Here is a 72,089-nt window from a genome sequence, read left to right on the forward strand (position 1 = left end):
TCATACAAAAGCACCTTGCATGGAACTGCACAGGACCAGACCCATCTAAGAGTTAGACCCATCTAACTACACAGGACCAGACCCATCTAAGTGCACAGTGCCAGCTGATGTCTGGATGCTTCACAAATGAAGATGGGGGGAGTGGGCACCTCTAAGTGGGGAGAAGGTCACAAAACTGCCCAACAAATTGGTGAGGCTAGAGCTGAACATGTCACCCTCATGCAGGGTACGTGTGGGCTCTAAATCCTATGTAAAATGAACTCCAAAGGTGGAACTTTCCTAGAACATTCCGCCGACAGAATTAACCCATGCACCTTGTATCTCTCCACACTGATGGTGGCAGCTATCATGAACCTGGGCTTTGGAAACAGAAGCATGGTTCGAGAAGAACTCTTACTAGCTGTACTTCTCAGACAAGCACTTGCCTACTTTGGTCTTAATTTTCTCCCCTATAGAACAGGCAGAATAATAGAGCTTCTGTAACAGAGTCATAGTGAGAATTAAACGAGATGATACATGCCAAGTTCGTAGCACAGAGCTTGGTGCACTATGAAAGTTACTGTTAGTTGTGACAGTTAACATTATTAGAATAAGATTAAATGATGTAGTAATTTGTAAGTCAAAATTTTACATTTAACCAGAATTGCACCCTATTGGTGTATCATCTTCCAACTTTCTCTCCTGAGATTCTGCCTTTGAAAAATGATCTGTCTTTCTGTACTTGAAGCAGGTAACTGGAGTCCAGCCAAAACTCTTAACTGAAACATCAACAGTGAGGTCCTATGTCCAGCATGGATATGATATGAGGAAACAGGTAAAAGCAAGAGATTTTCAGAGTAGACAAGAGATAGAGTAACAAATCTAGTTTCAAAGTGTGAAACAGAAGTAGGGCAGTACTACAATTGATTCTTCCCAATTCATTTATTCATTAGAATCACTTAGAGAACTTAAAACCTATATACTAATGCCCAAACCCATCTCACAGACTGATTTAACCAGAATACCTGAGGGTGAAACATTTGCATCAATATTCTAAAGCTCTACATTTCTTCTAAAGTACAACCAAAATAGAGACCTTTACAAATTAGTAGAATTTCAACCTGAAACACATTTTTTTTTGTCTTCTAAAATAATGTCTAGGCAAGATTGCTATTTAGAGACAATCACACATTGAATTACCTTTCCAGCAGAGTCCCTAAATTCTCAGCCCTGAGATAGTTCCATTCCAGTCCAAGAAGCGTAAGTATCTGGGAATGGAGAAAGTGAATTCATTTGGGGTGCCAAGCAGCCCCTTTTGATGGAGAGACTTTATAGACTCTAAAACAGTGAATTATAAAATTCTGACATATCAAATAGTAGCAACAAAACAGAGGATGGGGAGTTCCTAGTTCCAAAGAGAGCCTAGCACGGACTTGAGTATTTTTCATGTAAAACAAGTTTTTTTTTTTTTTCAATGAAAAAAACAGCATTCTAGTCTAGGCTGGTGAGCCTACTGGTAGGGTTCTGGGGCCAAAAAGTTCTCTTTGCCTCCCCCAACATTCACTTCCAGGCAGCCTGGATGGGAATATGACCTTTAATGACTAATTTAATTTGAACAGAGCAGCTTCTGACCACCTATTCAGGCCATCAGGGCAGATGGTAAGGCCAGAGGATACTAGTCAAGGCCAGACTTCAGCATCATCTAGAAAGTTTTAAAAGCATGTATCTTCAATTTCTAAGCCCTCTTATACCATTTCAGAATCTCCAGGAATAAAGACATTGACATTTGAAAAGCTCCCACAATTGATTCTTATGTGCCTGGTTTGGTAGAGGCCTTGAGTCAGAGTTTCACAAGAAATGCTTTAAGTCTTTAAGCCCCAAAAAGCTCTCCCAGCTTCTCACTCTCACACCTGAAGAGTCCCAAGTACAAGCCAATGCAATGAGGAGGTTCTACACAGGGACCCCAGACCACTCTGTAAGTAAGGCTGGCGTGGAGCACTTGCTAGAGAACTGAGCCAAGGGGCCTCACTGCACAGCAGGAAGATGTGACTTTGGAGTCAGGCTGATTCAGATTCTGTTCCTGCCTTTGGCACTTCACCAGCTTTGAACAGGTGAACCGTTAACTTCATCTCTCAGCTTCAATATCTGCATCTATAAGCTGGGAAATATAAATGCCTTCCTAGACATCTAGGGCAATGGTATACCAGGCCAGGCCTGAGCCTACTGATTTTTCGAATCCATTCCTCATCTTTTCACTGGTCTGCATGGTAGTAGGGAATGGACACCCACAGGCTGGCTTTCAGCTTGGCCAATGGGAGACGGAAGGTGGAAAGGAGGGAGAAGCCATGGCATCCTCTCCTTTTCTCTCTCCCTTGGTGAGTCCCTCCAATGGCTTCTCTGTCACCATCCTATCTCCCATCAGCCAGGCCCCAACGTGGTTCTAGTGCCTACTGAGCAACCCCATCCCATAGCCTCCAGGTACCCTGAATTCTGTTATCCCTCCATCCTATGGGTGGATGTAGACCTCACTCTGGCTAATCCCTGGGTTGCTTCATATCCCAGATGGCCTTGTCAGCTATTCCTCCACCTGTGTGACCAGTTCCCTGGTTTATATCCTCTCTTTTAAATGTGCCCTAGTCCCCAGTGCATCCTTACATTATAATGTTCCACGTATAAGGCTTGGTACTATTTATGCTCAGCAAATTGGAACTATTATAATCAATTATGTTATAACACCCCCTCCGCCTTCTGCCACTGTCTTCAGATTGTAGCCAAATCTGTTTGAGAAGCTCTCCCAACCTTGAAATAACAACCATCAACATTTACATAATGCTTCCTTTGTACCAGGCATGCTTCTAATTGCTGTGCTTAAATTAACTCATTTAATCTTTACCACAGCCCTATGAGGTAGACATTATTACTATTAAAAATGAGGCAAAGAAAAAAAAAAAGTTTAAGTGACTCACCCAAGGTCAGAGAGCTAATAGGTGGTAAAGCCCAGATTTAACCCCAGGTCTAGTATCAGAAGCCGTTCTCCAAAAGCCCAATTCTTTCTACACCCCTTTTCAAGATGACTCTCTCTCATTATCAGAGGCCACTGCCACTCAACTCTAAAGCCTGAAGAAACCTCTATGTCTTACAGTTTCAGACCTACACAAAAACTGTGATGTCTTGGTAAAGCATCAAGATCAGATCCCCGCCCATCTGGCCCAAAGGAAGGTCCAGCATCCAGCCTCAAGGCTGCCTGGTACCCACTGCCTTTTCTGCTTTAATAGACACCTCTAGCGGCGCCTGACCACACAGGAATCCATAAGTCATTAATTGCAGCTACATTAAGCCTAAAAAAATCAATGACTAACATTCCTTATGACCTTGTTATAAATTATCAGATGGTTTTACCCATTCACTAATTAACTGAAGGTAGACGGGAACTAACTTTTATTAAGAGTATTTACTCTGTGTCCATCTATTCTTCAGGAGCCCTGCATAGGACACCTCTTCCTTTTCACCCTCCTAGCAACCCTGTGAGAGGAATGTATGATTCTCACCCTACAGAAAACAAAACTGAGCTCCAAGAGATTGTACTGATGCCATCATTTAAACTGCAGTCTGTCTGATTCCAATACACTGCAGTGTCTTCTAAGCTAAAAATGCTGTCTAAATGGGAATTTTAGAGTTCTTTTGTGGCACAGGGGTTTAAGGATCTGGCATTGTCACTACAGTGGCTCGGGTTACTACTCTGACACGGGTTCAATTTTCAGTCTAGGAACTTCTATATGCTGGGGGCACAGCCAAAAAAAGGTGTCTGGAGTGGGAGTGTGTGGATTTTAAAACATGGCCACAGAAGGCATAATTACAAAGTTTAAGACCCTTCCATGGAGATTTCAGAATTGCTTTGGATAATTACTGCTCTATGGCTCACATTTTTTCCACTTTTGAACAGGATTGTCTGGCAGTTATCCTATGCATATCTCGCCTCTGTATGTTGAGGGCACGGGGTGGGGGTGGCAGATAACTGTCCTTTTAGTTTCATAGATCCTCATATGGAGGGTAAATGTACTGAAGGGGCTCTACTTAACTACAGTCAAGGAGCCTCACCCTACCTGAACCTGATGCATATAGTGGTATCCAGGACTTGAGCTAAGGCTGTGATGATGTATTTACAGACCTCGGAAATAAATGAATACATTTTGTATGTGAAGAAGGTGTGAACTGTTGGGGGCCAGAGGGTAGACTGTTGTCGGCAGCCTTTAACATGGCCCACCATGATCCCTCCCTCCTGATATTCAGGCTCTTGTGCAATGCCCTCCCCCTTGAGTATAGGCTGGACTAGTGACTTGCTTCTAAGCAATAGAATACAATAAAAGAGAAGAGTTTGGGTTACAAATTAGGTTACAAAGGACTCTGGCTTGTGTCTTGCTCATTCTGTCACTTGCTTACTCTGGCAGGACCCAGTTTCCCATGTAGTGAGCTGCCCCTTGGAGAGGTTCATGTAGCAGGGAACTAAGAATGGTCTCAGACTAGCTTCCAGCAAGGACCTTGGGCCCTCAGTTCAACAGAAATTGAGTCCTGACAAAACCATGGGAGTAAATTTGGAAGCAGATTCTTCCCCAGTCAAGACCTCATGTGAGAACACAGCCCTAATGGACATCTTAATTAAAAACATGTGAGAAACCCAGATGCAGGAGCATCCGTATTTCTGACCTACAGCAACTGTGAAACAATACATGTTTGTCATTTAAAGCCACTACATTTTGGGGTAATCTTCTAACTCAGCAATAAACAGCTAACACACTTGGTATCTCGTCTCATCCATGGTCTTTTCCCAGTGGGGGCTTAAGAGAAGGGTATTATTTGGCTCCAAATTCAGTTTTCTAGGAGAGAAGGAAGAAAGGAAATGAAGATTGATCAGGTACTTACATTTAACCTTAAGCACTTTACTTCATAATTTATTATCACATCTAATCCTCCCCAATAAAAACCCTATCTCCATCTTATAGTTGAGGCAGTCAAGACTAAAAGAGGGTATTTCACTCACTCAAGTCACAAAGCTGATAAATATCAGAGCTGAGGTTTAAACATGAGTCCCTTATCCTGCAAAGCTAGTTCTTTTCTTACAAAACCACATTGTTGAGGATCATGTTACTCCACAGTAGCTGCTTTGTTGTTGTTTCTTATTTAATTTGTTGAGTTTACTAAAGAAAGCAAGCAGATAGATGAACAGACACCAAGAGGATAGACAGTGTGGTCCATGAGACACAAAATAGAAAAGACAGAGAAGGAAGGTGTTTAAAAGAACCATCTCCCCAACCACCACCCTAGCCCTACTTTGTCTCAAACTACACACATACACTACTTCCTCAACCTAATTTCTTTTGACCCTTTATTTGCAGATGAACAAGACCAATTCTATACTGGAGGAGAATTTCACAGCCTGTGTTTGACTGAAAATGAAGAAAATCTCTAAACATGCTAAGAAAAAAAAAGCAAGGTAGGGTAAGGGCGAAGACTAAGAGGCCAGGCCCAAAAGACTCAAAACCCTTTCCAGGGACACAGCCAAAGGGAGAAATCAATATGGTACATCTGCTCCAGTTTTAAAGATTTCCTCTGCCCAACCCAAGCCTCTACTTTCAGAACATCATTGCCTGTATCCCCTAAGGGAATGCCCTCAACCCGTCTCTACGTGCTATCTTCCTAAGGAAACACTTGTGCTAGAGTGAGGCTGTGGTCCTCCAACTTCTTTGCTATATATTCCTCAAAAATTTGGTGAAAAAAATATTTACTTTTCAAAGATGATGACTAAAATTTAAAATTTTCTGTTTAAACAATGTAAAGAATGTAATTTCATGCATGTCATTAATGTTCTCCCAGCATATCAGATACACTATATATATAATACATACTTTTTTTTTTGTCTTTTTAGGGCCACACCTATAGCATATTGAGGTTCCCAGCCTAGGGGTCAAATCAGAGTTGTAGCTGCTGGCCTACACCACAGCGACAGCAACACCAAATCAGAGCCACATCTGCGACCTACACCACACAGCTCACGGCAACGCCAGATCCTTAATCCACTGAGTGAGGCCAGGGATTGAACCTGCGTCCTCTTGGTTACTAGTCAGTTCGTTTCTGCTGAGCCACGACAGGAATGTCTTTAATATATTTTTAATTAAGATTTTTGAGTTGCAGATTCAGATAGAGTTAAAAGAAATAAACAGCGAGGCCATGTGCTCTTTATCCCGCCCCCGCCCCCCCAACGGTAACATACTACAGAACTGCAGTACAGAATCACAATTCAGACCTTTTCCACAACCAAGGGTATCTTTCATACTGCCCTCTTGTAGCCACACCCACTTTTCACCCACCACTTTTACCCTTTGCCTTTGTTTCCTAGGGCTGACATGTAACAAAAGTCCACACACTGCGTGCTTTAACAACAGGAATCTATTGCCTCATGATTCTAAGGGGCTATAAGTCCAAGATCAAGGTTGGTTCCTCCGGAGAGGTAGGAAAAGACCCTGTCCCATCTTCTCCCAGCTTCTGGTGGTTTTCTGACAATCGTCGGCATTCCTCGACTTGTAGACCTCTTTCTCCAAATCTCCACTTTTTATAGATAATAAAGGGATAATATTGGATCAATGACCCACCCTATATATCAGGTTTTCCCTCACCTTAACTAATTACAAGTGCAACAATTCTAGTTACAATTAAAATCACATTCTGAGGACCCGGGACTTAGGACGTGGACACACTAATTTAGGGGGTATGCAATCCAAGTCAGAACACAATCCTCCCCTCCCCTCAACCTCTGGTGGCCACTAATCTAACCTTCATTTCTATAATACTGTCACTGCAAGAATGTTATTGTATACATCCACTGGGGATTCCCTTTTTTCATTAGATGTTTTTCTTAGAAGATTTATCCAAGTACTTTTCCTCAATCTCTATAGGGCTCTGGTTCCAGGACCCTCCCACCCAGATACCAAAATTGACAGATGCTCACGTCTTATATAAAATGGCATAGTATTTGCATATAACCTATGCACACCTCCCATATACTTTAAATCACTTCTACATAATTTATACCTATGACAATCTAAATGCTATGTAAATAGCTACCAGCATGAGGCAAGCTTAGGTTTTGCTTTTTGGAGCTTCCTGGAATTTTTAAAAATAACTTTGAGCCTTGGTTAGTTGAATCTGTGGATGTGGAACCTAAAGATAGGGAGGTTCAACTGTAGCTGAATGTATCATTCATTCCTTTTTATGATTGATCGGTATGTTCAGAATACCAAGCATTGTGTGGATATCCCATATAACGGTTAAACAGTTTGTTTAACCTTTCACCTGCTCGAGGACACCTTATTCCAGCAGCTTTTGGCTATAACAGTTACTGTGAACATTCTTGCACAGGTTTTTTGCATAAACATAAGTTTTTTATTTCTCTAGCATAAATGCCCAGCAGTGAAAATGCTAGGTCAAATGGTAATGGTATGTTTCGTTTTATAAGACACTGCCAAATTACTTTCCAAAATGGTGGTACCATTTTATATGCCCATCAAGATATGATGTGATCTGATTTCTCTGCAAACTTGTTAGCATTTATTTTGTGACAGATTTTGTTACTGTTGTTGTTACCATTAAGCCATTCTGACAGGCTTGTAGTGATATCTTATTATGGCTTTGTGTTTTCATATAAGAAATCGTCCATAATTTTAGTCAATGCTCCCCCATAGGTAATGAATCACTTCTCTTTGGCTGCTTTCAAGGTTTATTTATTTTTAGTTTTCAAACATGTAATTATAATGTGTCTCAGTGAGAATTTCTCTTGGGTTATTTAGCTTCTTGAATTGTAGTTTTATGTATTTTTACCAAATTTGGGAAGTCATCACACATTATACCTTCAAGTGCCATCTCAGCTCTACTTTCTCCTGTCCTCCTGAGACAGCAATCATATGAGTATCAATCATTTGTTTTATCTCCCAGATTTCTGAGACTATTTGTTTCCATCTACATTCTCTCTGGTGTTCAGATTAGGTGATTTTTATTGTTCTGTCCTCAAGTTCCCAGATTCTGTGTTAACCTCCTTCAACACTAAGCCCATTCAACAAGTTTTCTATTGTACATTTTAGTTCTATAAATTCCATTTGATTCTTTAACTTCCATTTCTTTGCTTAGATTTTGCATAGTTTAAAATGTGTTTCAAAGGGACTTATAATTGGTTATTGAATTATGTTTATAATGGCTGCTTTAAAATCCTTGTCAAATTATTCCAATATCTTATCCATCTCAGCGTTGGCATCAGTTATCATTCGAGTTGTAATTTGCCCTGTTCTTGGGTGGATGGGTGAATTTTTTTTTCTTGTATCCTATACGTTTCGTTTATTATGTTAGGAGATTCTGGTCCCATTTAAATCTTTTGTCTTAGCAGGAAGTCACACTGTTTAGGTTTAGCTCAAGTGTCTTTTGTGGATGAATGATAGTTTAATTTTCAGAGCCTCTGTGGTTTTCTTTTAGTTTATTTGTTAGATCTGGTACTTCTGGGGCTCCACTGGTTCCTACTTGTGCTACCTGAGAGGGTGGAAAAGCTTTCTCTAGCCTGGATCATCAAGGTTGGAAGAGAGGAGAATAACTTTAATAATCAAATTGCATAATCAGTACTGCATTTTAAAACTGCTTTTCTCACTTATAATGTACCATTAAGTGTAAGCATATAGCATTAAATTTTAAATTGTGAGTAACATCATCTTTAATGATTCTTATATTGTTTCAACTCTCAGGTCGTTCCAGAAAATAGGTGGGGAGATTAAAAAATCAGGGAGCTAATATTGGTATTCCTGTCTCATTTTAATTTTTAAGATGTAACTGCTGAGTTAATCTTATCTTTTGTCTCTTTTGTCCCCTTGACATTCCAAAGAAGAGTTTAATGAAAATCATAGTTTCAAGGACAGCAGAGAATTCCCCTATTGAGGATATTATCCAAGTCTAGAATTTGAACATTGTGTACTACTTCTCCTTTTCAAAGTGCTATAATGTGAGAGTTTATATTTTTAATTATGGTCAACATTTTCATGAGAACATATGAAAATGATGTGCAATGAGCATGAATCTCCGTCCATGAACTCAGGTGAACAAAATATATTAAAATATATCATATTTTCTCTATTTTTTTATTTGTACTTATATATTTATTGCTTTGTTAGCATGCAGCATACAGAGATTTCCAGGCCAGGGGTCAAATCAGAGCTGCAACTGCCACAAGAGCCATAGCCGCATGGGATTCAAGCTATGTTTGCAATCTATATCACAGCTCATAGCAATGCCAGATACTTAACCCACTGAATGAGGCCAGGGATTGAACCCACATCCTCATGGATACTAGTAGTGGTAACTGAGCTACATCAGGAACTCCATATTTCTTGAAGTTTATTTAATATCATCTCAAGGCCTTCCTCCAATAGGCTATACATATAAGCTCCATCAGTCCTGGAGACCATCCCACAAACCTAAATCAAAGGACAAAGAGACCTCACTTGACACCATGATTCTAAGGTCCCCCTCACATTGTTTAGTCCTAACAAATCCATCATTCTAGTTTGTAAGGTCCTTTCAGAGCCTGGACTTCTCCAATGAGACCATTCTTCTCCAAAGTAGCAAGGTATCTTTTCCTACAGCCTGCAAAAACCATAATGCCTCTCTCATTTTTCCAGATTTGGGAAATCCCTTTCTAGTTTTTGGTAAGATCCTTTCATTTTTTCTCATGGACTCTGCTGTAGAGCAAATTTGGGCTCAAACTCTGGCTCTGCCACTTATGAGCTTGGATAAAAGCCTCAACCTCTCTGTGCTTCGAGTTTCCTCATCCATAAATTGGGAATAGAAACAGAACCTACCTAACAGGATGTTATGACTTTCAGTGCACTAATATATCCAAAAGCCCCCCAGATTTGGGCCTGGCATTTCATCCTTCTCTTTACCAACATTTTTTTGGGGGAGGGTGGTCACACCCATGGCAAGCAGAGGTTTCCAGGACAGGGATTGAAACTAAGCCACAGCAGTGACAACACCAAGTCCTTAACCAATAGGCCACCAGGGAACTCCTTTACCATTATCTTCAACACCATCTTCCTTCTCTCCAGGACACTCCCTTTCTTCCCCATTGGGATGCCTAGGATAAACTCCTCCATGGGATAAGGATTTTGAAAACCAAAGTCAGGAAGTGATGAGCCTTGCAGCCACAAAATTCCTCTAAGTCAGGAAGCTGGAGCCTCTGCCCATTTGGGAAAGGCAAAGAGGGAAAATTATAAATCCTTATTTACAAAGATTATACTGCCAGCTGTGGTGATGGTTTTATGACTGCGTATTTATCGAATCTCATCGAATGGTGCACTTTAAATTAGTAAAAATTGTATGCAAATTATACTTCAAGATAACTGGCAAAAAAGTGTCCTGCTACATGAATAACACTGTATTCAAAGAAATTATATGGGAAGAAACACCATGGACATAGTTTTTTTTTTATATGGGGGAAATGACCATTCTAGGCTGTATTAACACTTCTGATGTCTCTACCATGAGATGAGATCAAAGCTTTTAACCAGAAATTACCTGATTTGGGCTTTGGTAGAGGTTGTGGAAGTGGTGGTTGCTTTTATAGGTATTCAACAAAGGATGGCAGAAAACAGTCTTCGCTTACTAAATATTTGATTTTAGAGCCTGAGATCATGACAAAAATAATTACCACCACTTCTTTGTGCACAGCCCTAAATTAGAGCAAGAGACACACCTTCACACATGATCTAATTTGAGCAACTGCATGGCCCAATATGTCAGTAAGGCGGGCACTGACCCCACTTGACAGATAAGATGATCATGTCTAGAGAGAGGAGGTCATTTGTCCAAGGTCACACAGATGGAAAGTTCCTTAGCCAGGACTTGATTCCTGGTATTTTGTGGCCAAATACAATATTCTTTTTACTATGTAATTGGACACAGTGATCTTATTTTCAGGTTCTGGAATTGGCTACATTTGCCTCCAGGGTCTATTAGTACCAATTCCTATAATAAAAGAGGATGCTGCTGGTCCGAGTCTAGAGCCTTGGGTTGGCATCCCACAGCGAATGCCATATTGTTATCACACAGGCCTCACAGGAACAGATGGGGAGAAAATGCAGAATATTCTTCCTCCTGCCCCTATGGTCCTGATCCACATGAATTGTGGTGCAGCAAAGGGAAAATGAAAAGGTAGCAGTTTGCCTCTAAAGCATCCAATTGCCATCTGGTCTTAAGGAAATTATTATTTAACCATTCCCATGTAGGATTTGAGGCAGCTCCAAAGTTTTGTTTTGCCTTGAGGAGTTGGACAGTTTCTGAAGCACATTTTACCACCTTCTTTGTTTCCTAAAAGCAAAGGGCTTGCTTCCTGAAATTCAACAACGAACTGATATGACCCTGAATGTCAGAGCCAGCAAGAATCTCCCGAAACCTCAAGAAAGAGAAGGGGGAGAATTAAACGGTGATGGATGAGAATTCTATCTGCAGGAGTGATCCAACTGATGTCTGCAAATAGGAAACTGAGGAAAGCTGGGGACACAAGTTTAATCACTGAGTGTTAGAGTCAATCTCCAAGGGAGACAACAGAACAGAATGTATCTCAGAAGGCTGCCACCTCCTTGTGTCCATTTGTTGGAGCTGTCATAACACAGCACCCCAGACAAGGTGGTTTAAACACAAAAACGTATTTCCTCATGATTCTGGAAGCTAGAAGTCCAAGATCAAGGTGTGAGCAGGGCTGATTTCTTCTAAGGCCTTCCTCTTTGTTTTATAGATGACCTCTGTCTTCCTTCCTGATGGTCTTCCCTCTGGGCTTGTCTATGTCCAAATTCTCTCTTCTTAGAAGGATACCAGTCATATTGCATCGGGGTCACCATGGTGGCCTCATTTTAACTTTATTTGCTGTTTATAAACACCATTTCCAGAGTTCCCATTGTGGCTCAGCAGTAATGAATCCGAGTAGTATCCACTGGGTTCAGGATCCAGCATTGCTGTGAGCCATGGTATAGGCCAGCAGTTGCAGCTCCAATTCTACCCCTAGCCTAGGAACCTCCATATGCCACAGGTGTGGCCCTAAAAAGAAAACAAAATGAAAAAACTAAACAAAAACAGCATTTCCAAATACAGTCACAAATGAGGTAGTAGGGACTAGGTCTGCAACAGATGAGTTTGGAGAGTGATACAGTGCAGCCTGTGACATTCCTTAATGTGTTGTCTTTTGTGTTGAGACTCGTTGCTCTCAGATCTATTTCCAATCTTCGCTCTGTATTGTAGAAAACTACATTTCCCAGGCTCCCTTGCCAAATGGATATATAGAAGGCATTGGGGGAAGACTGAGCAGCAGAGGAGGAGAGGAGCCTGCACAGTTCTCCCTCTGCCTCAAGCAGCCTCTCTGACAGAGGATGACTCTCCTCCATGGTCCCAGCACCTGGCAGAAACTCCTCCTTCCTAGTCCCCATTTCTGCTGGGCAGTGCTCACCAGGGCCGAAGCGCCTCTCAGAAAGTCCTGGCTGCTGGCTTGGCTAACTCCATTTCCTTCCCTTATCCTTCCATCCCTAAGGGTGAAAGCCGAATTCTGCAGTTTCTAACCTCCATGGTTTCTCCACACCCTCTTATTTGGCTTCTTGGCTCATCCACCATCTGGTCAACCAGTCCCCTGCATCAACTCTCCTCTGTTCGAAAGACTGAGAATGTCTTTTGCTGCCCTACTAGACTGAATGCTACACTCCTCCATCTCAGAAAGAGAAGTCTGACAGAAGCAAAAGCACAGAGCTCAACCCAGAATCTTGGAACACAAAGCAGTGCCTAGTATGTGACAACAAAAAATGTAAACAAAAACCAGGTATTCTCTCTACTTATAGAATTTCTTTCTAGGTCAAGAGAGATACAATAATAAAAGACTCACAAAAAACAAAATGACATGATCCCCAGAGACAAAGCCAACAGTCAGATGCCACTGGACAAGCTTCATCATCAGGGTCTTCCACCTTCATGGGCTTTTCAAAGGCCCTGGGAGAAACCCTAGCTATGTGTTTACAGGGTCATATTTTTTGGTAGAATTTCCAAAAGGAACATATTTTTGTACTGCTTTTATTTAAAGAGAGTTGCTAAATTTACATATACTTGAAACCCAGAAAAATCTCCATCTGCCTCTACTGCATTAGTTCTGAATAGGCAGGTAGGGGCTCAGCCCTTGCCGAAGCAGATATTGGCATTTGATTAAAGACCTTAATCTGTTCTCTAGATTCTTGAGTTCTGGATACTCTGATGATGGATTAGAATTAGACCCTGGAGTTCCTGTCGTGGCGCAGTGGTTAACGAATCCAACTAGGAACCACGAGGTTGTGGGTTCGGTCCCTGCCCTTGCTCAGTGGGTTAACGATCTGGCGTTGCCGTGAGCTGTGGTGTAGGGTTGCAGGCACGGCTCAGATCCCGCGTTGCTGTGACTCTGGTGTAGGCCAGTGGCTGCAGCTCCGATTTGACCCCTAGCCTGGGAGCCTCCATATGCCACGGGAGCGGCCCAAAGAAATAGCAAAAAGACAAAAAAATAAATAAAAATTAAAAAAGAATTAGACCCTGGCCATGGTCATCCTTATTCCTCAACATTATACTGAGGAAGCAGCATGCAGTTAAGTACACACTTTAGGGTCAGGTAGCCTCAATTACACTCCCAGCTGATCCTTTTCTTACTATATGACTTTGAGCCTCAGATTTCTCATCTGTTAATGGTCATAATATTATAACTTAACTCATAGATTTGTTTTGAAGATTTAATGAGATGATACAGGCAATGTGTTCAAAGGGTACCTATAACTCTTTATGTGTTACATAAACATCAGTCATTGTTTGGCTTATTATTATAGACTTGATCTCAGACTTCCTGTGTCTTAGTTCCTATCTCCATGTTTCTTGGTCTGGACTCACTCAGCTGCCCACTTTGAATACTACTGTCCCCTAGTAGTAAACTGACTCCATCAACTCTACTGGCTCTGCCCTAGCCCTAGCCTTTTGCTTGGAACTTAAGCTTACACAGGAAATTCCCTAGGAATGAACATGGATTTCTTTCCAACCCACTAGTGCAGAGGCTCCACAATGGTCTCAAGAATTCTGTTGGACCTCCCTAACCATGCGCAGCACTGCCCCCATGAGGTAACTGGTGGACTTTTTGTATCTGGAAGCAGCAAAACAAAGTCAAAACTAGCCACGCAGGCAGAGTTATTACCAAAATTCCCCCCACTTTCTTATGAACTGTCTTCATCCATTCCTTCAGACCTCCACAGCTCCTGTGACACCTGATAATTGGGTCTCCCATTAGAGATACCTTTTTTTTTTTAATGATTTTCATTTTTTCCATTATAGTTGGTTTACAGTGTTCTGTCAACTTCTACTGTACAGCAACATGACCCAGTCACGCATATACATATACATTCCTTTTATCACTTTATCCCCCATCATGTTCCATCATAAGTGACTAGACATAGTTCCTTCAAAATATCTGTTCTGATAAGAGAGTTTATTTTATAGACCTATCTTCCACCCAAACTTTATGGTCATCAGAGGACATCTGCCCTAAGTAAACTATCCTACACAATTCTACTCGTGAAAGCTTCTAACTTCTCAAATATAATTTTACAGCAGACAGGAGAATTTTAAGTACCAAATGCTCAAATTTACTTTTCACAGACACCTGGATTTTCCTGCTGGGGTCAGCAGTTAGACAAACATTTATAGAACTCTCCAGGAATCCAACCTAATGTCCCCCAGTCCATCCATCACCCTGACCTAACACAGATTCAAACTGCGAAAACTCAATATATAATCAAGATGAAAGCAGAACTGCTCTGTTTGAAGTAAATTGGGCCCCAAGAACCTTGTCAACTGACACTCACGCTCCAGTCAAAGAGGCTTTTGAGTTCCATTTCAGTGAACTAATAAGTCTCTGGAGAACACGGTTTGCAAACTGTTCCTTTAGGCCATGGGTCAGCAAACCTTTTCTGCAAAGTGCCAGATAGTAAATATTAGACTCTGCAAACCAGACAGTCTCCATGATAAACACTCCAACACTCCAATTTGCCATCCTAACACAAAAGGAGCCACCATAGACAATAGGTGACAAATGGATAGGACTGTGTTTCAATACATCTTTATAAAAACAGGTGGTAGACTGAATTTGGCCCACAGATCTCTACAGATCCCTGCTTTAACTGAAAGGGATCCTTAGAAATCCAGGGAAGTTTCTAGAAGCCAGCACCCACTCTTGTTGAAGGTCTGAAAGGTTAGGCACTTATTCTTTCCTTATTTTATCATTGTTGTTGTTACTAGTTACTTTGCCTCCACCATCTATTAAGTAAATAGCAACTGGGATTCTCAGCGTCTTTGAAGTGTCCTTGCTTACCTGTAGAAAATGTTTATTAGAGAGAGCGAGCCACGATGATTGCAAAGTACCATCCTTACTAGCTGTGTAAACTTGGGCAATTTTCTTCCTCTCTCAGAGGCCTCTTTCATCATCTATAAAATGGGAATCATAATAGCTACTTTATAGGGTTGCCCTGAGGATTAAAGAACTTCAGGGGAAGTGCTAAATAAGTGGCAAGTCCCTTTCCTTTTTTTATTAAACACAGAGGACAGGGGTGGATTTCTTCTGCAAAGTGGAATCAAAGGAACAAAGTCAAAAACATCCAACTTGCCTAGACAATTCTACTCATGAAAGCTTCTAGTCATCTCATGATGCTCAGACTAGGTGACCCAAATGGGAAAACCTCAGTAATTCCTCCATAAATGTCAGTAATATTTTAAAGAACTCCAAGTCTTTCTGTTCCAGTGCTCATAGGTCTAGCCTGATAGAGGGGGAGAAACCTCAAAATTGGAAAAGGGTCCAAGTGACCCAGGTTCTTTTTCTAGCTCTACCATGTAACAAGGAAATCACTTCTATTTCCTTAATTTCCTCAATTGTCAAAATAACAGTGGCTGAACTCGATAGGGGGTTTTTCCAAACTGTCAGAACATCATCATGAGAGGTTCTTGAATGCACACAAGCCTCGGGTTTTATCTGAATAAAATGTTCACATACGGAGGCGGGGGGAGAAACTTCACGTTAAAGCCACACTGGCTGAGGTGTTTCCCCAGGTGCCTGCCAGTTCTAACTACCCAGGTTTCAGTGACACTTGCAGTTCTACTCTTTCCACGCACATCACATAAATCTAAATGTCCATATGACACTGATATTCAGGAGGCATTTTATTAGTCCCAGTGAGTTCACACTATGAATGCAGACTGGGGATGTGGATTGTCTCTTTGGCTGTTTGAGAATCAGTGCAAGCCCAGCTCCACTGTAGGGCAGCATGATAACCATGTACACAATCTTCCCTCTTTGAAGAAGTCACAATGCCCGGGGACAAGGAAAAGTTTACTACGATGGAGAAACGGATGAGAGACAGGATCTCAGGGTGGCTGAAGTTAGGCAATCTCACTTGGCAAAGGCACAGCTGTTGCTCTAGAACTAGAATGTAAATCATGGGAGACTGAATTTGGTTTTGTTTGCTCAGCATCCTTTCCCTTCCTTGCTGTAGCCCTTCAGTTTTCCCAGGAAGGGAAGGGACATGATTTCAAGCCTCACTAGAAAACTCTAAGCGAGATGGTGTTGTATTAGCATCAAGCTGACAAATTCGTCAGTGGAACAAAACAGTGCATAAGCAAACCCAAACATATATGGACAACTGAGGTTTTGACAAAGATGCAAAAGCAATTCAATGGAGAAAGTATCATATCTGCAACAAATATTATGGAAACAACTGGAAATCTATACCTCCACAACATATACAAAAATTCAACATACATGTGGTACCTAAAACTATAAACTTTATAAACTATATGACTTCTAGAAGAAAACAGAGGAGAAAGCTTTAGTGACTTCAGGTTAAGAAAGAAGTTTTTAGATAAAACACCAAAAGCACAATCCATAAAAGGAAAAAATTGGTAAATTGATTGCTTTTCTTTTTTTTCTTTTGGCTTTTTAGGGCCACACCAGCAGCATATGGAGGTTCCTAGGCTAGGGGTTGAATCGGAGCTACAGCTGCTGACCTACACCACAGCAACGCAGGATCCAAACCACGTCTGCAACCTACACCACAGCTCATGGCAATGCTGCATCCTTAACCCACTGATCAAGGCCAGGAATGAAACCCACAACCTCATGGTTACTAGTTGGATTCATTTCTGCTGAGCCACTATGGGAATTCCAACTTTTGCTCTTTAAAAGACACAGTTAAGAGAACGAAAAGCCACAAAATGAGAGAAAATAGTTGCAAATTATATCTCTGGAATGGGACTTAAATCCAGAATAAATGACTCTTCAAAGTCAATACTATGAAAACAAACCATTTTTAAAAACAAGGAAGAGATTTGACCAGATATTTCACTGGAGAAGAGACACCAGTGGAAAATCAGCACATGAAAAGATGCTCAGCATAAGTAATCATTAGGGAACTTCAAATCAAAACCTCAATGAGATACCTATGTACACCTGTCAAAGTAGCTAAAATTTAAAAGGCTACCAGTTCTAAGGGATAGTTATAACTTAGAGAATTAGAATCCTCACACACTGCTGGTGGAAACATGAAATGGGGCAGCCACTTTGGAAAACAGTGTGGCAGTCTCTTTAAAAACTTAACCAAAAAACTACTTTATGATCTGTTCATTTCACTCCTAGGAATTTGCCCAAGAAAAATGAAAGTGTGTCTCCATGCAGAGACTGAGGCATGAATATTCAGAGCAGCTTTATGTGTAGTAGCCAAAACCTAGAACGACCCCAATCCATCCACAGGTGATAAACTGGCTCAACTTAGATATACACAAATGAACACTTGCAAGTAAAAAGGAATACCCTATGGATAAATGATTCAATATGGATAAATCTCAAAATAAGTATGCTAAGGGAAAAAGGCAGGCAAAAAAAGTATGACATAAAATTCTACAAAATGCAAGCTCATCGGAAGCATATCAGGGTTGTGTCTATGTAAAATTCTAGAAAACGCAAACTAATCAAAAGCCGATCAGTGGTCATCTGGATGGGAGAAGGGGCAGGAGGAAGGATTACAAAGAGGCATAGGAAACTTTTCAGGGGGACAGTTATGTCCATAATCTTGATTATGGCAATGGGTTCCAGGTATGTGGAAATGTTGAAACATATCAAATTGTGTATTTTAAATATGGGCTGTTTGTGGGTATGTTAATTACACTTTAATAAAGCTGCTTTTAAAAACAATAATCACAATTATTTTCCTTTGTATATCCACGTCCCTTTGCAAAGTAATTTTGCAGCTACTCCCATCAAGAGGAAATGTCTTCCTCCATCCTTTGAATCTGGGACAGCTAATAGAACCTGCTGGAACTGATGTAGTAGCCTGTTCTGAGCCTAGCTCTTAGGAGACTGGCACATTCCCCATTGTCTTGGTCCATCCAGGTTGCTATAATCATACCATTGACTGGCTGGCTCAACCAACCAACATTTCTCTCTCACAGTTCTGGAGGTTGGGGATTCTGAGACCAAGGGGTCGGCAGATTCAGTGTCTGGTGGGAGCTCACTTCCTGGTAGGTGATTAGGTCAGGAGGGCAGAGTCCTCATGAATGGAATCAGTGCCCTTACCATCTGTGATCATCTCTTTTATAAGGGCACTGATTCCATTCATGAGGACTCTGCCCTCCTGACCTAATCACCTACCCCAGGCCCCCACGTCCTAATACCATCACATCTGGGGGGGGTTAGAATTTCAGCTTATGAATTCTTAAAGAGGACACTAGCATTCACACTATAGCACCTGCTCACGCTCAGAACCCTGCTACCACCCTATGAACAAGCAGGTGTGACCCAGTCATACTTCCCCTTTTTCTTTTTCCTTCTCTTTCCTGGCCACCCTGTAGCATATGGACCAGGGATCAGGTCCAAGCCACAGTTGCAACCTATGCCATAGCTGCAGCAACGCCGAAGCCTTAATCCACTGCACCAGGCTGGGAATTGAACCTACATCCTGGCACTGCAGAGACACTACTGATCCCTCTGCACCACGGCAACCAAGAAAACTGAGCACATGAGGGGGGCTCAGCCAGGACCATATGACCTGCCCAGCTAAGACTAACTTGAACTTTTTTTTTTTTTTTTGTCTATTTAGGGATGTACCTGTAGCTGATGGAGGTCCTAGGCTAGGGATCGAATTGGAGATGTAGCTAGTGGCCAACACCACAGCCACAGCAATGCCAGATCTGAGCCGCCTCTGCCACCTACATCACAGCTCACAGCAATGCTGGATCCTTAAGCCACTGATGGAGCGAGGTCAGGGATCGAACCTGCGCCCACATGGATGCAGTCAGATTCGCTTCTGCTGAGCCACGACGGGACTCCTGAACTTTCAACCCTCTGATTTATCAACTAAACAACTGTTGTGTGAAGGCACTAAGTTTGGAGTAGTCTCACCTGTAGTTAACATGTAGTAATATACTTCCCTGCCGGGATCACATTCCTCACTCAGCCTTGCTTGGTCTTTGTGGGGCAGTTAGAGATTGAGGAGCTGTTCGCTATCACAGATCAGCTACCTTCACTGCACTGCAAACTCTCATTTGTTTATATACCAAATTGGAGTGTTTGCCGTGTTCTAGGAACTGTGCTAGACCCCAGGTGCTAATGTACAGAAGAGGTGGTCCCACCACGGGAGACCTGAGAATATAAACCAGAGAGGTGGGCGGGTCGCACAGTGCCTTTCAAACCCAGTCTTTCCCTTTTTGAGGTTGGCTCTGGTGTCCTGGGTGTTTCCATATCAGTTAATTTCTCTCTAAACTCGATACCAAATCCCACCCTAATCCAAGAAGGGTTAAAGGAACCCCCACTGAAGGGTTAAAGGAACCCCCACTGAAGCAAGACAAAACTCAGGCAGTGCTAGAGAAAGATGCCAATTGAAGAGTGAAACGATCCTAAGTGAGGAAGAACAGAGCTTAGGCAACAATTGCTGAAGGGCAGAGTTGCACGCGGTTTAGGAGCAGATGAGAAGCCATAGGATTGGGCTGAGGGGGAAAAAAAAAAAAAAAATCAATGAATTCATCAAGTGCAAGTATCAAGCATTTGCCCTTCACATTTTAAAAAGTTTAAAGAGCCCAGCTTCCAAAGGTTCTTTCTACTTTGAACTGGCGACAGCCTGATCGTCTTAGTCAACTGCCATTTAAATGTTCTTCCCTCAACCAAAGAAAACACGTATTTTATAAACCAATCTCTGGGAGAGCATGGTTTCTCAAGGCTGGTGTCGTTCTACTCTCAGAAATGGTTTATGTACATAATAACAAGGGCCAGGAACACAAGTATGAGGTGTTCTTTGCTCTTCATATCTTTCCAGATCAAGAGAATACTCATGATTGCCCTCAGAAATATTTCCATTAGACAATCAAAAAATCCACCTCCTTGGTGCCTCAAATGTCATCCTGGTTGTTCATCTCCTATAAAAGAGAGTAGTCTGTCAGCTCAAAGGGAAGGAACAGAGGCCAGGTCATGTCCACAGAGATTGATTTTGGATGAATCTATTTTTGTCATCCTTCCTAAGATAGGATGGGTCACTGGTTCTGCTCAGATACCAGAAGTAAGGTCTAGTAGTTAACCACTTAGCAGCCAAGGGCTGAAAAAACAGTACAAGTAATAGCTAGTTGTTATTTAATGGCATTTTGAGTAAAAACAAAAGCTGGTTTAAAAACACTCCTGTTACTGGAGTTCTTGCTGTGGCTCAGCTTCTTGTTGTGGCTCAGCAGGTTAAGAACCCACCTAGTGTCCGTGAGGATGTAGGTTTGATCTCTGGCCTCACTCAATTACAAAGAAATAGACCAAAACAAAACAAAACAAAACAAAAAAGACAAAAAAATAAAAAAAAATAAAGGAGTTCCCATTGTGGCTCAGTGATGAACACATCCGACTAGAAACCATGAGGTTGCAGGTTCAATCCCTGGCCTCGCTCAGTGGGTTAAGGATCCAAGATTGCACAGGTCACAGATGCAGCTTGGATCCGGTGTTGCCATGGTTGTGGTGTAAACGACTGAAGAAGCTTGGATCTGGCATTGCTGTGACTATGGCTTTGTCCTCCAACTATAGCTCTGATTTGACTCCCTAGCCCAAAACTTCAATATGTGGCAGATGCAGCCCTAAAAAGAAAATAGAGAAAGCAAGCAAGCAAGCAAGCCCTCCTGTTACTGAATAAGAAAACATTGGTAACATCATGGCTTCTATCTTTCTAAACGCCCCCCCCTTTTTTTTTTGGCCTTTTCCCTTTTCTAGAGCTACACCTGAGGCATATGGAGGTTCCCAGGCTAGGGATCTAATTGGAGCTGTAGCCACCAGCCTACACCAGAGCCACAGCAACAGGGGATCCGAGCCGGGTCTGCAACCTACACCACAGCTCATGGCAACGCCGGATCCTTAACCCACTGAGCGAGGCCAGGGATCGAACCCGCAACCTCATGGTTCCTAGTCGGATTTGTTAACCACTGAACCACAACAGGAACTCCTTTATTTATTTATTTTTTTTTGGGGGGGGGGGGTTCTATTTCTTTGTAATTGAATTACATTTTTTAATCTTTTTCTTTTTTCCTTATCTGGAATTTCTAATTTTTCTATAATGAACATGTATTACTTTTTAAACAAAAATAAAGCCACAGAAGTGTAAAAGAGTTTTTAAAAAATAAAAGCCCTCCTGACCTCTGGTCTCTCAGTTGTGAACCTTTCAATCACCACCTTTTTAAGAGAACCTATTCATGAATCCAGGCCTTGGCAAAGAGAAAGCAGTCTTCCCAAATCCTTAGCCATGCACTCCCCTAAAACAGAAGCCCAGGGGGATTTATAGACCAGTGGACTAGCTTCTGCAGCCCTCTACGGCACTCTCCAAGTCCCCTGGTAACAAACAGACGCTGGTCCATCCAGCATGAGGTTTAGACCATCCTCAAGATGCAGGTCCTCCTTCTTATGTCCCAGTAGCCTGGGGCACCCCATGCAGATGAGGGTTTCTCTGAGGGAGCTCCTGGCTGGGAACCCCATCCTTCTTCCAAATTACATCTTCTCCAGACTCCAGGAAAAGCCATCACATCAATGGAGAAAAGTCTCTTCAAGTTGATCGCTGATCATTGCTTTTTTAAGCATTGCTTTATTCACTTTTGTTTTTTTTTTTTTTTTGGATGGCTTGGTGCCTTTTATCGTTAAAAGTGCAGTATCATTTAAACAAACGGAAGAGTGACATTTCTAAGAAAACGATTGCCGAAGGGGGATAGCGCTATTAATTTTCAAGGTTATTACTTCAAAGAAGACCCTTTTAGCACACGATTTTAAACAGCACAAAGCTTAGCATGTCAACAGGTTTTGGTTCTGGGGCCTCAAAAAGAATCTCCTGCGTCTGGAGCAGCGTGGCTGCACCTCCAGCCCTTTCCACGTCAGCACTGCTGAGAGCAAGGCCCAGGGCCATGGCCAATGGCTTAGTAAGAAAAACTGGATGTGTTCACTCTCCACATACCACAGAAAGAAAGCCACAGCTTTTTGTTTGTTTTTAAAGGATATCCTTTCATCACATGTATCCCCAACTTCTGGCTCCATTTGGCCATAGATCAAGCCCAGTATCCTTGATGGAAGAGCAGTGAACTTGTAAACCACCTGGAAATCCAGCCCCCACAAGACATCAAGGAGATCTTTTTAATATACCATCATGCTATAACAGAAAGCCCATAAATCAAAGTCCAAAATAAACTAGTCATAGCCCAATTTATTGGCTGGCTCTATTCTGTACCTTCCAGATGCATTGGCCTCTGGGACTGAAGCCAACACAGAAAGACCATTCCATAGGAGTCAAGACCAGCTTGGCTAAGAGACAAGAATGTAGTATATTGGTATTTGGCACCAAAACGTGCCTTAATTTTAGCCACAGTAAATAGGAGCATCACACTATCGTTTAAATAGCTCATAAATGGAGTAACCGAAATGGATCTGCGCATTAAAAAGAAAAACTATCAAGTACCAATTTTGCTTTCATTGCTGCATATGCTGCTTAGAGAAAACAGTCTTGCTGGGGCTTATGTATTATGCAACCGATAAAATTCAAGAGGGGCTAGAGTGAAGGAGAATCAAGGACTTTTCCCAAAGCCTGGATACGGCATTCTGGGAAGAATGCCTGGTGTGTTCTGCAGCACTGCTCTATACCAATCAGAAAATTACTGCTATATTGGAGTTCCCGTTGTGGCCATAGTGGCACAGTGGTTAACGAATCCGACTAAGAACCATGAGGTTGTGGGTTCGATCCCTGGCCTTGCTCGGCGGGTTAAGGATCCAGCATTGCTGTGAGCTGTGGTGTAGGTTGCAGACGCAACTCGGATTCTGAGTTGCTGTGGCTCTGGTGTAGGCCGGCAGCTATGGCTCCAATTGGACCCCTGGCCTGGGAACCTCCATATGCCACAGGCATGGCCCTAGAAAAGGCAAAAAGAGGAAAGAAAGAAAGAAAGAAAAGAAAATTACTGCTATCATCATACATGTTGCCAAGAAACCAGACTCCCTATGTCTTCTCACTTCAATTTGACTTGTGGTTTCACAGGAAGAGACCAACAATAAGTCCAAATGCAGAAGTGGTATAGAAAATAAATGTTGCCTCCAAAACATACACAATTAAAGTTAGGCTAGAATACTGATGATCTAGATTCAACAGGTTTGAAAATTTATCAGGATCCCCCCCACCCCAGAAGAAGAAAATTCCTTTCAAATTTCCTAGGAAGAGCTTGACAAATGAAGATGTGGTGGGTGGATAGCCACATCCCTTTAGAAATGGATAGCTTAGGGAATTCCCATTGTGAAGCAGCAGAAATGCATCCTATTAGTATCCATGAGGTTTCGGGTTCAATCCCTAGCCTTGCTCTTTGGGTTAAGGATCTGGCATTGACATGAGCTGTTGTGTAGGTTGCAGACAGGGCTCAGATCCTGTGTTGCTGTGGCTGTGGTGTAGGCTGGCAGCTGTAGCTCTAATTCAATCCCAAGCCAGGGAACTTCCATATTCCATGGGTGCAGCCCTAAAAGAAAAGGGAAGGGAAGGAAGGAAGAAAGGAAAGGATAGCTCAGAGATTTAAAAAAAAAAAAAAAAAAAGCACTGTCAAAAATCAATGCTACAACAAGTTAGATCACTGGTGCCAACAGCAAAAGCCACACAACATTCACAGGGTGACATTTTCAGTCATGTTAGGGAACATCAATCCTGATCCGGACATTAGCCATTTTCTACAAATGCTCTTCAGTCCAAGAGTGTTACTTGAGAATCAGTTACATTGGCAAAGCCACAACTCTTTCCAAGGCTGAGCTCCAGCGCTGAAGGCTGACATGATGAATGTCTCCAAAGGTGGCTGAACTCGCTCTCCAGGACCAGACTGCAGGGGCTCAGTTCCAAGCGGCAGTTTCAAAGCTTTGCATACACATGATTTGATTCCAATACATGATTTGGTCTTAGATTAAAGATGCAGTCAGAACTGGTTGCCTATTTTCTCATGCTCTACAACGAGCACATCTGTGACCTACATTGGCCATCAGAAGCAAACATCACCAAAATAAAGAGTCCTGGGGTCTGCTAGTGATTTAATAATTACTCTGAGCAGCTCATATCATCTCTGCTTCTGGACTTTCTCTGAGGGATTTAGTCTCAGTAATGCCCAAGACCCCTTTCTGTTTTCAGAATCTTCGTTTAGGAACTGGCAATAAAAAAGAGAGATGTATATTGAAAAGACTGATCATTTGACCTCAGACTATTTCAAACTTCCTTTGAAAAAGGACATAAGAAATTTCTGACTTCTTTTTTTAACCATGAAGGAAATGCTTGTATTTGAATAAAGGCAACATCAAGAAAAGCAGGGCGCTTAAGAGACCAGCCACAATAACATTATTCGAGCCCCTAGATGCAGCTATTCCTGAAGTAGATGTGCTTCAGGACCTTTCAGTTACATGAGCCAATAAATTTTCTTTCATGCTTGGTGCATTTACAGGTTGAGTTTGTAGTCATTCAAAGCCAGGTGATTCCTGACCAATAGACAGAATGTGGAATCTGTAGGACCTCTAAAGAGTATTATTTTAGTTTATCATTTTAGGTACCAGATTTAATATACTTCAAATTTAGTAACTTGGTCATTACAGAAGAAATGGACTCTATGAACAACCTACTTATACTGAAATCTGCATTTGCCTAGATTAGTCTATAATCCAGTAGAAAGAAGTATGTATAAGCTCCACTGAAGGAAAAAGGTAAATATAAACAAGGAGTGAGAGTTAACTGAAGAGATGAATTAGTGAATGCCTTTCTCTAAAAGCCCTGGGCCAGTCACACAGAGGCCCTGGCCAAGATTGCTGGGGCCACATCCATGCCCCACGATCCAGGTGGTCGCACTGAATAGCCAAAGGCAGATGGAGGCAGAAAGCAAAAACACCCCACATCTCAGTGACTGCCAAATGACAAGCCTGGGAAGCCAAAATATACCTGGCAAGTCCACGGAATAAACCAGGCTAGAACCACAGCAAAATATAATTCAGAGGGACTGAGTCAAGAAGTCCAGAATACTAATGCAAAATGGCACCGGCCACTCAAACCCTATTTAAGGGGGTTCCTATCTCATGGTGTGCAGGATCAGGTGGACACCAGGCAGAAGACCTTCAGGCTTAGGAAGGAAAGGAAAGAAATGAAAAAGGAAAAGGGGACTAGAAGAGGAAAGAAGATGGAACAGGAAAAACAGGATACGGTGCTTAGGACGAGAGCCTCAGAGACAGACGTGGGTTCACATTTGGGTTTAACTTCTTCCTGTGAGGCGTCTTTTCTTCTTCCCCCCTTGCTCCCTTCATTTTTTCCCTTTCTTTTTGCTTTTCACAGTTTTATTGAATTACAGTGTACGTACCATAAATTCACACATTTCAAGTGCACCAATCAGTGACTTAGTAACTTACCCAGTGCTGCAGCTCTCACCACACAACAGTTCTAGGATACTCATCTCTCCAATAAGAGCCTTTATGTTCACTTATTCTTAATCCCCATCCCCACTCTCAGCTCCAGGCAACCGTGCTTTTTTGTCTCTAAACATCTGCCCTCTCTGAACACCTGACATAAATGGAATCATACCATACAATGTCTCCTGTGTTTGGCCTCTCTCATTTAGCATCATGTTTTTGAGACTCATCCATCATCTATGGCTTAGCAAATGTCAGAACTGGAGCCACCCTTTTTTTTGCTGAAGAATAGTTCATTGTAGGTATGAGACTGACTTTCTTTTTTTAAAACCATTTTCTTTTTTTCTTTTTTTTTCCTTTGTTTTTATAGCCACACCTGTGGCATACAGACGTTCCCAGGTGAGGGGTAAAATCAGAGCTGCAGTCGCAGGCCTACGCCACAGCCTCAGCAACTCAGGATCCAAGCCATATCTGTGACCTATGTGGGAGCCTGCAGCAGTGCCAGATCCTTAACCTACTGAGCAAGTCCAGGGATCAAACCTGCATCCTCACTGACACTATGTCAGGTTCTTAACCCGCTAAGCCACAATGGGAATGCTGAGGCTTATTTTCTTAAGCCTCAGTTTCCTTATCTGTAAAATGGGGATAAGAATAATAAAACCAATTTGATAGAGTATTACAGTAATCAATGAAATAGTACATATTAATAGGATAGCACAGTAGCAGGTGCCCAGCACACACATAATTTTAAGAAGCTACAGTAGTAATAGAAAGTAAAGCATCGCTATTTCAACCATCTTCAATTCTCTGACTTTTACACACATCGCTTTCCTCCTACTATCTAGGGAAGAAAAGGGAGGTACATTTGCTTGCATTTTTATAGAAAAGGACAGGAGAACAAAAGCTAAGTGAGTACCTCCGGCCCATGAGAACCTCTGGGTGGAATGGAGAGGAGTGCTTTGGCACAGACAGCTCACAAAACGCAGCATCTCCTAAAGAGCATCACCCTGACTGTCAGCGAGCCTATTGCTTCTAAGAATATCTGGGGGAGATGGCAGAATTGAGTCCATAATGCATAGATTCACTTTCCAAAAAAAAAAAAAAAAGGGATGATAATGATGCAGGAGAAAGCTCTGTGAGTGGGAATAATAGTGTTGAGAGTGAGAAAGGGAACAAATAACAAGTGAATTGGAAAATGCTACCCAAACCTGCTGTGTACTTGATGCTGTAAGGTCTCTCCCAGGGAACTGCTGGGGCAGCCCTGCTCCAGCTACTGAAACTCAGGCAGGACAAAGAAAGAGAGACTGCTCATTGTCGAGAAGCATCCTGCAGCTTTGACTACCTGCCCAGCCTTCCCTCCCTTTCATGGAACTGACTCCAAAAATACACTTTTTGAAGTTCAGAACTTTTAAGTTTTTCATTGTTCCTGCCAGCAGAAATGCATTAAGCAAATACAGAAATGTGCATGGAGAAATGAATTCTAGGCTCCCAAGCAGGCAAACAGACAAACTATCGACACCATTCTCTGCTTGGGAGCCCACGAAAGGAAGACCCACAGAGACCTATAGCTGAAGTATATCAAATGCAGCTGGAACTTCAGAAGAGGAAATAGCCCAAGTTATAAGAGTATGGGATTTTAGGTACAGAAGACCATTATATGCTGAGTAAATGCTCCTGAAATAGCAAAAATCCAAACCAAAATTTGAATTTCAGAGCACAAAGTTACTGGAAAGACCCTCAGAAGCCTCTAAGTCAATATTTCCATTTAATAGCAAGGAAGGAGGAGGAGGAGGAGGAAGAATAGAAAGAAACATACACAGACACACACACACACACACACACACACACACACACACACGCACTCCCATGATCATGGCATGGTAGATAAGGTCTTTTCATCATTAATTTGGTCTAAAATAAAGAAAGAACTATAGTTTCAAAGCCTACAGTCTTTGCTAAGGATAGAGGTTCAACAGATGGCTTTTGAGTTTAGTCAAAATGAACACTTCAGTGAAGTCTCTTTCAATCCACAAAGTCAAAGAAGAAGCCTAATCTGAGATCAAGGTTAGAAATTAAACTGCTTTACATAATGAAGTATTAAGAATTTTTGAGTCTTCATTTGGTACTGAAAGGAGTAAGGAGTCTAGGGACCCAAGAATGAAAAAAGAAGGATATAAGGGAAGATAATTCCAGAAGAGTCACTCTTAACCAGGTAAGATTTGACTCCCAGGGGACATTTGCCAATATCTGAAGACATTTTTTGCTTGTCACAGCTTGGGGGAGAGGTACAACTGTCATCTAGTGGGTGGAAGCCAGGGACACTGCTAGACATCCTACCATGCACTGGTCAGCTCCCAGGACAAGGGGTTATCCCACTGATACTGGAAGGTGGTACCAGAATCCAGGTTCTTGTTCACGGCAGTCTAAGAATGAGATCCGTGAACATACAGGCAGCAAGCAAGCCAAGTCTTTATTAAAGAAAAGCAAATAGCTCCCAGGACAGCTGGGACAGGGGAGAAGAGGCACCCCCCTTTTTCTATTGTCTTTTAGAGATTTTTATATCTTAAACGTGAGGAGGAGTACCACCGTGGGGTCCAGCAAGATGTGGTTTTTCCCCACTGATCTTGTTTAATTACCTACATCAGTCCTTGTCCAATAGAGCTTTTAGGGTTGGAAATGTCCCTTGTAAGTTTTATGGGTTTTTGTCCTTTTCTTTCCTTAGATTAAGTCACCATTCCTCTCATTTCTTTTTTATCAGTTGAGGAGTAGGCTAGAGATTCACATTTCCTACAGTAAACAAAGCCTGTGGGGAATGAGCATTTCCTGTAATAAAACAAGGCCTGTGGAGGTGTTACTCCCTGGAGCCCTTAAGCCACAAAAGTTAATCAATATCCATATCCAAAGAAAGTATCGGAGCCCATGCTCCTACACTAACTACCTGAGTTAATATTCTGCCTCACCACCCCTTAATGTCAACAGGGCCTAGTTAAGAATCCTACTCTAGAAAAGAAAAAGGAACCCATCAACAACTGGAAAAGTCAGAGATCAGAAAAATTCCCAGGAACCAAGGATGCACCAGGAATTTTTTTATTAATTACTCAATGAATTTTATTACATTTATTGTTGTACAACAATCATCACAACCAAATTTTATAGCATTTCCATCCCGAACCCCAGGTACAACCCCCCACCTATCTCCTTTGGAAACAGTAAGTTTTTCCAAGTCTGTGAGTCAGTCTCTGTTCTGCAAAGATCATTCTGTCCTTTTAGATTCCACATGTAAATGACATCATATGATGTTGGTGTCTCACTGTCTGGCTAACTTCACTTAGCATAATAATTTCTAGGTCCACCCACATTGCTACAAATGTTGTTGTTTCTTCCCTCTTAATGGCTGAGTAATATTCCATTGTGTATATGTACCACCTTCTTTATTAACTCCTCAGTTAATGGACATTTAGGTTATTTCCACATCTTGGCTATTGTATATAGTTCTGCAATGAACGTTGGAGTACATATATCTTTTTGAGTCATGGTTTTCTCTGGATTGATGCCCAGGAGTGGGATTGCTGAATCAAATGATAATTCTATTTTTAGTTTTCTGAGGAATCTCCATAATGTTTCCCACAGTGGTTGCACCAATTTACATTCCCAACAACAGTGCAATAGGATTCCCTTTTCTCCAAACCCTCTCCAGCATTTATTGTTTGTATACTTTTTCTGCTGATGGCCATTCTGGCAGGTGTAAGGTGGTACCTCGTAGTGGTTTTGATTTGCATTTCTCTAATAATTAATGACGTTGAACATCTCTTCATGTGTTTTTTGGCCATCTGTATGTCATCTTTGGAGCTGTCTGTTTATATCTTCTGCCCATTTTTTTTTCTTTTTTTTTTGTCTTTTTTCCTTTTCTAGGGCCACTCCCAAGCATATGGAGGTTTCCAGGCGAGGGATCTAACTGGAGCTGGAGCTGCTGGCCTACACCAGAGCCACAGCAATGCCGTATCCAAGCTGCGCCTGCAACCTACACCACAGTTCAGGGCAACACCAGATCCTTAATCCACTGAGCAAGGCCAGGGATTGAACCCACAACCTCATGGTTCCTAGTCGGATATGTTAACCACTGAGCCATGATGGGAACTCCACTTCTGCCCATTTTTTTGATGAGGTTGTTTATTTTTTGGTATTGAGCTGCAGAAGGTGTTTATAAATTTTATAGGTTAATTCTTTGTCAGTTGCTTCATTTGCAAATATTTTCTCCCATTCTGTGGGTTGTCTTTTCATTTTGTTTAGGGTTTCCTTTGATGTTCAGAAACTTTTTAGTTTAATAAAGTCCCATTTGTTTATTTTTGTTTTTATTATCATTACTCTAGGAGGTGGATCTGAGAAGACATTACCTTGGTTTATGCTGGAGAGTATTCAGCCTCTTTTCTTCTAAGAGTTTTACAGTCTCTGGTCTTATATTTAGATCTTTAATCCATTTTGAGTTTATTTTTGTGTATGGTGTTAGGGAGTGTTCTAATTTTCTTCTTTTACATGTGGCTGTCCAGTTTTCCCAGCACCACGTACTAAATAGTCTGTCTTTTCTCCATTGTATATTTTTGCCTTCCTTGTCATAGATTAGCTGAGTGTAGGTGCAAGGGTTTAGTTCTGGGCTTTCTATCCTGTTCCACTGATCTATATTTCTGTCTTTGTACCAGTACCATATGGTTATTGCTTTGTAGTATAGTCTGAAGTTAGGAAGCCTGATTCCTCCAGCTCCATTTTTCTTTCTCAGGATGGCCTTGGCTATTCTTGGTCTTTTGTGCTTCAAACAAACTTTAAAAGTATTTTGTTCTAGTTCTGTGAAAAATATCCTTGGTAATTTGATAAGGATTGCACTGAATCTGTAGATTGCCTTGGGTAGTATAGTCATTTTTATAACATTGATTCTTCCAATCCAGGAGCATGGTATGTCTTTCCTTCTGTTTGTATCATCATTGATTCCTTTCATCAGTGTCTTAGAATTTTCAGAGCACAGGTCCTTTGCCTCTTTAGGTAGGTTTATTCCTAAGTATTTTATTCTTTTTGATGTGATGGTAAATAGGACTGTTTAATTTCTTTCTGATATTTCATTGTTAATATATGGAAATGCTGTGGATTTCTGTGTATTAATTTTGTATCCTGTGACTTTGCCAAATTCATGGATGAGCTCTAACAGTTTCCTGGTAGCGTCTTTAGGATTTTCTAGGTGTAGTATCATGTCATCTGCAAATAGTGACAATTTTACTTCTTCCTTTCCAATTTGGATTCCTTTTATTTTTCTGCTCTGATTGCCATGCCTAGGACTTCCAAAACTATGTTGAATAGTAGGGGTGAGAGCAAACATCCTTGTCTTGTTCCTGATCTCAGCAGGAATTCTTTCAGCTTTTCAGCACTGAGAATGATGTTAGCTGTAGGTTTGTCATATATGGCCTTTATTATGTTGAGGTAGGTTCCCTCTATGCCCACTTTATAAAGGGTTTTTATCAGAAATGTCAAAGGCTTTTTCCGTGTCTATTGAGAGGATCATACGGTTTTTATTCTTCAGTTTGTTAATGTGGTGAGGATTTTTGCATCTACATTCATCAGTGAAATTAAATTGGCCTGTAATTTTCTTTTTTTTGTGTGCTATCTTTATTTGGTTTTGGTATCAGGGTGATAGTGGCCTCATAGAATCAGTTAGGAAGTGTTTCTTCCTCTGCAAGTTTTTAGAATAGTTTCAGAAGGATAGGTGTTAGCTCTTCTCTAAATATTTGATAGAATTCACTGGTGAAGCCACCTGGTCCTGGGCTTCTGTTTGTTGGAAGTTTTTTAATCACAGTTTCAATTTCATTACTTGTGATTGGTCCATTCATCTTTTCTATTTCATCTTGGTTAGTCTTGGAAGATTGTACTTTTCTAGGAATTTGTCCATTTCTTCTAGGTTGTCCATTTTATTAGCATACAGTTGCATGTAGTAGTGGCTTATGATTCTTTGTATTTCTGTGATGTCCCCTGTAATTTCTTTTTTCATTTCTAATTTTATTGAGTCCACTCTTTTTCTTGATAAGTCTGGCTAAGCATTTATTAATTTTGTTGATCTTTTCCAAGAACCAGCTTTTAGTTTCAACAAGTTTTAATGACATCTATTCAATGTTAAGTTATTTTATGTGCTTTCAAGCACCATGATCACTCTTTCCATTTCCTTTATGTTTACACTGTATTACACATAGCCTTGTAGAACTGATGCTTTGGAGAATAAGGAAGAGCTGCCATCATCAGGGAGCAGAGAGAGAGGAGAACAAGGTGTAATGGCCAAGACCAATGGTGATGCTTGAATCAGGCAAGAAAGGAGGGGGCAGCAGCAGGGGCCAGCTGTTGTGTCCTCACCTTGGCACTTTCCTAAATTATTGGGGAGTGGGTAGCAGCCTCCGTTCCTCTCTCTCTCTTCTGGTGCCTGAGACACCATCTGTGCATGTAACACATCCTCACATCTGCAGGTTGGTCTTTTTCACTACTACACGCAATTATGATAGTTTACTTCAATAATTGTTACTTGTTTTGTTTGTAACTTTTGCATGCTTACTGAAAACAAAAAGTTACCAACTTAAATTGACCAAAGACATGAGAAAATCTACATAGAGGATCAGTGGGCCTCTCTCAACTTTCACAATGCCCCTGCCGAATTTTTCAAGTACCTACATATGCCTGAAAGACAAGACATGGTGCTTGGCACTCTTGAGCATCAGGACAAGATTGTGACATCCATATAACCATTTCCATTTTACGGATAAGAAAACTGAGACTTGGAAAGACAAACTACTCTCCAGGGTTACACAGTTGGAAAATGTTTGAGCCAGGCTTGAAACCTGGTCACCTTGACTTTAAGGGTTGAGGAACAAGTTATGGTGGATCTACTATAGCAAGTGGAATAGAAATGAGTAGCTAACAATGAACAGATGTTCAGTATTATCAGTTCAAGTAAATGTGAATTAAAACAGAATTAACATTTTAAAATCTGTTAGCAGATGTGAAAAATCATAAGGGCTAAGGAAATATAAACTGAAGTATACTTATAGGAAAGCAATTTGGCAATAACAAGTGATGGTAAGATTCCCATTATCTGACCAAGTAATTCTTATTCTAAAGAACACAAATGAAGGCAGAGAGTCACACGTAAATATTAATTATGAGATTATTTAATAGAGCAAAGAGAAATCTGAATATACTAAGGAAATAGTTTAGCATACCCATTAAATAGAATTGAATGCATTTACTAAAAATTATTTTACCAAAATGTTTAATATGGGAATGTGCTTAAAATAGCAAAATAGAAAAGCCTGTACAATGAATCTTCACCATGGTAACAATTTTAATATCTTAAGAAAAGGAATGGCTATAAGACATGCCAATTTTCTTTTCTTTTTTTTTTTTCTGGATCACATGACAGTTTTATTTATGATTTTTTCCACAGAGGCTTTACAAGTTTACATTCCCACCAACAGTATGCTAGGATTCCCTTCTCTCCACATCCTCTTATGCATTATCTTTTGTCTTTTTGATCAATGCCATTGTAAGAGGTGTGAAGTGATATCTCACTGAGGTTTTGATTTGCATTTCACTGCTAAGTGAAGTTGAACACCTTTTCTTAGATCTGGTGGCCATTTGTATGGCTTCTTTGGAAAAATATCTAGTCAGGTTGGTTCTTTGCCCATTTTATTTTTTTTTAACCTTACATATTTATGTATTATTTGAATACCATTCCATTTGTGACGAAGAAACATTCATATACATATAAACAGTATACAATAACTAATTCCATCTATATAGCCAATTTTCTTTTAAATACTTTTCTATATTTAAAATTTTTCTACAAAATCTATACCTTGCATTTATAATTATAAACACAATGAAAAACAAGAAGACCTAGATGTTGCAGTAAGCTGCAAAAAGAATTTCATAAATGGTGACTGGGTTGAGTGATAGTAGACAAGAAAAGAAGCCCTTTGACGAAGAAGTCTTTTCTTGGCAAAACAACTCCATGGATGGAACACACCCACCCCAAACCAGAACCACCTGGAGGGTATCAAATATACACAAAAGACATTCTATGGTGAATGTTGAAGTCCTGAGAAAAGAGCAGGGCTCACCAATAAACATGAAATTGGGCAGAAACTAAGCCAGTAGAAGCCAGCCTGACCCTGGACAGTGTAAACTTTGAGAAACAGAAGTCACTTTTACCCTCAAAAGAAGTAGATTATTTATAACCTCTAGAGATCTGCATCAAAATTACAAGGAGTCACTTGACATTTCTATTGATAAAGTGTTCCTTGCTTCCATACAATGCTGGCAAGCAACGGCACCAACACTTAAAATAGAAGTCTGCAGACTTATTTCTGTAAGGAGCTAAACAGTAAATAGGCTTTGCAGGCTGAATTTCAGCTACTCAATTCTGCTATTGTAGTGTGAAAGCAGCCAGGAAACAAGACATAAATAAATGGGTGTGGCCACATTCCTAAAAAACTAAATTTACAAAAACATTCATAGGACTAAGTTTGGCCCACTGGCCATAGTTTGCTGATTTCAAGACCTTAAGCATGGCCAGCAATGCTTTCTATTGTGGCTCTTTTCCATTGGTCATTCTTCCTCGCATTAAGGCATCAGAGTTTAAATTTGGTGCATCATGTGATCATTTGGGGAAAGAGCTGGGTGGGTTCTATGTAAATAAGAAAATATGCTCATTTTACAGTGTTGGGGACATGTCTTGGACGTCAGTGTCCGAAAATGAGACACATGAACACAGGGAGATCTCAATAGGGCTCTTTACTTCTGCAGAAGGGCGTGGGTACTCAAAAAGCACAGGCACAGAAGAAAAGACCCTCCCTATTTATCCCCAATGCAGGTGATGTACCTGTCCCCTTTCCATTGGTCCATTCAGGGTGCACATTCTTCTCAGTTGGCTCATTTGAAACAAATTGTTACTGGGAGAAGAGGGAAAGAGGAGGGGGGTCACAGGAAGGCATTTCAGCTGAAACCAGAGCAAAATGAAGTAACCAAGATTTCCTTTGATGGAAAAGACATTACGTTCCTTTCCACAACAGCAGTTGGGAAACCAGACAGATAGCAGGGAGTGTTAGGCCCTCTTCAAGGTGCTCCCAAATCTAGTGGGGGACACAGATTGATCAATATCTAATCCTTGACTCCTAGTGATAGGAAATTTATTGGCTCATTGGCTAGTGCAGTGAGCATCACAGACTGGTGGGAAGAGGGGCCAGAGATTAGGGATCCAAGAGGGACAGATGGGCAGTCTTTGAGTGGAGTCTTTTAGGATTGTGAATAAAAAATACTGCCTGCTGGATCAGTAAACAAAGGATGTTGCAGCCATCAAGCCATCACATTACAGCCTCCCCAAAGGTGAGCCATGAAGGAACTCAGGATGGAAACAGGATGTCGGCTATCTAGCAGTCAACTGCTACAGCCACTCAGAGAGTGCATCCTAAGGAGACTCAGGATAAGAAAGCACAGGATTCTGGCCCCAGAGATGCGGAGCTACACATCAAAAGGAATGATTTCAGTAAACCCAGACTCTTGCCTCTTCCCATACCTAAAAGAGGGCTGAGTTCATTAACTCAAGATATCTGATTTTCATTAATTAACAGTCATCTTTTGACATTCCCACTACATGGTCTTTGTTGCAAAAATTCCTACATATCCTGGCTTCCCCTTTGCCTCTTTGGAGAATTCACTCTGTGTTATCTGAGGTACTGTGCCCCAGGCTTACTGTGTCCTCAGATTTGTCTGCCAAATAAAACACAATTCTCAAAGTTTAGGTTGTGCATTGTTTTTCAATTGACAGATAAAAACCAAAACCACAGGCCATGCCTTGATTGGGCACATAGCATTCACTTCATCTCTCACTCCAAACAAAGTCCAAAGGCCTGACAATGTTGGAGTTTACTTGAGCTCTACAAAACCGCGAAAGTTAAGAAATGGCCCAGAAGTCAGCTTACTGCACAGAACTGCCCTTCCTCTGGGACTTAGGAAAAAATGCATGGGTGCCCCCCCCAGTTTTTGTTTGGTGAGGCCAGGCATAAACCCTCCCAATTTCAATCCTTTGTCTCATTAACATTAACTGAGCTGTGTATCTGCACTGTTCAGAGCAAAAAAAAAAAAAAAAAAAAGTGCTTATTAACCAAGTTTTGGTTAAGCTTCCCTCACTCCTCCAGGCCCCTGAACTCTGGCCCACCCTAACCCTGAATTAGCACTCAGCCCCTCCGGAGAACAGGCAGGCCTCAGGGTACCATTCTCCCATCAGCTCTCTGATCATACCATCCTTTCCTCTCACTCCGCCAACACCTGGCTCTTTGTTGCCTTTTTTATTCCTCTATAAAAAAAACAACACTTTTTATGCCACATTTTTGAAACATGTGCAGGTTTAATGGTCACAACATTATCGCTGTTACAATAGGCCCTTTCTGCCTTATAATAATCCTCTTGAGTTAGTCTCTCCTTACTGAGTTGGACTGGCTTTTCTTTGATAGGCTCTAATGAGATGGTTGCTATGGGCTCTGCCATGGCTTCGTCTCTCTGCCGTGCTGCCCCCTCGCTCCCTCCATATCTGCTCCCTCCCATTCCACCCCAGCCCCACTACCCTCCTCAAACTCCAAGCATGTTTCCATTCCAGGGTCTCGGTACTTTACCTTGAAACTGATATAACCTACAACTCTGAGTTACTTCCTCACTTCGTTCCAGCATTTGTACAAATGCTAGCCTATTGCAGAGGCTTTGCCTGAGAGCTCTCTATAAAATAACAACTCCATTTCTTGCCTTTTGATTTCCATACTACATTTTTTCCTTCTTCCTTGTGTTCACCTCTGCCTGAAATAGATTTGTTTATTGTCTGTCTCCCGGCACTTAGGATATAAACTCCAGAGGATTGTGCCTTCTTTCTTCACTGCCGTACGTTTAGCACTTAAAACATGGCCTGGGATGGGACAAGTTCAGCTCTTAATAAATATCTGGCAGAGTCCCCATCGTGGCTCAGCGGAAAGGAATCTAGCCAGCATCCACGAGGATGCAGGTTCGATCCCTGGCCTCGCATAGCAGGTTAAAGGATGCGGTGTTGCCATGAGCTGTGATGTAGGTCTCAGACATGCTTGGATCTGGCATTGCTGTGGCTGTGGTGTAGGCCGGAGGCTACAGCTCCTGATTTGACCACTAGCCTGGGAACTTCCATATGCTATGGGTGCAGCCCTAAAAAGACAAAAAAAAAAAAGTAAATGTCTGGCTAAATAAAACGACCTGACTAAATGAAGTAAAGTGAAACCTACTAGTGACAATTATTGGACGCTTACTAGATATTAGCGCTGTATTATGATTTCTTAATCTCACAATCAGACAAGGTTGGGATTATCATCTTTTACAAATGAGGACACTGAATTATTAAGATGCACTAAAACACCCACAGGCTAGAATGCAAACTGACCCCCAAACTTTCATATTTTTTACTATAATATAGTGAGTTCTTGCCTGAACCTCTATTGCTGCTGCATAGCAACGGCCGGCAAAGCAAAGCAGCAACCCAGAGCACCATTTCTCTTTGGCACCAAGAGCAATGGTCTGTGGGAGAACCTGAAGGAATAAGGGGGCTTTTTCTCACCCTCCAGGCGCAACAGTGAGAATGCCAGCAACTGGGGCTCTATGAGCACTCCTCAATGTTAGGATGGCGGAGTGGAGAGAAACAGAGGCTGGAGCCGTGAGATTGATAGGGATGGAGTAGACACAGGTATTTTTAGAAATCCCAACAAAGGACCACAGCTAAGGAGGGAAACAGGGGACATTGGGAGATCACTGTAAGTAAATAAATTGCTCAAAAAAGCCTTCAGGAGTTCCCGTCGTGGCGCAGTGGTTAACGAATCCGATTAGGAACCATGAGGTTGAGGGTTCGGTCCCTGCCCTTGCTCAGTGGGTTAACGATCCGGCGTTGCCGTGAGCTGTGGTGTAGGTTGCAGACGTGGCTCGGATCCCGAGTTGCTGTGGCTCTGGCGTAGGCCGGTGGCTACAGCTCCGATTCAACCCCTAGCCTGGGAACCTCCATATGCCACGGGAGCGGCCCAAGAAATAGCAACAACAACAGACTAAAGACAAAAAGACAAAAAAAAAAAAGCCTTCAGAACAAGGCAGGTTTGCTTCATTAGTGGAGCCTTGAGAATTGCCTCAGGTCATTAGGTGGGGCAATGGGATTAGGCCTGCATTCAGATTCAGACCAAGGGCAAAGAGTTTGACGACTACCCTTCCTCATTTGAATACACACCTTACCTGATCCTAAGGAGGAGCAACCACCCCCAGAAACAAAGAGAGGCTTTTCCAACCGCCACTCCCCTTGGCTGATAAAAACTGCAGCCCACCAGATCCTCGGGACAGAGCTTCTGTGCCTGCCCGCTTGTGTCTCTCACAAGTGCCCTCTCCTAAATAAATCTATTTTCTTGCCTATCACTCTGTCTCTCACTGAATTCCTTCTGCAGGGAGACATCCAGACACAGGATGAGGGACTCTAATTTAAAACCTTGGGTTCAAGTCCCAGTCTGGGTTCTGGCTAGGTTCAGACCATTAATACTGTCAGTTTCAAGATCACGAGCAGGTGTTTTTTGGTTTTTGTTTTGGGAGGTTTTTTTTGGTCTTTTTTTAGGGCCACACCATGGCATATGCAGGTTCTCAGACTAGGGGTCGAATCGGAGCTGTAGCCACTGCCCTACACCACAGCAACATCAAATCTGAGCCGCGTCTGCGACCTACACCACAACTCATGGCAACACTGGATCCTTAACCCACTGAGCAAGGCCAGGTATCAAACCTTAGGCCTCAAGGATGCTAGTGAGATTCATTTCCACTGAGCCACGATGGAAACTCCTGCAAGGAGGTTTATTGACCAACTGAGTTACCGGGAGCACTGAGTAGAGAGGACTCGGGCCCCCACTACCGGGGAAAGGGCTTCTTTATATATAGTTAGGGTTTCATGTGATAGGCCATGTGGCCTTAAGGAGAAAGGGGATGGGGGCTTGGCAAACAGGGAAGGAGAATTTAGGTGGTTAAGAGTGAATTTTAGCAATACTTTTGGCTCCGTTGATTCTGAGGTTTAACAGCTCCTTAAATTATCTTGGTCCTGGGAACTTCGTCCCTGCTGGGGTCTGTTTTTCCTGTTTGGTGTCTGGAGCCCAGGTGGAATCTTGATGGTGTGGTCATGTTTCATCCTCCATTTAGTCTTCTCCTTCCAGTTTATAGATACCACCCAACACTCAACAGTCAGCCGTGCCCACACACAGTGGGCACTAGATGTGTGTTGAATGAAAGTGCCAGTGTGGGCACGGAGGAGACGTAACCACAGGAGGGGGAAGGGCACTCTGGAAACTGGCAAGAACCTAGAAGGGCTTACTCTAGAAGTGGCATTTAAAAGTCTCCCAGAAGTACAAGTCAAATTTGCATTTAGATGAGCAAGAGGAGGAAAGGCCTTCAGATTCCATTAGAGACTTATTCGGCCTCAAGTCTCCTTGCCCACTCGGTCTAACTGTGTCTGATCCCATGAACAGCCCCATTTCATCCTGACCTGCTATTTCACAGAGTCACAGAAATTAATTATCAAGATGGAGGTGGACCCTGTGACTCATTTGTTCTTCTCAAAACCAGGGCTAAATCTTAAAAGCAAAAATAGCAGGCATTGAATGTTCCTACCATTTTCCCATGTGTGCTAGGAATTCTTTTTTCCCCCACGGCCATGCATGTGGAAGTTCCTCAGCCAGGAATCAAACCTGTGCCACAGCAGTGACAACACCAGATCCTTAACTACTAGGCCACCAGGAAATTCCCAGGCTAGGAGTCAAATCAGAGCTGTAGCACTGCTGGCCTACTCCACAGCCACAGCAACACCAGATCTGAGCCGTGTCTGCAACCTATACTGCAATTTATGCCAACGCCGGATCCTTAACTCACTGAGCAAGGTCAGGGATTGAACCTGCGTCCTCATGGATACTAGTCAGGTTCATTTCCACTGAGCCATGACAGGAACTCCTGAATTCTTAAATATATATTTTTTGGCTGAAAAATGTTTATCAAGCATAGTAATCACCTGGCTTTTACTGAGCTCCTAATATATGTGTCCAGTGGTGTATTAGTCATATTACATGTGCCAATGCTTTTACTTCTTATAGGAACCTCTGAGATAATGATTATGTCCATCTTCCTGAAACGAGACTGAGGCTCAAAGAGGTCCATCATCCATCAGTTACAAAACCGAGGTGCAGATTTAGGCCAATCTGACTCTAATATCCTTACTCTGTCAATGGTGTTACTTTGCCTTCCATGACAAACTTTTTATCGATGTCTTCACATTTTGCTCAATTAAGCACCCACACCGAAACGGGGCTCTGCCCCCAGGAAATGTGTCTTCTCCAACAGCACTTTATCCAACACAGTAATCGGCGCATAACACGGCAGGTGTGTTCCTCCTTCATGAATGCGGAAGGTGGGAAAACAACCTGAGCAATCAAATCAGTTAAGGGCAACTATTTTACCTCTCCTTTCTGCCTCTTAAAAAAGATTGAAATCGATGTGCTAATGTATTTTCTTGCTGCTAATAAAGAGTGTATCAATGTACTGGGAAAATGGCCATCCATCTGCCTGTCCTGCATTTTCTAGTTTTTGCATCATCTGCCCATTTCTCAGCCTGGACAAAGGAAACCCTCAGTGCTATGTCACCTGCCCCTGGTCACAGTTGATGGCCATGATAGGTAACCAGACTCAAGCTAGGCTTAATAGATTTTCTCTGGAGAATGTGCTGGGCACGGAGTAAGAATCCAAGGAGTCAGGGCAGCTATAGCCCATAGTAACCCCACACTGCACACCAAGGGAAGCAAGAACACAGAGAAATCAATATACAGAATGAGACATGGGAAACAGTTCGGAGCAGACACAGAAGCCAGGCAGTCAAAGCCACTCCCAAGAGCCAGAGAGAGCGGCTGACCAGAGAGAGTGAGAAATTTCCACTGCTGGGGAGCCCCAACTATTTCCTGAAATTAGGTTCTCTAATATTCTGCTGATATCTTACCTTAAATCTCTCTTTAAGAGCGAGAACCCAAATAAACAATAAAAAAAAAAGCGACATAACCAACATCGTAGAAATTTTTTTAAAAGGCTATACTATGAACAATTATATAACAAATTTGACAACTTAGAAGAAATGGACAAGTTTCTACAAACATATAACCCAATAAAATTGAGTGAAGAAGAAATAGATAACTTGAACAGACTCATCACTAGGAGTAAAACAGAATCTATAATTTAAAAACTCCCCATGTGCTGCAGGTGTGGCCCTAAACAGACCAAAAAAAAAAAAAAAAAGATAAAAACTCCCTCTAAACAAGGGAGTTCCAGTCACGGCTCAGTGGTTAATCCATGAGGATTAGGATCCATGAGGACACAGGTTCGATCCCTGGCCTTGCTCAGTGGGTTAAGGATCTGGCATTGCCGTGAGCTGCAGTGTAGGTCACAGATGTGGCTGGGATCCTGCATTGCTCTGGCTGTGGTGTAGGCCAGCAGCTGTAGCTCCAATTCAACCCCTAGCCTGGGACCTTCCAAATGCCATGAGTATGGCCCTAAAAAGACAAAAGAGAAACAAAACAAAACTCCCTAAAAACAAAGTCCAGGCTTAGATGGCTTCATAGCCAAATTATACACAAGATTCAAGGAAGAATTTATACCAATCCCTCGCACTCTTCCCAAAAATTGAAGAGGGAACACTCCCAACGACATTCTATGAAGCCACCATCACCCTCATAACAAAACCAGAAAAAGACACCACAAAAAAAAAAAAAAAAAAAGCCACTATCTTTGATGAATATAGTATCTTTGATAAATATAGACACAAAAATTCTCAACAAAATGTTAGCAAACTGAATCCAACAACACATAAAGATCATACATCACAACCAAGTGGAATTCATCCCTAGTTCAAAGATTCACAGGAATTTTTTGGTTTCCCAGTGCATATAAAAGTTATGTCTATACCATACTGTAGTAGTCTATTAAGTGTGCAACAGCATCATGTCTAAAAAACACCAAGGTACATACCATAATTAAAAATACTGTTACTAAAAAATGCTAACTACCACCTGATTCTTCAGTAAGTCATAATCTTTTTCTAAGAGTAATAGCAGAGATCACTGATCACAAATCACTATACAAACATAACAGTGAAAGAGTTTGGAACATTCTGACAATTACCAAAGTATGACAGAAACACAATGCTGTTGGAAAAATGGGACCAATAGTCTCATTCTACATATGGTTGCCACAGACCTTTAATTTGCACCAAGTGCAACACCGGCAAAGCACAATAAAATGAGGTATGTCTGGGAGTTCCCGTTGTGGTGCAGCGAAAACAAATCTGACTAGGAACCATGAGGATTCGGGTTCAATCCCTGGCCTCAGTGGGTTAAGGATCTAGCATTGCCGTGTGCTGTGTGTGTAAGCTGGCAGCTGTAGCTCCGATTTGACCCCTAGCCTGGGAAACTCTATGTGCTGCAAATGCGGCGCTAAAAAGCAAAAAAAAAAAAGCAACAGATTAAAGCAATCAGATTGCTTACTTCATGCAGTTTCAGAATCAGAAATGCAGGAGATATTTAGCTAAGTGGTTCTGACTCAGGGTGCCTCCCAGGCTACAGTTCAGCTGTGTTGGGTCTCCAGTCAATTCAAGGCTTGACAGGAGCTGGGGAATCCACTTCTAGACAGGTGAGTACCTGGTTTTCAGCAGGGCTCAGCTCCTTCCTGAGAGCCTCCTCCAGAGGGAGAGAAAAAGAGAAAGAGAGGCTGTTGGGTTTCTACCCTGGTTTCTCCCTAATGACCGTGGGAACCCTGGCCAAGTCACTCCGCTTCTGCACCTTGGTTCCCTAATTTTGTAGACCGGGCTGATGCAGTAGCAATTGCCTCTTAGAGCAGGTGAGAGGACGCAATGAAACAGATACAGTGCTTACAACAGGACATGGCTGAATTGGCGCTTGACCGTGTCAGCTGCTACTGTTGTTTCTGAAGTCTGCCTTTCTCTCTGCAACTTAGCTCCTGTACCAGAAATCTTGGAATTACAGAGCCAGAGGGGGCCTCCTCTCCCTTAAATACAGAAGAGGCACAAAGGATAAGGTTAAGTAAATAAAGTTTCTCGACCAAGGAAGGGTCACACAAGGAGAGGCAAAGGGACCAGGTAAGGCTGCTGCTGATTCTTCATCTGTGCAGAGCAAACTCCTAACTTCGTCTCTAATCGGACTGTCACTTCACTTCCAGTGCAAAAGCTTTCCCAAGGCTCTTTAATGCAAAATTCTCAAGACTGGTGTTTAAGGACCTGCAGGGCCTGGCCCCAGGTCCTTCTGAGCCTTCCGGGCAAGTATGTCTCACATACATTAACCAAGAGGTGGACTCCTGGACTTATTCTGAGCTCATTCTGAGCTCATGCGTCTTTGTCTGCACCTTCTGCCCTGCCACTTCTCTTTCCTCTCCTCTCCACTTCTGCCTTCCAGATCCCATCCACGTCTCAACTCCACCCTTGCCACGCAGCCTTCTCTGACCACACGCTCACCAGCAGTCGCTGCAGCTTCTGAACGCCTGTAACTCTCTGGGCTGTTTATTAATTTGGGTACTCAGACTATTATTGACAAGTTGGTTATTTTTTTTTTTCCTTTTTAGGGAAGAAAAAAAAATCAGAACTCTACACCATACACAAAAATAGATTCCAGATGGATTAAAAAGCTAACTGGGGTGAATAGGCAATTCTACAGAGACAGCAAATAGATTAGCGGTTGCTGTGGCTCACAGATTGGTGGGGAAATGAGAAATGGCTGTTACGGGGTCAGGGCTTTCTCTTTGGGATGATAAAATTGATTTTAACGGGGGGTTATACCACCCTATAAATATATTAAAATCATTGAATGGTACACCTTAATGAGAAAATTATATGGTATGTTTATTATGCCTTTGTTATATTTTTTAAAAGTGTTTTTTCAATTCACAAAACGTGCACTTACAATTTGCATATTTCACTCTGTGTATTACATCCTAATAACAAGTTTATTTTTAAAAAACTAACTGGATAAAGGAAAAGCTATTAAAGTCCTAGGAGAAACCATGGAAAAATTGTTTTTATACTATTTGGAGGGGCAGAATCTTCATCAGCATGACAAAGCAACAAAAGCAGTAAAAGAAAAAAAAGGGGGGGTGTCCCCGTCATGGCGCAGTGGAAACGAACCCAGCTAGGAACCATGAGGTTGTGGGTTCCATCCCTGGCCTTGCTTAGTGGGTTAAGGATCTGGCGCTGCCATGAGTTGTGGTGTATGTCACAGACGTGGCTCAGATCTGGCGTTGCTATGGTGTAGGCCAGTGGCTACAGCTCCGATTAGACCCCCACCCTTGGAACATCCATATGCTGTGGGTGAAGCCCTAAAAAGACAAAAAAAAAAAAAAAAAGAAGGGGTATGTCATATTTCATTAACCATACATAAATTAAATTTCCTGTCAGTTAATGACATTATAAAAACTTGGAGTTCCTGTTGTGGCTAGGCAGTAATGAACCCAACTGGGATCCATGAGGACACGGGTTTGATCCCTGGCCTCGATCAGTGGGTTGAGGATCTGGCATTGCCATGAGCTGTGGGGAAGTTCACAGATGCGGCTCGGATCTGGTGTTGCTGTGGCCGTGGCATAGGTCGGCAGCCGCAGCTCTGATTCAACCCCCAGCCTGGGAACTTTCATATGCCATGGGTGTGGCCCTAAAAAAAAAAAAAAAAAACCTGACAGACCAGAAAAAGTGCATATATACATATATTTATAACTTAAAAGGATTTAATATTCCTAATATAAAAAGTTCTTACAAGTTAAAAATTATCAACAACCAAATGTAAAATAAAAGAGGCGAAGACATGGACAAGGGATGCAAATGGCTGTGACCACGACAAAGTGCCAGCTTGCAGCTGACAGGGAGGACTCTGTCTCACAAGGTCACCCCACAGCCCCCTCAGAAATTAATCCAGCACCTTACCCAGTGTGGTCCATGCATGTTTATCTAGGTCAACGTTCTTATTCCATCTCCCTCAAGTTTGAATCGCACCATATCTTTTTCATGCTAACAGATTCTTACATTCTCTATCGCTACTTCTTTGATAGCAAGCAGTCGTTTTTTAATTTTATTTGAAAGCAGAAACATTTTGTGTGTATATGATTTCAGGAAAACCCTTCTGTTTCACACTTTTTTAACGTAAATATGATTTTTTTCTTTCGCTATGTTGCTGCAGCTCAAGCTAACCTGTTTCCGTTCCACATTGAGTTATGCATGATCTGTGGAGAACAAGTGAGTAACATTTCAAGGGGGCGGGATGGGAATGCAGCTTTTTCACCAGAGATTCCATCCTCAGTGTAACACGCAAAATTATCATGCTTTCGGGAAACTCAAGTAATTGCCTTTGGCAAAAAAATATAATTTTCCATTTGCTAATGAAAATACTGAAACAGTCTAAGGTCCGAAATTGGCTTTCGTGCCATGCTTCCCTCTTAAAAAGCATTTGAAAAAAAAAAAAAATGCACACAGGTGGATAGAAGTAAAAGAAAAATCTTAGTCTTGGATTAGCTGAAAAAGCATGAGAGCTTATAAAGAACTGTGAGGTGATTTTTTTTCTTGTGTGCTGAGGAATTTAATGGAAAAAAAAATGCTCTCAGGAAAGAAATTTCTCAGCAGTAGCTGAGTTTGAGGGAACTGTGGAAGTCACAGGTTTGAACCTCCAATTACCACTCCTTCCCCACACAACACGGCCTGCATTTGAAGGTCGATTTAGGAACCAACTGAAAATCCCACAGGCACCTCAGATATCACAGGTCAGAAGCCAGCTGAAAGCTGTTCCTCTTGCTGTGCTCTGCTCAGCACTATGAACCCTACTGCCCAAGCCTAACTCTGGTCATTCTGAACCCCTCCCCCTCCTCCCTGTCACCATCCCACCAGCCCCACACTGAGTCCTAAAGGGTTTGCCTCAGAGACTTTTCTCAAATCCCTTCAGATTGTCCTTCTCATTCCTCTTCAGGCCTCATCTTTTCCCACCTGGACTTTTGCAGGGGTCTTCTGTTTTGCTGCTCCCTTAAATCCCTTCTTACATAACCCCATCCCATTTGAAATGCAAATCCAACCAGGGCACTACTAGTCAGTACCTAAAACCACAGTCACTAAGTTGCTAATGGCCAAGCATCCCATTGGCCAAGCATCCCATTGGCCAAGCATCCCATTGGCCAAGCATCCCATTGGCCAAGCATCCCATTGGCCAAGCATCATCTCAGCTCTTGGCGTGGCAATCCCTGCCCTCCAGAAACCACATCCCAAACCCTCTCCAGGCCCAACTCTCTCTTGCTTCCATGCAATGTATGCCCCACTTCTACATAAACATTCTCCATGCCTTGCTAGGATCTGCCCTTGACAGTGGACAAACAGATGCCTAGAGCATAGCATTTCTCCATTGGACACATCCCATTCATCCTTCAGTGCTCCCCCTGCTCTCCCTGCCAAACTTAGCTAGGTTTTCCCATGACCCCTGCCCCCACCTCTGTTAGAGCACCCAATTCATCTCATTCAAAGAGCCTCTCTGTGTGCCTGCTTCCTCCACTTAGATATTAACAACTTGGGCAAGAGAATCTATCCTCATTGTCCTTGTACCCTCAACAGCTGATAAAAAATGTCTGCTCCATAGGAGATTTGTTACAATTATGTATTAAATATAACTAAACTGGCCAGGCATCTTCTTCCTCAGCAGGTATTTATAAAGCATTTTCTTGAGTAGGAAGAAATTCTTCCTCCCGAGGAAGCAGAGTTCCTCACATCCCACCAAAGCAGGCTTGTCCACCCCTCAAAGAGGCATGTTCCTTGTAAAAAAGTATCACATTTGAGACCATGTCCTTACTACTGTCTTTCAAACCTGGCAGCACATTAAAATTGTCTAGAGAGCTTTTCAAATATTCACAGTCCCAGGCCTCATCCATCCCAGATCAATGAAATCAGAATCTTAGGGGTAGTTCCCAGGCTAGTTTGAATAGGTTTCCAGATGACAGTCTTGAGAAGTCAGGGCTGAGAACCTTAGGTCTACACATAAAGTGAAATCATGGAGGGCTGAGGTAGTTCTCCAGACAGTACTGCCCCACTCCAGCAAGGAAGGCCACCTCACCTAGGAAGCTCCCACTTTGGAATATTTTGCTCCAAAATCTCTAAACCCTACTCAGATGCCTAGAATTGGCCTAGGCCAGCAATGCTAGTCCAGGCAGAGAGCCCTAAGTCCAGTCATCCCCCTTCAGGGTCCTCTTGGACTGTCTATCCTCATGTGGAACTGAAAAGATACCCTAAAGAACAATGTGACTCACACCAACACGGCTATCTGAGGTTCTAGGGCTGAGCCCCAGGACAAGAGGAAGGACCGGAAAGAAAATCATTCCTGCTGGTTGCCATAATATCTCTTTCACAAAATAGAATGATATTGGGCCACTAAAATGGTACTGAAATATTGATTTAGGGTAATTCACCCATGCAAAACAAAGGACAGGTGTTCCCATCATGGCTCAGCAGAAATGAAACTCACTAGCATCCATGAGGACGCAAGTTCAATCCCTGGCCTCGCTCAGTGGGTTAAGGATATGGCGTTGCTGGCAGCTGTGGTGTAGGTTGCAGAAGTGGCTTGGATCCCACATTTCTGTGGTTGTGGCACAGGCCAGCAGCTATAGCTCCAATTGGACCCTTAGCTTGGGAACTTCCATATGCCCCGGGTGCAGCCCTAAGAAGATATTAAAAAAAAAAAAAAATGGGGACAAGTTAAAAAAAAACCTGGATTACACTATGGTTCACTCCCAACTCTTGGGCTTGTGCTGGCTGTATGAGCCTGAGGTGTATTGACTATTCCTGTTCCAATAGTGGTGCCACCTCCAGTCCACAATACCCAAGGGTAGTGAGGATGGTGGCAGGCATCCTTTACTGAGAGCCCCCCTACTGCCAGTTCCCAGCACAGTTATCCTGCCTCTTTTGCAAGCTCCATGCCACATGGCAGGCAGTCTTTTAGAAATGGATGTGCTTATCCCCTCTGAGTGCTTCTGAAACTGTTGCTCCACAAATTCTATAGACCCCTCCAACTGATGTCCTCTCTTGCTTTGATCGACGAGTGATGTTGTACACTCTCTTGGGTCTCTCCAAAGTCATACGAGACAAGGAATAGACACTTTTTGGACCCTTCTTTCAGTCTACCAATGGTCACTCGTCAATCCTTCTCATGCTGGGATACAGTCAAAATTGAAAGATATCACCTTCTAGGAATGCAGTGGCACTGCCTAGAGAGTTCAGAGAAGAAGACCAAACTTTGAGTTGTGTTGGTCTGTTGATGCTGTAATAATTCTGAAAAGTAAACTTAACATGACTAGAAAATGAATTGCTATTCCCATTTTCCTGTCTACACTGGGCAAGACTTTTCCATTTGTGGTCACTGACAAAGGACAGCCACAATCTGAGAAAATCACTTGAATCCAACTGTCACAGGGAACATTATGCGTTACGCAGTATCATGAATAATGATATAACTAGCATTAAATAAGTAGTGTTAGGGAGACATGGAAGTCAGAAGTTCTACATGGGCTTAATTCAAACAGCTTCTAAAGAACTATGACACTGTGAGTAATAACACTGCCACATTTTTCTCTCAGTGGGAGTTATGAAATTTGCCAGAAATGGTCCATTTGGCAGGAAAGAACATGAAGAAATAGTTCATGGACCTGAATATAAAGAGAGGAGGTCTGGACACTATGATGAATCTTTGTACTTTGATCGGTCAATGAACTAATACACAAGTACCTCTTCTACCCCACTTGAAATCTTTATCAATAAATCATTATAGTGTACGTGGGTCCGTGAATTTTTTAATACACTTTTATTTGACCCTGCCATCTTCAGATTATTCAAACAGTAGGGGGAGAACTTTTGAAGGAAGTTGGATTTTGGTATATTCCATTATGTTATGCGTAAACTTTATTTATAGCCCTGAAATGTAGCTTCTCCAATTGACGGACATCCTGGGGTTTGGCAAGTGGGAAAAAGAGGAGGACAGGTTATTCATTCATCTTTGTATTGCCAGGAAGAAAGACTTTGACACATAGCAGGTGTTCAAATAAATATTCACTGAATGAATAATAACCTTAATTGTAACACTGACTTCATCCCCATTAGAAAAGTCTACGATATCCCACTAGCTTGTATTTAAGAAATATTTCTGAATGTTTTTGATGTGTAAATTGAGCACAGACTTTCTGGTTTACAAAGCACCATGAGGTGAATTATCTCATCTTCCAGGAAACATTTCCTGACCTCCAGTAGATGTCAGGTTCTGGGGGGAAAAGGATGAAGAAAAAAGTCACTGCCCTCAAGGATCTTAAAATTCAGCATAGAAGTAATTAGACATAATATTACAAAGCAGCAATATCAAGGGCTGTGTAATGATTAATTTTATGTGTCATCTTATCTAGGCTAAGGGATATCCAGATTGCTAGTAAACTATTATTTCTTGGTGTGTTTATGAGGGTGTTTCCAAAAGATATTAGCACTCAAATCTGTAGACTAATAAAGAATGTCACCCACACCAGTGCAGGTGGCATCGTACTACCCACTGAGGAACTGAATAGAACAAAAATGCAGAGGAAAGGCAAATTTGTTCTTTCTGCCTAAGATGCGACATCCATCATCTCCTGCCCTTAGAGATCAGTAATTCTGCTTCTCAGAATCAGACTGAATTACACCACTGGCTCTCCTGGTTCTCCAGCTTACCAACAGGAGGTGATGGAACTTCTTGGTCTTTGTGATCACATGAGCCAGTTCCTATCCACAAGTCTCCATAAGTAAGGGTATCATCAAATTGGTGGTGGAAGAGACTATATAAATGCAGCTATGGACACACTGAACTAGACCTGCCAGTAACACATCCAAGTTCAAAAGGCCAAGCTCTGAAGCTTAGGAGAGAAGTTAGGGCTGGAAATATGAATGGGTCTGCTACAGGAAATTTCTCCAAGACCATGGGAGAGGATCACTATTTTGGAGTACTGATTAATGGAGCACACCATATGTAAAAAGTAGAAAAATAGAACTAAGAGGAAGGACAGAGTGACCAGGGAAGGAGAAGAAACAAGAGCTCACCATGTTGAGAGTCAAGTGATGAGGAATTAGACCTGTTTTATCTTCTTAATCACCCTTTCGGGAGAGCAAAAAGCAAATACTTTTACCACCATTTCACAAATGTGAAGACGAACACTCAGAGGAACTTAGAGACCCGTCCAAGACTCTACAGGGAGCAGAGGCAAGAACAAGATCCCAGTCTTCTCACTGCAAGTTCAAAGCTCTTAAACCAAGCATTGCTCCTAAACGAAGAGTTGTGTTAAGCATTGTGGTTTGAGAAGGTCTCCGATGGCTCAATCGAGCACACACATTTAATCACTAATGTTCCAGGCAGCCTGAAATTTTCATCACCAACATCACTCTTTGGAATAAAGAGACTTCCAGGAGACCTTTAAAATCACACATTTGCAGGAAGGATTTTAACACATGCACACATTAGCAGCTCCTACAGTGATTTTCTTCCCCCTCTCAGAACAGGCCTGCTCACAGGCCTGTTTCATCAAATTTCCATGGAACAAAGGATCCCAGAGCATGAGAGGAGAAGAGAGAGCAATGTATTGTATAGGCTGAAAAACTTCAGTGGCTACCAATTAAGTGAACTCCCTACATCAAATGGGGTAACGGAAGGAATTCAATGTTGGTATAGGGCAGCCAGGATGGCAGCTCAATGATCTAGATTAGGCTCAGCTTCTGAAAGGCTGGAACTGGAGCTGAGCACACCTATGTGAGGCAACACAGGCCTCAAGGATCAGGGGGCAAGGCAAGGCTCAAATCTCCAAGAGCAGAGAAATCAGAGGCCAGAGGCAGCCATGGAGCAGGGAGATCCCAGAACCCAGAGGGAGATGGAAACAAGTGAGAAGGTCGGAACTGGTAGAGGAGGCTGAGAGGATGGCAAGGAGGGGGAATATGACCACAAACCACCATGAATATTTATGCTTGATGTCCATGAGCCAATGGGTTCATGGGTTGGACAGGAGTAGACACAGCATCATGACCATCTTGGAAAAGAGATTTTGCCTGAGTCTTACACTGCTCATCTATATTTTAAAAAGAACAATTAAATTATTTCTAAAAACTTTTCCAAACCTAAAAGTAAACCCAAAAGCAAAACCACACTCAAAATCTCAAAAAAAAAAAAAAAATACATCGAGGAAACTGTCAGATGCTTAAGAAAAGAAATTACCCATAGATTTGTTTCTTACCTTCTAAACAGCTATTCCTTTAGCAAGAATAAAAGTGAAACAAACCAAGGGGTGGAAACAAGAGGGCATTTTTAAATCTCTAAATTGAAACCTAAAAGGAAGAAAGGTTTAAAGGTAGCATAATAATGGCTTTTCTGTTTTCCCACTAAGAGCTTTTTATCTAAAAGGTTCACCCAGAATGCTAACAACGCAAAGCTTCAGAAATGCATCAAAAGAAAGCATTTCCATTTTCAATGGCATTAATCTTCTCTGTGGTTGGGCAGGATTAAAGGTAACCCCTAAGGAGCCAGCATCCCTGGGATGTTTTCCAAGTACACCTGTTCAGGTGTTCTGAGGCAAGGTGCCCGATTCACCCCACATTCAGTCACACATGGGCTTCCTCAGCATGTCACCTGCTGGCTACAAAGGGCACCAGTTAGAAACCAATTAGATGAGACTTCTTCTAATTGGATGCAGCTCACCACTGGAAATTTCATTTTAAGGACAAACCTACTGTTAGGTCATATCATTAATGCTGACAACATTATCCTATGCAAAAAGAAAACATGAGATCTTGCATATAAATTAAAAAGTCAGATTGAAATTCTACCTTCTGTGTGATACTTTTCTTTCATTCATTCACTTATTCTATAGATTCTAAGTGAGCTAGCTGGTAGAATTTGGAGCTTAAAAATCTGTCTACTTTGAAACTGATAGGTTACATCTTCAACAGCTGTATCAAAGTTCTCCCATATTTTTAAAATGCAAAAGATGAAAATAGGAGTTCCCATCGTGGCCCAGTGGTTAACGAACTGGACTAGTATCCATGAGGAGGCAGGCCTCACTCAGTGGGTTAAGGATCCGGCATTACTGTGAGCTGTGATGTAGGTTGCAGACACGGCTCGGATCACACATTGCTGTGGCTGTGGAGTAGGCTGGTGGCTACAGCTCTGATTAGACCCCTAGCCTGGGAACCTCCATATACCATGGGTGCAGCCCTAAAAAGCAAAAAATAAAAATAATTTTTAAAAATGCAAATAAAGAAGAATCTTGGAGCAATGTTGTAAATTCTTTAAAAGCCTCATCTCTGGACCAATGCAGAACCAGCAACATCAAGTTCTACTGTTGCTTGAGAGTTCCCCAGTGGCTCAGTGGGTTAAGGATCCAGTGTTGTCACTGCTGTGGCTCAGGTTTGATCCCTGGCCCAGGAACTTTTGTATGCCACAGGTGCAAGGAAAAAAAAAAAAAAAAGAGTTCTGTTTGATAAAGATTTGGGTTAGCACAAGCTGCTTCACATTCATCAAGCTTAAACAAGAAGAGGCCGGTCATGTAGGATGAGCAACATTGGAATCTCATCAGAATCATCTTTAGAGGAGTTTTCGTTGTGGCACAGCAGTTAATGAATCTGACCAGCATCCATGAGGATGCAGGTTCGATCCCTGGCCTCATTCAGTGGGTTAAGGATCCAGCATTGCCATGAGCTGTGGTGTAGTTTGCAGACACAGCTGGGATCCTGCGTTACTGTGGCTGTGGTGTAGGCTGGCAGCTACAGCTCCAATTCAACCACTAGCCTGGGAACCTCCATATGTGGTGAGTGCAGCCTTAAAAAAAGCAAAAGAAAAAAAAATCATTTTTAGAGTTTCACTCCAAAAGAGCATCTGTAATTTTCAGCGCCAAAATACTGAGTAATTAGAGATCCCACACATCAGGAGCAAAATGACAAAAGTTGACATTTCTACTGAAAAGTCACTGGAACCAAGTAATTTGTCTCCAAATGTATTAATTATAGGAAGATGCTTTTGAATGGAGGTAATTGTTAATGCTAAAAATAATGTTTTCTCTATCAGTTATGCCAGCATCATTCAGGCTCCCAGAAATCTCACCTTTTTCTATCAAGTCTTCTCAGATAATGGGTTTTATTTTCATAGAATATAAGAGAAAGCATATTCATTACATGCTCAGATGACCCCAAGCTAATGGGGTTTATTGTACCAGAGAAGATAGACCTGGAGGTCAAAGCGGCATCAACAAATTGGATTAGATGTCAAAGCCCAAGCCAGTGCATGCAAGGAGCACACACACACATGGCATAGACTCTCAAAAAAACTAGAGCTTCTTGGTCCTTCTCTCTGCAGTGGTCAGTAAGGTTTAAATGCTCAGTTCATTCCCCAAAAATTTCCAGGCTTACTCATAACCAATAAAGTACAAAGTCAAAGCACAGAGGGTCAAACAAACCTTCCTTTTCTGTTCTTTCTGGTATCCTTTTAGTCAAGGCTGGGGAATCTGCCCGTGTGAGGTCCTGAAGAAACTCCTCCTGTTTTCCCCTTCATTTTCCTTCCTTTACTAACACTTTAAGGGTCATACTGAGCTTTCCCTGGTGTTGAAGGCTTATAGGTCTCCTCTTTCATACAGCTGCCTTTTCGACTCCCTGTGTGGGTTGGGGTCTTTTGAGAGCCACACTAGCAGCATATGGAAGTACCCAGGATAAGGGTCGAATCAGTAGATGCTGACAATGCCGGATCCTTACCCCACTAAGTGAAGTCCAGGATTGAACCTATGTCCTCATGGATAAAAGCCAGGTTCATTACTGCTGAGCCACAATGGGAACTCCATTTTTTTTTTTTTTTCCTTTTTGACTCTTAATCCATTGTTGGTCTTGTTTCATGCTGACACTCTAAGATCTGGCCTTTCATGGCAAACCCCAGATTATTTATTGTAATAATTGACCTCCTGTCCACCTTGGCTGAAGATGGGAAGGGATAAAGGGAGGGCCCTGCCATTTACACAAACCTAGATTAGGGTCTGACACCACCATTACCAGTCTTATGAGTTTAGGCAGCACATTTCTCTCTGGCTCAGTTTCCTCATTTGCAAAATATTAAGACTCTCTGATCATCAGATTCCCCTCTAGCACTAACATTCTGAGCCTTGTCTCTACACTGGTCTTGTTCTTTTGCCCTCAGCCCACTCCATACTCTTCAGCCCCTGAGAGTGGTATTCTCAGACTATTTACTCTGTTAGTATCATCTTGCTAATTTGATCATAAACTCATGGCCTCATTGCACCTTAGGGCAGGAAGGGATGTAAGCCACATTATCATCAGCCTCAGAGGCAGAACAGGGAGCCCAAGCTCAATAGTTGTTGTGACCTATGCTCCCTACTGTTCCAAAGAATATGCTATGGCAACTTAGCAGAATATGTTATAAAATGCAAGATGAGATGAATTAATACAAGAAAGAAAAGGAAGGATAGGAACGTGTGGAGGCCAAAAGCCAATCCAAGAATAAGAAAAGCTCTTTTTGAAAATTCTGTGAGTAGTGCTAATTCATAGCCATGTATTTGGTGCTGAGCTTTCTAGCAGCCAAAGGGAAAAGGGAAACCCAGTGAGTCCCTTAAGGAGAAACCTCTTCTCTCCAACCTTTTTTCCTCTGCTCTGCATCACCTTTTAGCTGTACCTAATACAGGGTTCAAAGCTAACAGCCACTGCCTGAAGGAGTACTGATTGATGAGGCTGGAGTTCTTCAGGCTTTGGCTAACTCACAGGTCAACAAAGAAATAGAAACCATAACCTTAGAGGCTGATCTTATTTCTTATCAGATGTAGGTTGTGCAATTCTATTCCCTCCTTGCATCCCTGCCAGGGAAAACCATAGATAAATGTTGGTCCACTGTAATCTTTCCAAATTTTTTATAATATTTTACTCACTGGAGAACCGAGTAATATTTTACTCACTGGAGAATTTTTCTTGCAGGAGAACTGAAAGATGACTGCTGAAAATGTACCTCTCACTCTTTATAATACAAAGGGCCTTGTGTGCTTCAAAAAAGAGTCTTTGAGACAGATGGCCAAAAAGCCCATGAAGAGATACTCCACATCACCGATTAATAGAGAAAGGCAAATTAAAACTACAATTAGGTGTCACCTCACACTAGTCAGAATGGCCATCATCAGAAAGCCTACAAACAGTAAATGCTGGACAGGGTGTAGAGAAAAGGGAATATTCCTACACTGTTGGTGATAATCTAAGCTGCTGGAACCACTGTAGAAAATAGTGTGGAGTTTCCTTAAAAAACTAAATACAAAACTGCCACACGATCCAGCAATCCCATGCCTGGGCATATATATGGAGACAACCATAATTCCAAAAGATACATGCAGCCCAATGTTTACTAAAACACTATTTATAATAGCCATGACATTGAAAACAACCTAAATGTCTATTGACAGAGCACTGGATAAAGAAGATGTGGTACAAATATGCAATAGACTATTACTTGGCCATAAAAAAGAACAAAAGAATGCCTTTGCAGCAACATGGATGGACCTAGAAATTATTACACTAAGTGAAATAAGTCAAACCGAGAAAGACAAATTTCATTATGTGATCACTAATATGTGGAATCTAATGGAAAAAATGTTACAAAAGAACTTATTCACAAAACAGAAACAGACTCAAAGATTTAAAACCAAATTTATGGTTACCAAAAGGGAAATGTGGGGGGAGGGATAAATTAGGGGTTTGGGATTGACATATACACACTACCACATAAAAAATAAAAAGGAAGGAGTTCCCTGCATGGCTCAGCGATTAACAAACCCTATTAGGATCCATGAGGCTGCAGGTTCAATCTCTGGCCTTGCTTATTGAGTCAAGGACCTGGTGTTGCCATGAGCTGTGGTGTAGGTTGTAGAATAGGCTCGGATCCCACATCGCTGTGGCTGTGGTGTAAGCTGGCAGCTGTAGCTCCTATTGGACCCCTAGCCTGGGAACTTCCATAGGCCACGTGCAGGCCCAAAAAGCAAAAAAAAAAAATAAGATATAAGGGAAACAAGGACATTCTGTATAGAACAGCACCTACTCAATACCGTGTAATTACCTACATGGAAAAAAAATCTGAAAATCAATGGATATGTACATGTATAACTGGTGTACTTTGCTGTACACCTGAAACTAATGCAACTTTCTAAGTCAATTCTACTTCACTAAAATTTAAAGAAGACTCTGTTGCATCATTTAAACAAACACCTGAAGAGAGGTACCTTCTCAGCAGGGCAAAGACCATTTCCAAGAAATTCCATCCTAAATCATCAGCATGAACAAGTGCTACCATCTCCTCAAAGAGCAGCCACAGTCAGGGGTAGTCCTGGGATGAGAAACTCAGGAGAGGGAGTATTTTTCAGAAGTCTGGGAGGCAATGAAGTACTGTGGAAAGATCCATGCTCAAGTATGTTTATACTTAAATAATGGCTTTCAGTTGCCAAGTATTTATACATCTCCAAATTGTTCCCAAGTCCCTGTGAAGTATGTAAAAGAGCCCCACTTCCGGATGAAGATCTGAAAGTGACTAAGGGATTTTTTTTTTTTTTTTTTTTTAGGGCCACACTTGAGGCATATGGAAGTTCCTAGGCTAGGGGTCAAATCGGAGCTGCAGCTGCCAGCCTATGCCACAGCCACAGCCATGGCAATGGCAAAGTTGAACCTGAGCTGCATCTGTAACTTATGCTGCAGGTTGCGGCAACGCCAGATCCTTAACCCTCTGAGCAAGTCCAGGGATCAAACCTGCATCCTCACAGACACTTTGTCGGGTTCTCAATCCACTGAGCCATAATAGGAACCCCAGTGATTTTTTTTTAGAGATGGGTTGCATAGTGACAAAGATTCCCTTCTTTGACAAGGCCCCCAAAAGGGCTTCCATCTCCGTCCTTGTAGAGTTCAGTTTTAGCAAGAATTCTATGAGGTCAGTTTAGCCAGAGTCCCCCACCCTAACTGATCCAATTCCCTTCCCACAACATCCTCCATGTGGTATCTGATGCCCCTGGCCTACCTTCAGCAAAAGTCAGATCAGGCCAGTTTAGCCAGAATCCCCCCTGTATCCTTGATGTTTTCTCTTGGTGATGGTCCTCCCACTGGCCCCCACCCTGCTCCTTGGCTGTAAATCTCCACACTCACTCATGCTGCATTCAGAGTTGAGGCCAGCTCTATATTGTGATCTCTTTCCCTGCTTTGCAATAGTTTCTGAGTAAAATCTGTTTGTATGGCTCTGATTATTCTTTGGCAATAACCATGGGTCAGGTCTTCTGATTCCAAGTGTGGTAGAAGCCCTTGGAATTGGAAAGTGAGTAGTGAGGCCCTGGACCTGCCTCCCTCCCCAGCTAACTGGTTGCTTAATCTCAGACAAGCCACCTTCTCTAGGTTTGGAGGGCGCAAAGCACAACTCCAACCATTGCTATTGGGCAAATGTAAACGAAGCCCTCTCTTTAGCCTGCCTCTCTCCATCTGTCCCTGCTTTTCTCAGGTCCATCTCTTCATTGGGACATTGGTCTCTGTATCCCCTTTCCACCTTTGCTCTGCCTGGCATTTATAGGAAAGGAGAAACAATGTCTTATCTAAAAGGTGGGAGCACACAGGGCATGCTTGGCCCCGGCTGGCCTCTGTAATCTACAAAAGACTTTATCCCATTACAGGTGCAGGGTTGTAGGAGAATTTTCCCTTATAAAAGTAAATGTTTCATTTACTTAGTTTCATTCTTTGCACATAAACAAGATAATGATGCCTCAGCTGCTCCAAAAGGTTCCCTGCCGCTTAATACAGACAAGCTGAGTTCTTGGCCATAACTATTTGTGAATGAAAAGAAATAGCCTTTATTACGTCATTCAAGCTTCATTTTAATTAGAGAGACCAGAACAGCCTCCCCACCACTCGACTAATTCCAGGTGAGAGCAGCTTTATCCCGACCTGCTCCCCAGCCCCAAACCAGACCACAGAGCTCGCAGACACTCTAACTTGAAGCCAAATGCTGTTTTTAAAACCTGCTTATGAATCTGCTAGAGAAGGTCTCTGGATTTAAGAATGAAACAGAAAAGGCTATGTTTCCCATAGCTCCTGTGGGAATTTAGAATTCTTTGTCAGAAAGAGTTCCATTTCTATCTCCTGGCTACATTTCCACTATGACCCAGTTTAATCTCTCCCTATAAGCAAAATATGTTTTCATCCATTCTCTTCTGTACAATGATGCATATTCCAGTTAATTAACCAGGGCTGGTCTTAGATGAGGACTCTGAACTGCTCCTTGCCTTGTCTACACAGAAATGCCAATGACAAACTATAGAGCAAGACCTAAGGGTGGATTATAACCTACTATAGTCATAGGGACCTTAAAACAAAAAGAATAAATTTCAACCTAATGCTCCTTGAAAAGACAGAGCTATTATGAAAACCTTTGGATGTCTTACTTGCATTCCAAAGGGAAAGCGCTTCTGTTGCTTTACGGTAATGATTTCATTGTTCCTGGTGAAATACTAATGTATATACAGTGCTGCCAATCACGTACCATAGTGAGACAGGCAGCCCTGTAATCTTCTTCGGTGGGAGGATAACCACAAATGTGTATGAGTGTGTGTGTTCAACATCTGTCCACTCTCAATGTGATTCTGCAACCAGATGAGCCATCTATCAAACTGACCTCAGCATCACACATTTAGGATTGCCCACTGTGACAGCACAAGTTGTCAGAGCCTCACCTAGATCCTCTTTAAGAGTCTGGTACACTCACCCTTCTTCCAGACCCCAAATGAGAGTGCTGCCCGTCAGTGACAGCTGCCACCCTCCCCTTAAGAAGGATCCTCATCAACAGGAGCAGCTAACTTTCCCTGGCCATGCCACAGAGGGAACTCAAACCACGCCCCCCTCAGGAAAGACAGAGTGAAGCTTGCTATCAATGACTGATATGGGGTTTAAAGGCTGGCCCCTTTATTTCCCCCTGGAACAACTCTGGGGTGCTCCAGAATCCCCTATATAACATCATACTGAAGCTAGCCCCTCCATCCTTGTTCAGGTTTTCCTGCAGTCCTCTCCAGCTTCATTAGCTCCTTTAAAGACTGCACCTGAGAGCACTCATTCACAGAATCTCTTAGACAACAACTCTGTCTTGGCTCTACTTCTAGGAATCCCAGCCTAAGGCACTGAGTCAGCAGCAATGCTAAACACAGGAAATTACACGTGGACGTCAACAGTGGTAGCCCCTTCTTGAGGAGGAGGTAAATGCCTCTTATTTTCATTCCATGGAGCTATTTTAGCATCAAATAAGAGCAGCCCTGCACTTCAGAGGCTCAGTGTGTTTTAATACTCACATGGCCCAAATCTTACAAAATCAGCAGGGATCATGCTCCAAGGAATGGTCTCATGGAAACTGTGCCTTAGGAATGTGTGTATTTGCATAAGGTTTTTAGGAAGTCACTACTGATTTCTAATTAGAGGTCAACTTTCATCCTTTGAGGGCAGGATGAAGTTAAGGTCAGGGCACACAGATTTTAACTGTTAGCAAAGTTGCATTTAAACTTGATCATTTATTGAGGAGTCCCTGATGCAGAGTTTTATATTAAGTGTTTTACATTTTAACAGTCTGTAAAAGTAGATTTAGACATCTGAATCCTACTCAGGAAGATACATGAAATACAAAGAGGTTAGCTTTGTAATAATGTTCATAAATAGTTTAAGCACGGCACCAGACTCGAAGCACCTTAAAAGCTGAGGTTGTTTCAGATAAATATGTTGAGGCTCTTGAAAGGGGCAGGGATCACTTTTTGCCCATCTGGACTCTATTCTACCTCTTGGTAGCAGCACCTGGATTGTCTTATGAAAGTCCTGGCCCAACTGGCTCTGATGGAATTAAGCCCTTCCCCTCAGATCCACAAGTGACTGTCACATTGCCTAGTGACAACAATCGGTTCAGGGATGGACCAATGAGCCAAGCCTGGTCTCCAAGAGACTATGAATTCAAGCCAGTCTGATACTGTGTGGAAACCAGAGGAAGAAAGTATTGTTGAAAGAATTAGTCGAAACTTAAAGAAGGCAAGCCTGGAGTGGCTGGTGACATCTTTCCTCAAGAAGAAGAAAGACTGCAGGAAAATAAATCCAACACAGAGGCAAGCAGAGTAGAGAGATGAAAAGCAAACAATTTTCCCCCCAAAATATTGTCTATTACAAAGATCAATGAATTAAAAAATTAGGTCATTTTAAGTTACATTTCTGTCCATTTTAAATGTCACAACTAAACCCCAAACAATAGGCGTTCCATACATGTTTACGGTATGAATGTGTTCATCACCATGTTTTGTCACTGTTGGGCTTCAAGTCCCCTTCAAGAAGATTGAACTCAAAGCCTCTGGCCAAGAATTACTTTATCTTGCCCCACCCGTCCCATTGTAATGACCCTTCCCCCAACTTGAGCAACCTGTCCTACTCCTTCCTACTTCCTACCAGGAAAGGTATGGGGCCCACTCCACACTCCGCCCCTATAGGGGCAACATATGTAGGCACAGGTGCAACAGAGGACTTTCCCATGACTCCTCCCCCATGCAGATGAGGTATCCTGCCCAAGACCAACCAGAAGATCCAATATGCCCCATGCAAATGAGGCACACTTGAGACCAATCAACACTCAGCCCTCACACATGCGCAGTGGGCCTGGGAGTAAAAACCAGGTTTTTTACCTCTGTCTGTACCATGGAGATAGAAACGGAAACCCGACTGTAAAGCGGGGGCCAGTCTCTATTCACAGGGCAGCCTGCTCTCCCTCTGAGAGTTGTAGTTTCATTTTAATAAACTTGCTGCTGACACTTTGGAGCTGCAACACTTTCACTTTAAAGAACTAGCTTACATGTTGTCATGCATCTGCCCCTTCAATTCTTTGCTATGTGTGGACAAGAACTGAGAAGACAAGGCAGTTGTAACTTTCATAGACAACAGGGCCGTAACACTCCTTTTACTAGTCAAGCAAATACTTTAACACTACAGCACTTACATCTAATTTTAAAAATATGTATTGATCACTTACACTAATCCAGATATTGAGCTGGGATTTCTGAAGGATTCTAAAAGGATTAAGACGATTCTCTACCCTTAAAACATTTATACTATGTCTAGTTTCTGAGACAAACCCGTTAGATTTCAAATCATCTCCACTGGAAAGAATGCGTGGACATCCGCTTGAAGGACATTATGTCGAGAAATGTTTTATTAAAAGCCCAATGGAGAAATAGGTGAGTCAAGCCATTTCTTGGATCTAAACCCTAAGTTGGTGTACCAAGCCATAGATGATGACTCCACTGGGACACAGGAAAAAAGTATTTTTAAACTTTTGAGATTGGAGAGTAGCTTGAACAGCCAAAAGGAACAGCCTGTCCTGTAGAGTGACTCACTTGAAAAATTTCCATTTTTATGCCATTTCAAAGCAGAATTTTTGAGACAAAATTTGGATTGCCTTTTAAGTAGATATGCTCTTTGGATAACTTTATTTGGATGAAATATCATGTCATCACATCATAGATAACCATGACTTCTGTTTTCACCTACCGTTTTTGATCATCTTTAAACTTAGTTTTTCCAAGATTTGGATAAACTGCTGAGCAAGGAGCTACTAATTGCAATATCCTACTTCCGCATAGTATTTTCCAGCTTATGAAAGCAGTTTCACATGCATTATCTCACAGCAAGCTGAGAGTCAACCACTAAATAAACCTACCAACAGTCGCTTATCTTTTTATAAGGTATCATTTATTTTATTCATTTTTATTCCCTTTTCTCCAACTGTAGTACTTTTTATCTCTCCCTTGGATTTTTGCAATGGCCTCATAACTCATCCCTGTTTCTTAGCTTTTCTTCTCAATATTCCTCAAGCGTAGCTCTGACCATATCCCAAATCCTTAGTGCCATATGCCTAGCAGAAAAAAATCCAGACATCATAGCCAGTCATCCAATGATCCATCTTGCTTTTTTTTTCCCCCTGTCTTTTTGCCTTTTCTAGGGCTGCTCCAGTGGCATATGGAGGTTCCCAGGCTAGGAGTCAAATCGGAGCTGTAGCCACCGGCCTACACCACAGCCACGGCAACGCGGGATCCGAGCCGCATCTGTGACCTACACCACAGCTCATGGCAACGCCAGATCCTTAACACACTGAGCAAGGCCAGGGATCGAACCCACAATCTCATGGTTCCTAGTCGGATTCCCTAACTACTGAGCCACGATGGGAACTCTGATCTTGCATTTTCAATTACCAGATCCTACCCACTCTTCACTCTGACAATTTTCACAGAGGAAGAGGAATTGGTGTCTTGCTGAAGGATGGAAAGATTTGAGTAAGAAAATAAACGGATTCTTGAAGGATAGAAGGAATGACATGGGCCAAAATCCCATCACTAGAAAGGTTCGAGGTGCAACCAGGAATGTGAATAAGCCCAATTTACCTGGAACAAGGTCCTGGGGACATACTGATACCCACCACCTGGGACCTTTGGAGCCTTGTCAGTTCCAAAATGCCTCAATTCTATTCAGCAGCCCAGGGATATCCATTCTAAATACTGACTGCCTCTGACAGGGACAACAAATAAAAGGAATGGAAAGAAGAGAGAAATCCATCTCTAACTACAGAAACTGATTAGGAGCTTTGGCCACAAAAGGTAACTCAAAGAGGAGCCAGGCCCTGCAAGGCACACAAGGGCAAGGGAGCTGAGGCTTAGGGTGGAGCCCAGAGCCCAACTCCAATCACAGCCTTGCCTCCAAGATGGTTGTGACCTCTTCTGTAAAGGGCTGGGGTCAGACCAAAGTGATGCAACAGGAGAAGCCTTGTCTGAGTGGGTCCCATAGTCTTGGAATCATTTTAGTCTGATGCACTGTGGTCCACCACTAACAGCTATTATAGGAGAGGAGCAGCAGTGCACAGTAACTTTTATCAGATATGTAGAAACAGATACACTTCAAATAATATATTAAATAATATATATACACATATACGTACATACAAAAATGTGTAATATAAAAATAAACTTTGATATATGTAATGTATATAATGCATGGATATATGTGTATGTGCATATGTGTACACACATACATATATGTATAAAAACCCATAGTCAAAGAGTAGGTAGCTTGGAATAAATGACCCCTGTGAAAGGCCCCTGAGAAATGGCTGTTCAGCTCAGGTGGGCCAATACTTGGGCTGGCTGTTCTCATTCTCAAGTATCTGAGGAGCTCATTAGAAATACGCATTTCCAGGACCCCCCTTCAGAGATGCAAATTCAGTAAGTCTGGGATGATGCTCTGATGTCAAATCTGTAACAAGCTCCCAGGTGATTCAGATGGATGCCCAACTAGCTTTGGAAACAAGATGACATTACTCTGCAAATCGGCCCCTCAGAGGATGCTACACTCTTCCTCAACCTGGCCCCCATGTTGGCTGGGCAGTTGGTCAATCTACCAGGCAATGGGTCTACTAGCTACTTATTTTATCAGTTCCTGTACAGCACTGGGTCCCAACCTGTAGGCACATTAGAATACCTGGTAAGTTTGGAAATCAGGGCTCTATGGTCTTGCCACTCAAAAGAGGACCACAGACCAGCAGCATCACCTGGGACCTTCTTAAAAATTCAGAATCCTGGGTCCCTTCCCAGAACGGAATGAAAATCTGCATCTTAACAAATCTCCATATGATGTACCTGCACACTCCAGTTTGCAAAGCCCAGTTGGATGGATTTTAATCTCTTTGTTTGTCTGTGGCTATCCAGGTCAGTTCTGCAGAACTGGATAGGAAGAACCAAAAGTCTTCCCAAGCAGACGACCAAGTTCACATGAGCCAACTAGAAAGAAAGCCTTTTTCAATACCTGGCGATGACACGAAGATCCAGCCCGTCTTCCCAGTTCCTCAGCACTTAGAGACACTGCCTATTATGACATTCCTATTTGGTAACCATCAAAGCTAAAAGAGCTCTACATAAATTGACTAATTTGTGGGGCATATGCTCAGCCCAGGTCACTTGGTCTGAGCTGAGCTGCTCACACCCCAGATCCCGTTGCCACAGGTCCCACGGAAGATATATCGGGATGATGGCAGCTCCAACTGGTGAGCTGGCTGAGGAGGAGTGCCACACAGTTGGAAAATTGCCTGCACTGCTCTTTTCCTGGGAGAGGGGGGAGGAGAGGTTCAAGAAGACATCGTGTGCAACACCTGCCTCCGGAGGCCATCTGCCAAGGAAGTCTGACAAGCACGAGCTCAGGAACAAAAGTCCGGAGCAGAATTATTTCTGCTGTAATTGCCAATTTGTCCATGTCAGCACGACAGCCACATCTAATTTACTGTGCGTTGGCAGCACGCTTGTCACAGGAGGTGAAAGCCTCAAGGATTATACCAACCAAGGAGCAGGACCCTCACATGAGTCACCTCCAAGTCAGTCTCATTGGAGGATAGGTTTATCCTGCAGCAGCAGTTCTCCTCCTCTACCCACCCAGGGAAGCATGGGGAGCCAGTGAGATTCTCTTTTCCAGGCACTTTAGACAGGACAGGTTTTTGGAGGGTTTTTCTTTTTGTTTTTTTTTTCCTTTCTTTTTTTAAGGCTGTACCTGTGGTTTATAGAAGTCCCCAGGCTAGAGGTAGAAGCAGAGCTGCAGCTGCTGGTCTACACCACAGTCACAGCAATGGGATCTGAGCCATGCCTGTGACCTACACCATAGCTCAAGGCAACACTGGATCCTTAACCCACTGAGCAAGGCCAGGGACTGAACCCACATCCTCATGGATATTAGCCAGGTTCTTAACCCACCAAGCCACAACAGCAACTCCAAGACAGTTTTATTATCAGGTTTATCAGGTTTTTGTTTGTTTTTTTTTGGTTTTTTTTTTTTTTAGGGGGACAAAGAATGATCCCTACTTTTGAGGGTTTGTTTGTTTTTAAATGATTTTTATTTTTTCCATTATAGCTGGTTTACAGTGTTCCATCAATTTTCTACTGTACAGCAAAGTGACGAGTCATACATACAGATATATTCTTTTTCTCACATTATCCTCCATTATGCTCCATCATAAGTGACTAGATATAGTTCCTAGTGCTATGCAGCAGAATCTCATTGCTTATTGATCACTACTTTTTTGTACTCCCTCTCTCTCTGCAACTCAAAGAGGAAATAAGTGTAATAAACATGTGCTCCCTGTTTCTCCTCTCTGTCTAATCCACTGTAGCATCTTTCATAGATACTATATGGATCTGCAGTAGCTGGAAACCTCTCAAGATTGGCCAAAAAAAAAAAAAAAAATCAAGAACTGTGCCTAATGAACTTGTACTAGGCATAATCTGGAGAGCAGTGAAAGCCCAGACCTAGCCCCCCTCTTTTTAGCTGCTCTTGTCAAACTTTTAGAGGCTATACCAAGTTAGGCCAGTGGTTCTCAGACTTGAAAAGCCAACAGCATCCCCAGTGGTATGGGTTAAACTCCAAATTGCTGGGCTCCACCCCTAGAGCTGCTGAACTGGCAGGTGTGGGAGGAGCACAGGAATTTCCATTTCTATTAAGTCCCTAGATGATGCTGAAATAAGGGACACACCTTGAGAACCAGGGAGATCAGGAAACCCTGGGAGCAGCTGTGAGATTCAGGATGTCTAAACAAGCATCACTAGGTAAGTCACCCCATCTTCACTTTGGGCACAAGCTTTTTTTTTTTTTTTTTTTGGCTTTTGTTTTCTTAGGGCCATACCCACTGCATTCAGGCTAGGGGTCGAATTGGAGCTGTAGCCGCCAGCCTACGCCACAGCCACAGATCTGAGCCTCATCTGCAACCTACACTATAGCTCACAGCAATGCTGGATCCTTAATCCACTGAGCAAGGCCAGGGATCAAGCCTGTGTCCTCACGAATGCTAGTCAGGCTCGTTAACCACTGAGCCATGATGGGAAGTCCAGAGCACAAACACCTTTGTTCTATAATTGAATAGTTTCTTAAAGATCTGATTCCCAGAGGAAGGATTTATTGACCCAAAGAATATGAGTATCTTTCTGGCTCTGGATTAATTATTTCTAATTGCTTTCCAAACAGTTCCAATTTATGACAGCATTATCATGTGTGAATACTGAGAGTCAGTTGTAATTCTTTTGACTTATTTCATAGGCAAAATGATGGTTATGGTGATGACATCATCGGAAAACATACCCACTTCTTTCATTACTCTCTGTGGTGGAATATTGTTCCACGTTTATATCACCATCTTAATTTAAGTAGAAAAATTAGTTGAGAGAAATGAAAACCTCTGACACATAGTAGGTGCCCAATAAAGGAAGAAATTATAACAGCCCTTTGCTGGAGAAAATCATATTCGGTGGCTGCTTTAAAAGAACAGAGTTTTCACTCTCCATCACTTCTATGATGTTTGTTCAAAGGCATGAAAGTTTGATAGCATTTTGAATTACCAATGCTAAGTATGCACTAACACTCCCAGGCTAGTCCAATCAGCTTCAAGCATTCCTACGCATCCACAGTAAGCAGGGAGGCAGGAGAGAGGCAAGCACCCCACCCCGGCTCTCTCCCTCTCCCAATCTGATTCTCTCTGATGTTTGTTTCTAACTGTAGCAGCAGTCCCCAACCCAATTCCACAAGATTAAAAGAGGATCAGAGCCTTCTCTATGCATGTCCCTCGCCAACTTGCAGCCAGGTAGCAGCAAGTGGAGGTGGAGGCCGACTCTGCCCTCTTCTCTCAGGGGCTCCAAGCAGCCCAGGACTTGCTGGGGCTCTGGACCCCCAGAACATAGCAGCTCCCCAAGCAGCTGGGTTCATTACGGAAGCTTCAATTGTGCCAGTTCAAACTCAGAAACAGGCCCAGCCTCCGCTGGGCTTATCCTGGTGACTTTTAATTTGATCCGAGTAATTCATACAGTGGCTCAAGTGTCCTTATCAGCACAGTCACTCGGTAAGGAATCACAAAATCAAAGGCAAGCCTCCCAGCCAACGGTGATTCCCAGGCAAGGTTGCTCTCAGCTCTGGCTGCTCCACATTGGTTGTGGAGCCTCTGAACCAGTCCTCCCAGCCTTACCTGCAAACAAAGTTGTGCAGGGATCCTTCTGCCACCAGCCCCAAAGCCAGCTGCCCTCTCCAACATGACCTCGACAGACTTGCCAAGGTCAGTTGCTATTACCCTCTGGGGCAAGCAGGGAGCCTACACCCATCATTCCTGCCTCCACACTGTGGACCACACCCTGTTCTACAGCCCCTACTTCCTCAGGCTGAGCCAGGAACACCCTCGACTACTCATCTTCTGAATCCTGTCACCCACCAAGTTCATTTGGGGGCCTGTCTCCTTGGAAGAAACGTCCCTGAAAGCCTCATCTCATAGAGGACACCCTGCTCCCAGTGAGAACAACCACGTCAGCAACACTCAAGCCTCTTGAGACACTCAGCCTCTTAAACACAAATCCGCTTAACACAACATTGTGCATTTCACATCTTACTTCCCCCGCTAGAATGCGGGATCCAAGCCTCAAAGGTCTTTGTGTCCCTCCCAGAGCCTTGATGGCAACAGGGATTCAATAGCTCCCAAGAAAGTTTCTTTAATGAGCAGGAAATCTTGCAGGCATCCTGGTATAATCTAACCTTTATGTCCTAACAATTCTGCAAACCAAACCATAATTAGGTACAAGCGTAATCTGAGCTTAACTCACCCCAGCATACCAAGCAAGCAGGGCATGCATGTGTATGTGTGTGTGTACACAAATCTGAATAGCAGCAGCGGTGTCTTTGAAATCTGGACACAAAGCCTTCTCAGCATTTCCCTTGAAACAACCACCCTGGATTTTGTGAAACCACCTTGTGTTACTTTGACTTTTCCCCATATAAACCCCTTCCCGAAGATTCCTGGGAAATCCGTTTCTTGTCTGGCTCCTATTCACACGTATGTGTCAGTAACAAAGCTTTGATAAATGCTTGATCCAGTTGTTGCTTTTATCTATCACATCACACACTGACTGCTTTCATCCTGTCACTCTGAAACACCCACTGCCCATCAAATCTCTTGCCCTACAATATCATATACTCCTGCTACACCAGCAGAGTTTTCAACCAACCTGTCTCACACATTGATTTTTATTAACTCAAGGGTGGGGTTGACAGATGCGCATTTAACGCAGATACAGCTGAAAGGCATCTGCATCACAGCTGCAAACTACAAACCATTTAAGGCAATCAAGACCTGCCTCAATAAGCAATACCAGTCACGGGTGGAATGGCCAATTTACTTATCCAAAGGTTAATCTTCCTAGATTTATGGTAAAAGCCTTACTTGTGGAGTCAGAGGAAATGTCAACTACGTGTCCATTTTCACTCTTGCTCACAAGGATAACATTTATAGTTCTCTTTCGTACTTCCACATTTTTTTTTCAAACATGGAAGCATTCTACATAAATACATGTGATTCTAGAACTTTAAAAAAATTAAAGGACAAGAGAGTAAGATGAGACCAGGTGGGGGAAATTGCATTTTACAAAAATAGATGCAACAATACCTCTTATTCCACAAGCTCTGCTGGAATGATTCTGACATTCCTTCCACAGAGAGGAAGGATCTGTAACCGCCCCCCTCTTTCCTTGTTGGGGCTTGTGGCTCCCCTGTTAGAAGCTTCTGCCTTGTTGAGTGAAGTATTTACACTTGGAGCCTGAGCTGCTAGGTAAGAAAATTATCCTCAGGCAGCCATGCTGTGAGGAAGCCCAAGCCACATAGAAGACCAGCAGTCCGGATCGTCAACCCAGGTTAAACACCAAACATGTGCATGAAAGAGACCTCAGGTTATTTCCAGCCTTTGAGTGTCCCCAGTTAAGGCCCCAGATATCATGGAGCAGCTTCAATGCCCTTTGGAGGTTTCTGACCCATGGAATTCATGACCTTAATAAAATGGCTATTTTCCTACACTAAATTTAGTCATTTGTTCTGCAGTAGTCGTAACCAAAACACCCAGTAATAGTAATTCAGACTTGCTTAATATCAAGATTTTCAGCATTAACCTGAGAAGTAATTAGTAATTAATGGCTTTTGATATTTTAAAAGACATTAGTAAAAACAACCATCTTACAGAAGCAGAATCCCTGTGTTGCTCTAGAAGTCAAAAAGCTTGTCTTTGGATTCCAACTCTGTCAGGAAAGAGACGTGTGACTTTGGGAACAATAATATCTGCATAAAGACTTTACCTTCTACAGATGTCATTTCACATTTATAGTTTCATGCATTCTCCCAGAAAACCCTGTGAAATAGAACAAGCATTCAAATCCCTCAACTTGTTTCACACCGTAAAAATAAGGACAACGCCTATTCTAATGACTTCACAAAGGCTTTTGTGAGATGCAAATGAACTATTGTAAGTGAATGCACATTTGAAGGGCAAAAAAAAAAAAATGGATGTGTCAGCTCTGGCGACAGAAATATCAACACAGGCACAATATATCAATCTTTGTCAGACACGCAGACTCCATAGCTACATCAACACACACGTTCTCATGCAGACTTCAAATTCTTGCCACCCCAGAATAATAAAATTGATTCAAAGAAATTCAAACCTGGGAGGAGAGGCTTCCTTTTCCTGCCAAGAAACACACGGAGATGCCGGACATGACCATCCTTCCTCCCCGAGGATCATGGGAACCTTTGAAAGGGCTCGTAGGTGCAGCCCCGCGTGTTATAGAGCGTGGCAGGCATCTTGACTAAATTCACCTGGGCCACATACCAGAACGTGGATGCAGAAACACCACACCTGGCAATACCCACATGCACAGGGAGGAGGAGAGAGCAAAAGGGAACAAGAAAAAACACACCCCAGGGATAAACCCCACGGGCACCTTTTGCTCCATCTTCCAGAGAACCTCTTTTGGGAACAAAGCTGAAGAACGAGGCATTTTATGCCAACAGAAAGATTGATCTCTGAGACTGAGAAGGGAGTGGCAATAAGAAGAACGGAAATTGCCTGAGAGTGTTTAACATTCACCTGCAGGTCTAGAACTTGGCTTGGGGAGAACAAAGGACACTGTACCAGGAGTCTGAAGACCTGGGTTATCATCACTCCAGTTCTGCCACTGACTAATTCTGGATAAGTCTCTACTGGGTCACAAGCTCCCTGAAAGCAGATCTGTGTCTTGCCCATCGCCCTACTCCTAGCACTAGCATGGTTGGCCTAGAGAAGATGCCCAGGAAAGGTTGATTCAATGAAGGAATGAGGTTCATTAATGTACAAATGTACAGCCGAGGGAATATAGTCAACAATATGGTAATAACTTTGTATGCTAACAAGACTTATCATGGTGATCATTTCCTAGTGTATAAAAATAGCAAATCCCTATGTGGCATGCCTGAAAGTAATAAATACTGTAAATTAATTACACCTCAATATGTGATAGCTAAGAGTGTGGGCTCTGCAATCAAATACACTAAATTCAAGTTCAAATGCCGTCATCTATTATCAGTTACTCAACTTCTGTCTCAGTTTCCTCATCTGGAAAATAGAGATAATAACCTGTCTTTCCTGTAGCAGGTGCTGCTCATGCCCTGCCCATCTCTTTCCCACCATGTCCCCAGCACAGTTGAGTTTCTGGCTACACCTGACAGCCTCCTACCTTAAACACCTGTATCTCTTTCACCCCTGCTGGAAGGATTTCTCTTGCACCCAAAGAGCCTGCTCTGCAGAGGCAGAGGCAATCAGAAGGTGCTAGAGGGTGGTGCCCAATATAGAAACTATGGGTAAACGCTGCAGCAGCCTCCTCAGGCTATGGTCGGTCCATTCTGACCCATGTTCCCCAGCAGGGCTGGGATCTAGTAACCTACTCATTTAACACACCCTTTACTGGTGTTTCTACATCTCACATTCCACTCCCCCAAAACAAAAACAAAACCAAAAACACCTCAGTTGTGTTTCCGAAATGAACAACCCTGCACTCAAGGCCTTGTCTCAGAGTTTCCACTAGGGGTGTTATGGATACATTGTGTCCTCTCCAAGTTCACATGTTGATGCCCTAACCCCCAGTTTCTCAGAATGTGAGGGTATTTGGAGACGGGGCCATTGAAGGGGTGATTGACTTCCATAAAAGCGGTTAAGGTGGGCCCTGATCCAGTGTGATCAGTGTCCTTATAAGAAGAGGAATTTGAACAAGGAGGCACCGGGATGTACATACAGAGAGAAAAGGCCACGTTAGAGAAGGCAGCCCTGTCCAAGACGAGGAGAGAAGCTTCAGGAGAAGCCAAAACTCCTGACACCTTGACCTTGGACTCCCAGCTACTTGAAATTGAGAAATACATTTCTGTTGGATAAGCCACCCAGGGTGTGGTATTTTGTTATGGTGGCCCTAGAAAGTGAACACAGGGGGAGACCCCCATAAGATACTACCTCATGAAGTTATCATGAAGAATAAAGAATATGTCCACAGTACCCAGCTGGCACCTGCAGTAACTCTCAATACCTGGCAGTTGTCATGATTGTTAATAGTTAGTAATGGGAGGCATAGGAACAGCTGTATTGTCCTCATCACCATCTATAAAATAATTATTGCTCTGCTACGATTCCTCAAAGGGTAGTTGTGAAGCACAAAGAAGAGAGTACATGGGGAAAACTGTTAAGGGTTTAACATTCATGCACCCGTTTGTTCAACAAACTTCTGTTAGCATCAACCTTAGCCCCGGGCCAGGTGCTCAAACTACAGAGCACCGGGCTGATAAGTGTTAACATCAGTCGTGTGTAGCTCTTACATTTAAATTACTTAGAACCATTTAAAATTCATTTTCTTGGTCACACTTGTCAAGACACACTTCAACTGCTTAAGAGCACCTACTGGCACTGTACTGGACAGTACGGAAAACATTTCCATCACTGAAGAAAGTTCTATTGGCCATGTTCTACTCTCAATGATT

The sequence above is a fragment of the Phacochoerus africanus genome, chromosome 15, assembly GCF_016906955.1.
Source record: "Phacochoerus africanus isolate WHEZ1 chromosome 15, ROS_Pafr_v1, whole genome shotgun sequence".
Classification (NCBI taxonomy): domain Eukaryota; kingdom Metazoa; phylum Chordata; class Mammalia; order Artiodactyla; family Suidae; genus Phacochoerus; species Phacochoerus africanus.